The following is a 72089-nucleotide window of genomic DNA, read 5'->3' as shown; positions in this document are numbered from 1 at the left end:
TTTCCATCTATACTGCAGAAATTAAGAAGATATGAATCACATTTCCCAGATGCTGTTGCCTCTGGGTTACAGATGTGACTGAAGTTCTCCAGTCAGTTTCACGGAATTCAGAGCGGGGAGGGTAGAGAGAGGACTGGGTAAGGCAGTGTCCATTTTGTCTACAAGGTTAAAGCTCTCTCATGCCTAGAAGCCAGCACTGGGGCCAGTGATGTTCTTAGTTCCTGGCTCTCTAATGGCAACAGAGCAGTGCTATTTATGCAACATTGTGTTGAAAGTCATTACTAAGGGCCTGGTAGGGAGCCCACTTCCTTTAGCCCAACCACACTTCTGTAAGCATCTAAGTCTTGGGATTAAATTCTTTTCTGCTTAAAATAACTAGACTTGTATGATATAATTCCCTTGGCAGGCTTTCCTCCAGCTTTGTCGTTGCTGTGGTCTTGTTCTCTAGCCAACATCTTCCCCCTTCCTGACTCCCCTTCCTCCGTCCTTCAACCCTACCCATCCTGTGCTAGAAACTGATTTAATGGCATTGCCTTTCTCCAGATAAGAGTCTCCAGATATCTCTTCGCTCTCAGATCCCAGTCAAGATTATAACCCATTGCACTCTGATTTCCAGGCCAAAGTTTCACCTTCTCATTAGGAAGGACACTGCTTTTTACAAACAGCTTGCACACGCTCACAGATCCCTAGGGAATACCTCGACCAGGGAAAGCTTCTGGATCTACTCACTTTGGGAAAAGTTTTTTCCCTTTTTATGGCATCAAATAATTTCACCCACTACAAATCCCTCATAGAAGAATACACCAAAAACACAAGCCCTGAAGGATTCCAAGAACACAACCTCAGTCACAGATAGTGATAACCGCCACATGTAAAACTACAGATGGCCACAGGAATAGAGCTCCAGCTTCTTATTACAATGTGTTTATTCATTCGTACATGCAAACACCAAGGGGCTTTTGCTTTCTACTCACATTTCACTCTTCCCTTTCCCTTCCTAAGAGAGGAGGTTTACTCTCTAATGCTAAGATCACATTCTGAGAATGCTAAAACGTTACACAGCCAGGATGTGAGCACTTTGAGAATAAGAACTGTCTTAACCGTCTGTCCATCCTCAGCACCTAGTATTGAACCTGGCCCACAGTAGCCACACACATTCCCACAACAATTCTGTGACACCCAGTGGAGGTCCTACAACTTAATTAAATTCTGACACTAACTCCTTGGAGTTCACACAGAACCCACAGGTTAAGGGCTCAGTCCCATAAGACTGACCCAATTTCAGGTGCCAGTCAAAAGTCTCAACTGTCTACAACATACCCACACTACTTCCCATCGGGCTACAAATTCAAGCACTCTCATAACACCCTTCAGGTTTGATCATTCACTCGGGAGCTACAGACTCACAGAATGCACTACACTAAAAATTAGCATTTTGTTATAAGGATAAAACTTAAGAACAGCCAAATGGTGAAGATGAGCAGGGCCAGGTCTGGCAAAGAAGAGTACAGAGCTTCCATCCCTATGGACTTGGGATGGGGGGCGGTGGGCACCACTCTCCTAGTATATTAATTAATATGATCACCACCATGGAAGTCTTCTGAACTTTACTGTTTGAGTTTTTATTGAGGTTTTACTAGGTGGACATGACTGATAAAATCAATGGTCTGACATCTGAATTCAATCTCCAGTCCCCCTTCTCTCCCTCAAGTTGTACAGCTAAAAATGTCAACCCCCTCACCAAGTGCTTAGTCTTACAGGTGGGGCCAGCACCACCCTTGAAAGATCCAGGGGCTCCCCTTGAGTCACCTTCTTAGCATAAACTCAGGTGAGCTGGAAAGGGACTGTTTAGTAATAACGAAAGGGACTCCCATCAGGAAAATTCCTGGAGTTTTTGAAGCTCCATGACAGAAAGCAGGGACAAAGACTGATACGGTCTTTATTATTTCACACTATCTGAGACACATTTACCAAATTGAGTTGAGCTGGCTACCTCCAAGTTCCCATTGCTCACTTTATAAAAATTAAATGAAAGGGTCTTCAATTCTAGGATTAAAATGCTTCCACTGGAAGTAATGGTCTTTAAGCTCTTCCTTGAATATTCATTTAAAACACAGTTAAATAATCCCCCGTTGAAAGCCTGAATTTAAGTCCCTTTTTAACCAAGATGATAGGAGATGAATTCTGCCACCCCAGATGGGCATTTAAGGCTTTAGAATATTTACTACTAGCATTTTTATATCACCTTTGAAGTTGCTATTGTAGGGATACCAGATAACTTTATGGCCAAATTCTGGGTGAAAATACAGCCCTGACAGCCAGAGTAGATATCAACCACTTTGAGTTTTATCAAAGTAAGCACACAGTAGAATAAAACATTTCTTTGTGTATCTGACCAGTGTTGTTTTTAGCAGTGAAAATGGAATGAGGGTAGAGCTATATAGTTACTATGCTTCAGGGTTTGTACTACTTTGATTAGAAGACAGAAAATCTGCCAGGAAGGGTTTGCTTTTGTATATAAGGAAAATTTAATGGTAGATAAATGGTAGGTAGATCCATAGGTAGATGATAAATAGATATTCATGTTTACAGATATACATATATGTGGATATATATAAATGCATGTATTTGAATATACAGGGAGTCAGTGAGCTTTTTTCCTACAAAGGGACAAAGAGTAAATATCGTAGGCTTTCTAGGTCATACATCACAATTACTCAACTCTGCCATCATAGTGGGAAACCATGCCTAGACATTAAATGAAGGAATAGTCATGGCGGGATTCTAATAAAGCTTTATTTATAAACACTGAAATCTGGATTTTATATAATTTTCACGTTTCACACAAGAATATTCTACTTTGGATTTTTTTCAACTATTTAAAAACATAAAAACCTCTCAGCACAAAAATGCTCTCAGACAATTTACTGTAGACAATCTATGATGATGTCTTATCAATCTGGTTGCGTGACCTGAGTGAAACTGCTTGACTTGGGGACTCTTCTTCCCAGTCTCCCTCCTCTATCTCATTCTTGAAAGACAAGATGGATTTAATGACAAATGCGCCCCAGATACTTCCAACATTGACTGTTCATGCTATTAATATCAAGGCAACATAGCCGGTGACAGCTTCTTTCATTGATTCATAATTCTTGTCCCCGTTAAAGGGTATCTGATCTGACGAACTATACAAATTTCACTAAGAATATGCTAATGGTGTCAGTTGATATAAAAATAAAACCACAACTTATTTCTTTCCTGACTAGGGAATTAAGGGAGAAAATGCCACCGTTGGGGGTGGGTGGGAAATCCCAAGGCTTGGAAAATAGCTTTGATTTTTGAAAGCTCAAGTCTTGTTCAAATCACAATCAAACTGCCTCTTAGAGATTATGCCCAAGTCAGTGGTGGGTGTCCTGTGGCAATGGCTGTATTTCTTATGTACTCGCTTCATAGAGTTTCAAGCTTTGCAAATATATTTCAGAAAGTGGTTGTATTTTTTAAAGAAATTTTTAAAATTCTCTGTTTAAGTGAATAGATTCATCAATCAGAAAGCCCAAAGGCAGGTGGGGAAAAAGGGCAATTTTTTATTGTTATTAAAGTAGGAGAAATAATATCTGAGGCCTGAGGCTCAATTTCTGAAGAGCATGATCCACAGGACTCCTGTTCAAGGTAAGCAGCTGCTGAGAAACTTCAAAAGATCATCTTTATTGCAAAACAATTGTCTGACCCAGTTTCTTGGTCAGCAACATGCTTTTGTTCAGGAGCTGATGAAAAAGCTTAGCAAGGTTAGCATGTGTAATTTCATCTAGGGCTACTGGGAGGGGAAATATGAAAACGTTTTCAGGTCCCTTGGATTTACTGCTGACAGGTCTATGGCCATAGGAGCAAAGAATGAAACAAAAGACATGAACCTGTTTTAAAAGACAGTGTCTAATTTCTTGGCAAATGGGTTGCCTCTTTGTTTTCTTGATTATTTCCTTTGCTGTGCAGAAGCTTTTGATTTTGATGAAGTCCCAAAAGTTTATTTTTGCTTTTGTTTCCTTTGCCTTTGGAGACATATCTTGAAAGAAATTGCTGTGGCTGATATCGAAGAGATTACTGCCTACGTTCTCCTCTAGGATTCTGGTGGATTCCTGTCTCACACTGAGGTCTTTTATCCATTTTGAGTTTATCTTTGTGTACGGTGTAAGAGAATGGTCGAGTTTCATTCTTCTACATATAGCTGTCCAGTTTTCCCAGCACCACTTATTGAAGAGACTGTCTTTTTCCCACTGTATATTTTTTCCTGTTTTGTCGAAGATTATTTGACCATAGAGTTGAGGGTCCATATCTGGGCACTGTACTCTGTTCCACTGGTCTATGTGTCTGTTTTTATGCCAGTACCATGCTGTCTTGGTGATCACAGCTTTGTAGTAAAGCTTGAAATCAGGTAACGTGATGCCCCCAGCTTTATTTTTGTTTTTCAACATTTCCTTAGCGATTCAGGGTCTCTTCTGATTCCATACAAATTTTAGGATTATTTGCTCCAGCTCTTTGAAGAATACTGGTGGAATTTTGATCGGAATAGCATTAAAAGTCTAGATTGCTCTAGGCAGTATAGACATTTTAACAATGTTTATTCTTCCAATCCAAGAGCATGGAATGGTCTTCCATCTTTTTGTGTCTTCTTCAATTTCTTTCATGAGTGTTCTGTAGTTCCTCGAGTACAGATCCTTTACCTGTTTGGTTAGGTTTATTCCCAGGTGTCTTATGGTTCTTGGTGCTATAGTAAATGGAATCGATTCTCTAATTTCCCTTTCTGTATTTTCATTGTTAGTGTATAAGAGAGCCACTGATTTCTATACATTGACTTTGTAACCTGCCACATTACTGAATTGCTGTATGGGTTCTAGTAGTTTGGGGGTGGAGTCTTTGGTTTTTCCATATTAAGAATCATGTTATCTGTGAAGAGAGAGAGTTTGATTTCTTCATTTCCAATTTGGATACATTTTATTTCTCTTTGTTGTCTGATTGCTGTTGCTAGGACTTCTAATACTATGTTGAACAAGAGTGGTGAGAGTGGGCATCCTTGTTGTGTTCCTGATCTCAACAGGAAGGTTGCAAACTTTTTCAAAGGAAACAGTCAAGAAAACAAAGAGGCAACCCATGGAATGGGTGAAGATATTTGCAAATGACAGTACAGACAAAAGGTTGATATCCAGGATCTATAAAGAACTCCTCAAACTCAACACACACAAAACAGATAATCATATCAAAAAATGGGCAGAAGATATGAACAGACACTTCTCCAATCAAGACATACAAATGGCTATCAGACACATGAAAAAATGTTCATCATCACTAGCCATCAGGGAGATTCAAATTAAAACCACATTGAGATACCACCTTACACCAGTTAGAATGGCCAAAATTAGCAAGACAGGAAACAACATATGTTGGAGGGGATGTGGAGAAAGGGGAACACTCTTACACTGTTGGTGGGAATGCAAGTTGGTGCAGCCTCTTTGGAGAACAGTGGGGAGATTCCTCAAGAAATTAAAAATAGAACTTCCCTATGACCCTGCAATTGCACTACTGCGTATTTACCCCAAAGATACAGATGTAGTGGGAAAAAAAGGGCCATCTGTACCCCAGTGTTTATAGCAGCAATGGCCATGGTCGCCAAACTGTGAAAAGAACCAAGATGCCCTTCAATGGATGAATGGATAAGGAAGATGTGGTCCATATACACTATGGAGTATTATGCCTCTATCAGAAAGGATTTTTGTAGCAACATGGACAGGACTGGAAGAGATTATGCTGAGTGAAATAAGTCAAGCAGAGAGAGTCAATTATCATATGGTTTCACTGATTTGTGGAACATAACAAATAGCATGGAGGAGAAGGGAGTTGGGGGAAATTGGAAGGGGAGGTGAACCATGAGAGACTGTGGACTCTGAAAACCAATATGAGGGGTTTAAAGCAGCAGGGGGTGGGAGGTTGAGGGAACCCAGTGGTGGGTATTAGAGAGGGCACGGATTGCATGGAGCACTGGGTGTGGTGCAAAAATAATGAATACTGTTATGCTGAAAATAAACAAAAAACAAAAACAAAACAAAAACAAAAACAAAAACAAAACAAAACAAAAAAAAATTACTTTCCAGGCAAGAGATAATACCTTTCTTAATATAGAAGTTTAAAAGAATTAAAAAAAAAATTTCTTGGCAAATGGGCTTGCTGTTAGGGTTTGTAGATCACAGAGGTCTTTCTGTATTCATAGTCTTTTGCCTATCAAAATATTTTTATATTGTGATAAAATCCTACTGTAAAGCACATTTTGACCATTGACTAAGGACTCACTGCCTCGGTATAAAAAGATATTCAAGTTGGTGCAGCCTCTTTGGAGATCAGTGTGGAGATTCCTCAAGAAATTAAAAATAGAACTTCCCTATGACCGTGCCATTGCACTACTGGGTTTTTACCCCAAAGATACAGATGTCGTGAAAAGAAGGGCCATCTGTACCCCATTGTTTATAGCAGCAATGGCCACGGTTGCCAAACTGTGGAAAGAACCAAGATGCCCTTCAATGGACGAATGGATAAGGAAGATGTGGTCCATATACACTATGGAGTATTATGCCTCCATCAGAAAGGATGAATACCCAACTTTTGTAGCAACATGGACGGGACTCGAAGAGATTATGCTGAGTGAAATAAGTCAAGCAGAGAGAGTCAATTATCATATGGTTTCACTGATTTTTGGAGCATAACAAATAGCATGGAGGACATGGGGAGATAAAGAAGAGAAGGGAGTTGGAGGAAATTGGAAGGGGAGGTCAACCATGAGAGACTATGGACTCTGAAAAACAATTTGAGGGTTGTGAAGGGGCGGGGGGTGGGAGGTCGGGGTACCAGGTAGTGGGTATTATAGAGAGCACGGATTGCACGGAGCACTGGGTGTGGTGCAAAAATGATGAATACTGTTATGCTGAAAATAAAAAATAAATTTAAAGAAAAGATTAAAAAAAAAAGATATTCTTCTATCCAGTCTTATGTCTCCTTGAGAAAGAATTCTTGGTCCATAAGCATCTAAACAGTATTTAATTTGGAATCCTGGCATGCATCATAAAACTAACATAAAGAGCAACAATGTATGTTTTAATGATTTCAAGGGGAAAACATTTTCTCAAATGGCTCTAAGTTAAGTTCTATTCATTGCATTCTGGAAAATATGACATCTTTTAGCAAGGAGCTCTTCAGCTTTGTATTTTAAACATCTGTGTACTCACATTTATCAGCAAAAAGAATCTTTCAAAAGAGCTAATTGGTTTTAGGATTTCCTCTTCCAGCTATTTTTTCCCCCCTTTAAGTTCATTTTGGACAATATCATTTTAATTCATTTTTAACCCTACTTTTTGTAGTATTAGTTTCCCAGGTTGCTGTAACAAAGTACCAAAAACTAAGTGGCTTAAAACAATGGAAAATGACATCTCATGGTCCTTAGAGCTTAAAATCCAAAATCCAGGTATCTACAGGGCCATGGTCTCTTTGATGGCTCTAGGAGATGATCCTTCCTTGTATCTTCTAGCTTATAGTGTTTTCTGGTGGTTCTTGGTGTTTCTTTCTTATAGCTATCTCAGTACAGTCATATGGTCATTTTCTCCTTATGTACCTTCACGTGGTCTTCCCTCTGTGCACACTGTGTCCAAACTCCCCTGCCCCCCCTCTTTTTCCCAATTCTATTTGTTCAGTGTTCCAAGATTCATTGTTTATGCACCACACCCAGTGCTCCATGCAATATGTACCCTCCTTAATGCTCACCACAAGGCTCGCGATCCCCCCTCTCTTCTCCACTCCAAAACCTGTTTGTTTCTCAGAGTTCACAGTCTCTCATGCTTCATCTCCCCTCCAATTGACCCCAGTTCACTTTTCTTTTCCGTCTTCTAATGCTCTCCATATTATTCCTCATGCTCCACAAGTAAGTGAAACCATATGATAATTGGCTTCCTCTGCTTGATTTATCTTACTCAGCATAATCTCCTCCAGTCCTGTTGATGTTGATACAAAAGTTGGGCATTCATCCTTTCTGATGGAGGCATAATATTCCATTGTTTATATGAACCAGATCTTTTTTATCCATTCTTCTGTTGAAGGGCATCTTGGTTCTTTCCACAATTTGGTGATGTGGTCATTGATGCTATGAACATTGGGTTACAAATTGCCCTTGTTTTCACTGCATCTGTGTATTTGGGTAAATACCCAGTAGTGCAATTGCAGGGTCATAGGGTAGCTCTATTTTTAATTTCTTGAGGAATCGTCACACTGTTTTCCAAAGAGCACCAACTTGCATTCCCACCAACAGTGTTAGAGGGTTCCCCTTTCTCCACATCCTCTCTAACACTTGTTGTTTTCTGTCCTATTTATTTTGGCCATTCTAACTAGTGTGAGGTAGTTTCTCAATGTGGTTTTGATTTGAATTTTCCTGATGACTAATGATAATGAACATTTTTTTCACGTGTCTGTTAGCCATTTGTGTGTCTTCTTTGGGGAAGTGTCTTCATGTCTTCTGCCCATTTTTTGACATAATCATCTGTTCTTTGGCTGTTGAATTTGAGAAGTTCTTTATAGATCTTGGATATCAGCCCTTTGTCTGTAGTGTCATTTGCGAATATCTTCTCCCATTCTGTGGTTGCCTCTTTGTTTGTTGACTGTTTCCTTCACTGTGCAGAAGCTTTTTGATCTTGATGAAGTCCCAAAAGTTCATTTACACTTTTGTTTCTATTGCTTTAGGACAGGTCTGAAAGAAGCTGCTGTGGCCAATGTTGAAGAGGTTACTGCCTATGTCAAATATGTAGATTATTTGACCAGAGAGTTGAGGGTCCATACCTGGGCTCTCTACTCTGTTCCACTGGTCTATATGTCTGTTTTTGTGCCAGTGCCATGCTGTCTTGGTGATCACAGCTTTGTAACAAAGCTTGAAATCAGGTAATGTGATACTCCCAGCTTTGTTATTCTTTTCCAACATTTCCTTAGCGATTCAGGGTCTTTTCTGGTTCCATACAAATTTTAGGATTGTTTGTTCCGGCGCTTTGAAAAATGCCAGTGGAATTTTGATCAGGATGGCATTGAAAGTATAGATTGCTCTGGGCAGTACAGACATTTTAGCAATCAAACTTTCCCTCTTTATAAGGATGTCAGTTATATTGAATTAGGGCCAATCATAATGACTTGATTACCTATATAAAGACCCTATTTCCAAATAAGGTTGCTGTCTGAGGTACCATGTGTTAAGACGTCAATGTATCTTTTAGGGGGAAACACAATCAACCTATAGCTCTTGCATTGTTATAATATAATGTTAAATGACAAAAGTAATATTTGCAGAGTGTGACTGAGAAAATTTAACAGCACTAACAAAGGTGACAGGGTACTGAAGTCATTTTCAGCTGTCTTAAGCCTTCACAACTTGGGGTATCTGCTCACAAATACAGCTTAGTCCAGCTCATCCCAAGATAACTATAGGAGGGGATGGAGGAGATAGGTCTGGATCTCTTTCTGGCAGAACTTTTCCTCAAGGTTCCTAATAAAATATCAGGACATTCATTCTGACCCTCTTAGAATGCACTTCAAGGTCTTCAAGGTCCACCAGCCACAGTGACCCTACCAATGAGCCAGCACCAAAGGAGTAGAGCAGTTCGCATTGCAACTATTCTATGACTCCTCTGAGGAGGCATCACTCCTAGCCTGTGCTGTGGCAGTGAGAGACACTGTCTCACAGATCAATCAAGCCTTTGGCATATGAGTGTTGGGAAAATTTGTTTCAAACAGAGATAAGTATCAGAGCCTAGAGCAGTGGTTCTCAATTTCAATCACCTGTAGGGTTCTGAAAAAGACCTTGGTGGCTGATCCTCACCTCCATGCTATTAACTGAATTGGGATACTGTGCCATGAGAGCAGGAGCATTTTAAAGCTGCCCTCATGTTACTAATGTGTGGCCAAAGGTGAGAACAGCTCATCTAGCACTGTGTTAAACAGACACCATATTAATCAGACATTAATATATCTAGGAATCACCTGGTGATCTTGTTAAAACACAGATTCTGATTCCATGGGTCTGGGATGGGGCTTGAGTTTCTGCATTTCTCCCAAGGGATGCCATTGCTGTCAAATGCTTGACCACTGAGCTATACCCCTGCTGTTGACCCATTGACCACACTTTGAATAGCCAGGATCTAGAGAGCTAGTTATCCAACCTGGCTGCACAATGGGGTATCCAGCAGGCTTATACAAACTGCTGACCCTTGGGTTTTTACCTCCGATATTCCGACTTAATTGGTCAGGGGTGCTGTGTGAGCTTCAGGGTTTTTAAAAGATTCCTATGTCATTCTAAATTGCAGCCCAGTGTGGGGACCACCGTTACTGAAAAAGACAGAAGCAGTCTTTAGTTGTTTCTGACAATCCAACAGTGTGAGCAGGTGGGCTACACTAGGCATCACACAAGTGTACCCACGCTGGGCAAGGGAAGGTCACACCAGTGAGTACCAAGAAAGTTGCCTAGATAATCCTAATGTTCTAGCTTTAGGTTTCCACCCAATATTCATTACCTTCTTACCATTGCTATATGCTCATTAATACACTGCTAAGTGTCCTGGTGGCATTCTCCTTGAGTCATGATACCATCCATTAATAACTGCCTTTCTCTTCCATGTCCCTGCTTCCCCCCTAGAGAGAAGGCTGGCTGGTCCTGTGGGCTCTCTGCAGGGAAGAAAGAAAGACTGGCTAAGTTCTCAAGGAGCATGGCACCTAATGGACCAGTTCACTTGTTGGGCACATAATTTAGAAAGGTGTCAAAGTGTGAGAGGTAAAACTAGAGAGAAAGGAGAAAAGAGAATAGGTTAAGGTGTTTTTGTTACACTGTGTTCACCACTGGGGTAAGTGAGGGGAATATTAGTCTCTATGGGAAATCTTTAACAGAATTGATGAGGCTCAAAAATGCATTCATGGTGAATGCAAAGTGCTCCTATAAGCCTGACTTCAAGGCTTGTGCAGCATAAAAACAAAGGTTGTACAAGGAACCAGGAATCGATGCATAAAATAATTTTTAAATATTTTATTCATTTAGTTTTTGAGAGAGACAGCACGAGTTGGGGGAGGGTCAGAGGGAGAGGGAGACTTTCAAGCAGACTTTATGCTGAGTGTGGAGCCTGATGGGGGCTTGAGCCCAAGGCCCTGAAATCATGCCCTGAGTCCAAATCAAGAGTCAGATGCTTAGTCGACCTAGCCACCCAGGTGCCCCTGTGCAAAACAAATTTTTAAGGACAGGTGATAGGGGATCAACAGGCAGAAGTGAGAAAGCAGGGAAGGTGGCTTGTGGGGGATGGTATCAAAAGAGGTTAATTAAATCTCCTTCATCTTGGTCAACTAACGGCTTCCTTAGTCCACGTGAGAGCTGAAACAAGCTTTTGTAACAGCAGTCAGAACTGCTTGAACAGACTTGACCCCCAGGGAAGAAAGCTGAATACTCCCCACCACAGAGCCCCACCATATATCCAGTCCCAGTTTACATGGGTTGTCCCAGCACCTGGTGCAGTTTGTCATTTTAGCACTCTCATTGTGTTTGGGTTTGGACAAGAAGTGGTCACCCGTCAAATGGTAGACTCTGTGTTAAAGGCTGAATTGAGTCCTCCTAAAATTCATGTGTTGAAGCCTCTACTTGAGTCATGTCTACTAACATTCCATGAGCCAAATCAGGCCACAAGATCAAGCTCAAAGTCAAGGGTGATTAAATATACTCTGCCAACCAAAGCCATGGTAATGGTGTGAATATACAATAGTATTTAAAAGGGAGTGAAAAATTACATCAATTATTTGATCTACCACACTTAAGTTCTATCAGTATATTTTTAGAGGTTGACTGGCTGTGGATTTATTCTTAACAAATGAACTTCAGACTAGGGACTTACCATCAGGCATATCTAGAATAATTGTCTAGACAACATAACTATGAAGCAATCTCTTCCCATTGCTGAGCCTTAGTTTCCATAAAAAAAAAATCCATCTAACTAGATTGACAATTATAGAAACCACTTGGCACACACAGTTTTTTATCTGTTTAATTAGTTGCAAATATTCCAAAGGATTTTGCATTAAAATCCTGTTTCTCTCAATAAACTGAAGACTCTGACTACCATGTGCATGAAGATAACAATCACCAGGAGTAGAGCTGCAATTCCCCCTTGACATGTCTGCCCTTTCCTGATGCCTCAGTCCCCACCAGACAACTTTTTTTTTTTTTAAATAAGTTTATTTTTATAAACATATAATGTATTATTAGCCCACAGGTCTGTAAATCGCCAGGTTTACACACTTCACAGTGCTCACCATAGCACATAGCCTCCCCAATGTCCATAACACCACCAACCCTCTCCCTACAACCCTATCTCTGGCCACCCTCAGTTTGTTTTGTGACGTTAAGAGTCTCTTATGGTTTGTCTCCCTCCCAATTCCATCTTGTTTTATTTATTCTTTTCCTACCCCCCAAACCCCCCACATTGCATCTCCACTTCCTCATATCAGGGAGAGCATATGACAGTTGTCTTTCTCCAATTGACTTATTTTGTTAAGCATAATACTCTCTAGTTCCAGCCATGTCGTCGCACATGGCAAGATTTCATTTCTTTTGATGGCTACATAGTATTCCGTTGTATATATATACCACATCTTCTTTATCCGTTCATCTGTTGATGGACATCAAGGTTCTTTCCATAGTTTGGCTATTGTGGACATTGCTGCTATAAACATTTGGGTGCACATGCCCCTTAGGATCACTACATTTGTATCTTTAGGGTAAATACCCAGTAGTGCAATTGCTGGGTCATAAGGAAGCTCTATTTTCAACTTTTTGAGGAACCTCCATGCTGTTTTCCAGAGTGGTTGCACCAGCTTGCATTCCTACCAACAGTGTAGGAGGGTTCCCCTTTCTCCACATCCTCATCAAAATCTGGCATTTTCTGACTTGTTAATTTTAGCCATTCTGATTGGTGTAAGGTGGTATATCATTGTGGTTATGATTTGTATTTCCCTGATGCCCAGTGATGTGGAACACTTTTTCACATGTCTGTTGGCCATCTGGATGTCTTTTTTGCAGAAATGTCTGTTCATGTCCTCTGCCCATTTCTTGATTGGATTATTTGTTCTTTGGGTGTTGAGTTTGCTAAGCTCTTTATAGATTTTGGATACTAGCCCTTTATCTGATACATCATTTGCAAATATCTTCTCCCATTCTGTCAGTTGTCTTTTGGTTTTGTTAACTGTTTCCTTTGCTGTGCAAAAGCTTTTGATCTTGAAGTCCCAATAGTTCATTTTTTGCCCTTGCTTCCCTTGCCTTTGGCAATGTTTCTAGGGAGAAGTTGCTGCAGCTGAGGTCAAAGAGGTTGCTGCTTCTGTTCTCCTCAAGAATTTTGATGGATTCCTCTCTCACATTGAGGTCCTTCATCTACTTTGAGTCTCTTTTCATGTGTGGTGGAAGGAAATGGTCCAGTTTCATTTTTCTGTATGTGGCTGTCCAATTTTCCCAACACCATTTGTTGAAGAGGCTATCTTTTTTCCATTAGACATTCTTTCCTGCTTTGTCAAAGATTAGTTGACCATAGAGTTGAGGGTCTATTTCTGGGCTCTCTTCTGTTCCATTGATCTATGTGTCTGTTTTTGTGCCCACCAGGCAACTTCTGTCAGTTAGGCTGTGGGCTTGCCTTCTAACTGAGCTTGGAACCCAATCTAGAGTATCCAGCTACAACATTCTGATATTCTGAATTGACAGGTTATACTTCCAATACAAACTCACTCCCAGTGTTGCTCTTCAAATAGTCTCTGTGTTTGGCAGTGTTTAAGTTTGGGGCGAATTTCTTACTACAACTTTAGGGATGTTCTCTTAAGAACTGAAAGCTGTGTGGCACTAACGGCATCTTCTTTGGGGACTAGTTGGGAGCTTATCCTGAATAGAAACATAGTTTCTCTTTCTTTCTTTCTTTCTTTCTTTTTTTTTTTTTTTTAAAGATTTTATTTATTTGACAGATAGGGACACAGCAAGAGAGGGAGCACAAGCAGGGGTAGTAGGAGAGGGAGAAGCAAGCCCCCTGCTGAGAAGAGAGCCCAATGTGGGGCTCAGTCCCAGGACCCTGGCATCATGACCTGAGCCAAAGGCAGACGCCTAGTGACTGAACCACACAGGTGCCCCCACAGCTTTCTCCATCCAAGGTTGTTTCATCAAAATACTCATATCCAACCAGCTACCCTACTGGCTTGTCTTCAGGACCAAGTGGGTGGGCTTTCAGGCATGCTGTGCTCCCCCACAATTTATGACGATGAGCAAAGCTCTGTGAGGGATGCCTCTCACAAGAGAACCTCAAAGAAGAGTTGTCAAAAGCTGGAAATAAAACAACAGACAAGAACTCTGGCAAAAGTTGAGATACTGAAAGATAGGTGATTTTGTTATTGTTATTTAGTGTTTTGGGCTGGGCAGCTGCTGTAGAAGACAAAAAGGAGAGAAAGAAGAGAGTCCCAGGAGCAATACATGAAAGAGAGCATGAGAACTATAGAAAGTGAGAAAAGCCAGGAAAGCCAGGAGTACTATGAAAAATAGCTAAAGAAAGAGATTCCATACATCTTTCCTTCTTTGACCTATTTGAACACCAAAAAGTACCCTTAGGTGAGGGCACCCTTACTGGGGCTTGACATAACATTTGCAAAGTCTTTTGTAGTTAAATATATTCATATATCTTTATCTCATTTAACATTTTTAAAATGTCTGATCTTATTTTTTGTGTACGTTACTCTTAGAAAATCCTATTTTTGGCTGGACTCAGACTTAGATATAAATGCTCTCAAAATTTGGCCTCCTTCATTCTCTTGTCCAAAAATTTATCAAATTCTGCAACCCTACCCTTATTTTTCTTGGTATACCATTTCTTCAGAGCAATTCACTGATGTTTGCGTTGCAGGACAAGTGGAGTAATAAAACACTGAACCTTGAATAATTTAACCCTGGGTTTCTTACCTTCTTTGTGCAGGGGCTTCCTTATAACACACCAGTGGGCATCATTTTCTTTAGAGAATTTTTGAAAATTTGCAAATTCTGCTAGTTCTATTGGGGCTGCAGTGACAAAGAGCAGTATATCAGTATTAGTTCAGGGATAGAAATCGTATTTTTTTTTAAACAACAACCAAGTTGAGAACAGTCATACTGGTGTTTACAATGAAAGCTTGAACAAATTTGTGCTTCCTTTCTCCAGTTCTCCTGGGTCTATAACAGGAATTTCTCTACTCAGTGACGAGCAGACATAGTTATGGTCAAGACAGCCTACTTCATGTGGAAACCTTGTTTGCTGAACTGGACCATACTTTCCACTCTTCACTAGAGCATCAGCAGCAACTTCTGTGTCCATACCTTTCTCATAAAGGTATGTTGTTTTGCATTCATCATCCACTGCAGTAAGTTTCCAGCAGCTGGTGACTGGGAAGGAGATTTTCAGTTTCATCCTGAAACAGCTAATCATCTCCAAGATGCCCTGAAAAAGAGACAATCTCATTTCATCTTTCCTACAGTCCTTTACTGTACATCACTCTCTTATGCATGAGAAACAGAAACAGAGAGATTTTTCTCAAAGTTTTTCATTCCATAAATGGTAAAAACAAGATTTGAAACTATGTCTCTGCTGCCACAGACAACACTCCTTCCACTGCATGAACCTGCCATCTTTAGATAAATAGGTGGGGATGGAACAAAGGCCTAAAACTGTTAAAACACTTGCCAAAATTCACACAGCTACCAAATAGCAAAGCCAGGATTTGAAGCCAGTCTTTCTGACTCCAGGCCCTAAACTCTTAAGCACCTTGATGACTAGGATTTCAAATCTTTTCACACAGGTAGATATCAATCTGGAGCTCAAATATATCCTGGGAAAGGAATTATATAAATTTATAATTATTGAGAAAAAATAAAGGAAAATTATTAATATTCCTAATTAAAATGAATCCTCCTAGCATACAAGGCTGCCAAGTATGCAGGTGTAGTTTAAGGGAAGGGCCAGGAACCTCTGTGTGCACTCCAACACTGTGTGTGTGTGTGGGGAGGAGTCAAGATGGCGGAGAAGTAGCAGGCTGAGACTACATCAGCTAGCAGGAGATCAGCTAGATAGCTTATCTAAAGATTGCAAACACCTGCAAATCCATCGGCAGATCAAAGAGAAGAAGAACAGCAATTCTGGAAAGAGAAAAACAACCACTTTCTGAAAGGTAGGACTGGCGGAGAAGTGAATCCAAAGCGAAGGGAAGATAGACCCCGGGGGGAGGGGCCGGCTCCCAGCAAGCAGCGGAGCAACAGAGCACAAAATCAGGACTTTTTTTTTTTTTTAAAGATTTTATTTATTTATTTGAGAGAGAGAGACAGTGAGAGAGAGCATTGAGCGAGAAGGTCAGAGGGAGAAGCAGACTCCCATGGAGCTGGGAGCCCGATGCGGGACTTGATCGCGGGACTCCGGGATCGTGACCTGAGCCAAAGGCAGTCGTCCAACCAACTGAGCCACCCAGGCATCCCCAAAATCAAGATTTTTAAAAGTCTGTTCCGCTGAGGGACATTGCTCCAGAGGCTAAACCGGGGCGAAGCCCACGCAGGGTCAGCGTGGCCTCAGGTCCCACAGGGTCACAGAAGGATCGGGGGTGTCTGAATGTCGCAGAGCTTGCGGGTATTGGAACGGGAAAACCGGCTACAAAGACAGAGTCGACAGTAAGATCACAGCTCGGGGTTACCTTGAACGGGTTGCAGTCTTGGTGAGCTCGGAGTGTGGCCGGAGGTCAGGCAGACGGGAGTAACTGGGCGCTGTTCTCTAGGGGCGCACTGAGTAGTGGGCTCTCGGCTCCTCCGGGCTGGAGACCAGGAGGCCGCCATTTGTATTCCCGTCCTCCAGAACTCTATGGAAAGCGCTCAGGGAACAAAAGCTTCTGAAAGCAAACCCGAGCAGATTACTCAGCCCGGCCCCAAGTAAGGGCGGTGCAATTCTGCCTGGGGCAAAGACACTTGAGAATCACTACACCAGGCCCCTCTCCCAGAAGATCAACAAGAAATCCAGCCAAGACCAAGTCCACCTACCAAGGAGTGCGGTTTCAATACCAAGAAGAGCTGCAGAATTCCAGAGGAGAAAGCAAAGCACAGAACTCATGGCTTTCTCCCTGTGATTTTTTTTTTAGTTTTGCAGTTAATTTAATTTTTTTATTTTTCATTTTTTTTCTCTTCTTCTGCTAATTTTTTTAAACTTTTACCCTTTTTTAACGTTTTTTAACTAGTTTATCTAATATATATATTTTTTCCTTTTTGTATTTTTCTTTATTTGTATTCTTTTTTTTAAATTTCTTTCTTTCTTTCTTTCTTTTTGAACCTCTTTTTATCCCCTTTCTCCCACCTCATGATTTGGGATCTGTTCTGATTTGGTTAAAGCATATTTTCCACACTTTTAGTATTTTACTTGCTCCTTCATATACTCTTATCTGGACAAAATGACAAGGCAGAAAAATTCACCACAAAAAAGAGAACAAGAGGCAGTACCAAAGGCTAGGGACCTAATCAATACAGACATTGGTAATATGTCAGATCTAGAGTTCAGAATGACAATTCTCAAGGTTCTAGCCGGGCTCAAAAAAGGCATGGAAGATATTAGAGAAACCCTCTCAGGAGATATAAAAGCCCTTTCTGAAGAAATAAAAGAACTAAAATCTAACCAAGTTGAAATAAAAAAAGCTATTAATGAGGTGCAATCAAAAATGGAGGCTCTCACTGCTAGGATAAATGAGGCAGAAGAAAGAATTGTGATAGAAAACCAAATGACAGAGAATAAAGAAGCTGAGCAAAAGAGGGACAAACAGCTACTGGACCACAAGGGGAGAATTCGAGAGATAAGTGACACCATAAGACGAAACAACATTAGAATAATTGGGATTCCAGAAGAAGAAGAAAGAGAGAGGGGAGCAGAAGGTATACTGGAGAGAATTATTGGGGAGAATTTCCCCAATATGGCAAAGGGAACGAGCATCAAAATTCAGGAGGTTCAGAGAATGCCCCTCAAAATCAATAAGAATAGGCCCACACCCCGTCACCTAATAGTAAAATTTACAAGTCTTAGTGACAAAGAGAAAATCCTGAAAGTAGCCTGGGAAAAGAAGTCTGTAATATACAATGGTAAAAATATTAGATTGGCAGCTGACTTATCCACAGAGACCAGGCAGGCCAGAAAGAGCTGGCATGATATTTTCAGAGCACTAAATGAGAAAAACATGCAGCCAAGAATACTATATCCAGCTAGGCTATCATTGAAAACAGAAGGAGAGGTTAAAAGCTTCCAGGACAAACAAAAACTGAAAGAATTTGCAAACACCAAAGCAGCTCTACAGGAAATATTGAAAGGGGTCCTCTAAGCAAAGAGAGAGCCTACAAGTGGTAGATCAGAAAGGAACAGAGACAATATGCAGTAACAGTCACCTTACAGGCAATACAATGGCACTAAATTCATATCTCTCAATAGTTACCCTGAATGTTAATGGGCTAAATGCCCCAATCAAAAGACACAGGGTATCCGAATGGATAAAAAAACAAAACCCATCTGTATGTTGCCTCCAAGAAACTCATTTTAAGCCCGAAGACACCTCCAGGTTTAAAGTGAGGGGGTGGAAAAGAATTTACCATGCTAACGGACATCAGAAGAAAGCAGGAGTGGCAATCCTTATATCAGATCAATTATATTTTAAGCCAAAGACTATAATAAGAGATGAGGAAGGACACTATATCATACTCCAAGGGTCTGTGTGTGTGTGTGGTACTGTGTGTGTGGATGTACCTGAATGTGGATATAGGAAGGGAGCTGAGGTGCTCTGATGGAAACAGGCGTGCTGAAGTTGGGAAACACACCTGGGTCTGATACCTGATGGACAAACACAAGCAAGTTCAACTAGTGCAGTGAAAAGCAAGGTCCAAGCTCCAGTAGGATCAGAAACCAAGAATTAAGGTAAGAATTTATGATCATAACCAAAGTTGGAGAGGATGCTCTGTGTATTATTTTGTAAATATGTTGTGTTCTACTTTGTGGATATAGAAATTGAAGTTGAGAAAATATAGACACATTGCCCAGTGCCAGAGACAGAATGTGGCAGAACAAAGATTCAAACCTCTTCAAGTAGCAAGATGAAGACAAACACTTCCATGAGTAGGAGAGTTCAGATAAATCTAGACTATTAGGAAATTTACCAAGGTTCTGTGAGAGCAGAGGGCCAGTTGCCCTTACCATGGCCTTCAAAAGGAAATACTCACATCTGGCATCCTATTGTCACATTCTGGGAAAGGAGAGAGCACTTGTTTTTAAATGAAGCCACTTAAATTTCAGAATAGGAAGACAAGGAGAACAAAACAGATTAAATGCTTTACTATCTTGGAGGGAACTGTTCAAACTATTCAGGCACACACACACACACAAAAGAAGAAGATGAAGAAGGAAGTGGGGAAGAAGGAGGGAAGGAAAAGAAGGTGTGGGGAAGAAAAGGAGCAAGCAACAGAGAGAGGAAGAAATGGTAAAATGAAATAAAAAAGGGAAAGACAGAAAAAAGAAAGGAAGGAGGGAGAAAGGAACGAAGGAAAAACAGTGAAATGTTGAAGGACATGGGTCCACCACAAATTAGAGCCCTGAGCAGTGAATCTATAGACAGCTGTCACTGAAGGTTATTTTCAGATACTGAAATAAAATAACACCCTTATCTTCTGTGCCCCTGTAGGTCATAAGTTCTGGAGATCATGGCCAATAATACATACAAATTTTGATAATTCTCCAAGGACTTACAACAATACTGTGTGTACAGTGGGTGTTGAATAAATAAAGGGTTGACATTGATTGGTAGTCTTTTCCCTAAAGGAAATTTATCTCCAATTCAAATCTCCAACATAACACTGAGCAAGGTTAATCTTCATATCCCCACAGATGGAGAGTAATGGGATAGGCCTAAGTAGGCAGAAGTGCATCAGGAAACCAAATTGGGAAATGATAGCTATTGTCACCCAGGGAATTGCCAAAAATGGATGTCAGTCATGGTCCCCAGCTCCAGTGCCTGAACACTTTTTTCCCTGCAGATACAAATACACTGGTGAAAGAATACTGACCAAAATAAAAAACGCATAATAAATAAAGTTTTAACAAATTATTGAGAACTGACTTCCGGGGCACCTATGTGGCTCAGTTCATTAAGCATCTGCCTTTGGCTTAGGTCATTATCCCAGGCTCCTGGGATCCAGCCCCATACCGGGCTCCCTCTGCTTCTCCCTCTCCCTCTGCCTTCCACTCCCTCTGCTTCGGCTCTCTCTCTCTGTCAAATAAATAAAATTTTAAAAAAAGAAAAGAAAACTGACTTTAGCAAGTTGGTCATGAACAGCTCTTAGATATGAAAAGCTCTTAGTTTCTGAAAGATGGCAGCAGCCAAAATGCTAAAGGAAGGTGACAGGCACTTCCTCCTCTTCATTCTCAAACCAAATCTCAGTCAAAACACTGCCATACATGCACACAAGTATTGAACAAATGCATGTCAGCAAAGTGGTTTGGGTCCTTTGTAAATAAACCTCCCTTAGCAAGCTGACACTAAGCTCATACAACCTGCTCTGTAAACTTGAAGAAGCCCTAACTCTGTCCTTTCAGGGACTCCTAAATACTTCAGCCAGTCCCTGCATCTTAATTAGCATTCATTTCACCAATGGGAGTCCATTTCTAATAGACAGTATGCTGACTAGAAGTTGCCAGTTTCTCCAAAAAGCAATTATTTCTAATATCCATTATGCCAGTTAACAAATAAGGACATAAGGATAAAACCATGTCTTTAATACTTACTTCTGAAATGTGGCCTTTGTTATATACTGTTAGATGATCACCTCTGAAGTGTGGATTCCTGTTTGTAACAACCTGCCCCTTGGGAGTAAGACCAGCACTCATGTTTACATTATACTAGCTTTCTGTTGAGTATTTATAGTATATAACAACATAACATAAATGATGAACCATATTTTAATATGGAGTATTTTAATACTCTCCCTTTATTTTTATTAATAATGATTTTAATAACTGGCAAGTAAATACATTCCAATTTTCACATTAAATATATTTAATATTTTCTTCTTCTTGAATGGGAGAGAATATGAGACCTAATTGTCTATTATTCATATGTACACAAGAAGACCCAACCCAGCCACTCTAAGATAATTTCATACCCTGTAATACGACCTATACAATATTTTGAGCAGCTACTTTCATGTTTGTCTTTTTAGTGGAGGGAACACACATCAACAGGAATCACTCTGTTTTCTAATTTCCAGGTGTGGCTTAATCCCCAAGACCACAGGCCTTGGAAAGCCCATTGTCCTCCATAAAACTTCTGTAAACCCACAGAGAATGTTATAGTCTTCTGTCCCCTCAGGCTCTTGCAGGCACATGAAGCTATATGCCTGGATTCACTGTGGTTTAGGTTATGGGTCTCACCTGCCCCTGTATCCCAAACCTTTTCTCATCACTTGACCCTAATATGGAAGTGAGTTCCTTGCACCGATTTTCAGAATATGCCCACATGCATTTTTTTTTAATTTTTTATTTTTTATAAACATCTATTTTTATCCCTAGGGGTACAGGTCTGTGAATCACCAGGTTTACACACTTCACAGCACTCACCAAAGACATCCCACATGCATTTTCTTATCCATTCACTCATTCACTCATTCAATGTCTTTACTGAAGATCTAGCAAAATTGAGATGTTTATATTTCCCAAATCCAAAACTATAAAATTTAAAACAAAAATACTTATTTTGGCCATTCTACCACACAGACCAATGTCCCATATCTGGCTGCTTACTGGTCCTCTGTGACAGTAGAGTTATTGGTTTTATGACATTAGTTACATTATTTTATAGAGCAGGGTTCCATACTGTCCTTCAAAATCTCTCTTCCCTCAACCCCAGTCAGCGCTTTCAAATTTTGCACCATTGGGTGGTCTTGATTTTTCCAGGAACATACAACTTTTCACAATTGGGAGGAGCAAAGATATGCAACATAGTGGCCATTTGAAAGTCACATTATATGTGAGAAAGAAATACCAGGAACATTCAAATCACAGGACAATTATCTAGAAATCTCTAATACACATTTTCTAACTTTCAATCTCTGAGTTATTTACATAAGAACTATTATCCAGGAAAGGTCATTTCTCCATTCTTCTCCTCTAATGCTGAAACAGTATATTATTATTTTTTCCACATCTAATTTTGTGATACATGACCTTTCTTCAGTTTTCTAGAGAAGAAAGATTACTTTATTTCCAACATGATGAAGCTCTTACTCCCCTAGAGACAGCTTTTTTCATTCTATTCAACTCTCTGAAGATGAAAAACTAACCCTTTGAGATTATAAAAATAATCCATGGGTATGTTTATCTTCCCCCGGGGCCTGGACTGTAAGGTGACACAGAAAGAAGCTGGCATATTTATTACCAATAAATTTCTCATGTTTGTTCCCTTTATTATTATAAAAAAGATGAATCTGAGGTCCATTTGCCTATCCAGATGCAAATGAGGGAAATGTGTGTGGGTGCCTGTGTCTTCTGATGTCTGAGTACTGCAAAACCCAGAGAGTTCTAGCCCAAGAGGTATGGGGAAGCCATGTTTGCTTCAGAGCAGTCCTGCCCAGATGTGTGTGAGAAGTCTGGGAAGAATGAGTTGCCTAGAACTGTACTTTCAACTGTGTAGAAATATGTCTTGTGAAAGATAAGCAGCAATGAAATTGCAAACTTATAGAGGCACTACTTCTCAATTATAAAGGAATTAGCTAAGAACTTATTAAAATATAGTTTCTAATCCATCAGATCTAAGATGGGACCAAAGAGACTGCATTTCTAACAGACTCCCGGGTGATGTCAAATGGTACTGGTCCAAGACATTAGAAACCAGTGGAAGTCTTTGCATGGACTCCAGAGGACATTCTAAACACAAGCTATTTTGAGTTTTAGTTCATTGTTACAAAGGACTTCAAAGCTATATATATTTTTTAAATGTCTGGATGAAGTCAAAATGTTTTAAAGGTTTTTATGGAAGCAAATGGCCTACGTAAAAAGTGAGGAAATCATGTTTCATGGATTTTTCAGAAAGCCATTTAACCACCATCCAGACCAAAAAAGAGCACTTTACCAGCATCTCTGAAGCCTCTTCACACCTACATCTAAATCACTACCCTCCCTTCCCCCTTCTCTAAGGCAATTAGCATCCTGATTCCTGTATGCAAGGTTGGTTTTTACCTCTTGTAAACTTTAGAAAACAAAATTGTGCAGTAAGTTCTATTTATGGTGTCATTCACCATTATGTTTGTGATATTCATCCTCATTATTGTATGTAGTTATGTTTTGTTCCTCTGTACAGGAGTTCAGCAAACTTCTTTACAGAGCCAGATAATAAATAGTTTTCTTTTCGACTGCCATAAAGACTCTGTCAAAATTACCCAACTCTGCTGCTGTAGTATAAATACAGCGCTAGATAATCCAGAAACAGACCTGGCTCTGTTGCAGTTAAACTTTATTTACAGAAGCAAGGTCATAGTTTACTGACCCCTCCTCTACTATAGTCCGTCCTAAGTATATATCATCATTTATGTCTCCATTTCCTTCTTAATTAGTAAATTAGTTTTTTATTGCTGCTATAATAAATTACCACAAATTAAGCAGCTTAAAGGAAAACAAATATACCATTTCTCACTTCTGTATGTCAGTGTCTGGGTGGCCTCAAGTTTCCCCCACTCTGGGTCTCACAAGGCTGAAATCAAAGTATCAGGGAGCCTGGGGTCTTATCCAGAGGCTCTGGGAAAGAATTACTTCTGAGCTCATTCTTGTAGTTGGGAGAAGTTGGCTTACTGTCATCATAGGACTAAAGTCCCTGTTCCTTTCTTGGCTATCAACTGGAAGCTGCCTTTAGCCCTCAAGGTCTCTCTTTAGTCCTTGTACATGGCCCCCTCCATCTCAGAACTGGAAACAACTCAGCAAATGCATCTCACACTTGGAATCTCTCTTCCAGGGGCTTCATTTTTTTAATGTTTTACCTTTAAATTATTTTCCTCATCAACCGGTTTAGGGTATGGTATGAAGGACAGATGAATAATAATTATTATTTTTTTTGTCTGGATATCCAACTGACCCAGAACTGTTTATTGATAAGATTGTTCTTTCTCCATTGCTCCATGGTGTCAAATAAGTCAGTGGCCATGTATATGTGAGTTTATGTTTGGACTACTTGTTCCATTGGTCTAGTTCTCTATCCTTACACTACTAATGACTATAGCTTTATTAAAAAATATCTGATAGTATAAGTCTTTGAATTTTGTTCTTTGAGATTGTGAGTCTGGCAGAGTTTGACCTGAGACTGATTTTGATTGACACGTGCCACCTGAGAGAGGGATTGTGGGGATGGCTTCCATCTGCCTCTTACCACTGAAACCACCAATACCACTGTAAATAACTGAGGATTCACTCTATGAATTAATTAGTTTGCTATGCATTGCTAGGTAATTTTAAACTTTATCCCAAAGGCAAACAGGAGTAAGTAAAACAATTTAGGCAATGAATTAAGTTTTTTAATTGCTTTTTTAATAAAGAAGTTAGGTGAGAACAACATGGTTAAGTTTTACTTTAAACAAATACACGAATAATAATAAAGTAGATGGGTGAATCTGGAGTTTACTGAAGTGGTTAGGATAGAGATGACAGGACCCTGAAATAAACCTGTGATAAGAACAGTATAGGAAGGTGGTAGAGGTAAAATAATAATAATAATAATAATTTAATGGATGCTACTTGGAGATTAATTATAACTGTAGTGTTGACTCCAGTAACGAGGGACATGGTTCTCAGCCAATACTACTGACAAAGAATTCAGGAAAAGTTATATATAAAGGTAATGGGTTGAGTATTGAGTACATTGAGATTAAGTTGCCTGCAACCTATCTAAATGGGAACATTTATCAGAAAGAGGGGTTGGTGCTCAGCAGAGAACTCAAAGCTGGAATAGGCTTTTTGGGGGGTGGGTTTCTGCAATAGATAATAATTGGAGCTACGACTAAATCAGATCACCCAGCAAATATGTACAAAGCAAGAAGAAAAGAGTACCGTGGATAGAATCTTGGTGAATTTCAACATCTGTATAACATGCTAACAGAGAGAGAAAGAGAATGACTTGTTTTAGAAGTGGAGAGGGAATCAGGAACAAACAATAATCTTCAGTCCACCTCATGTTACAACTTACTTTATAATAATAGAACTATTGCCATCTCTACATAGCAGTTGCTTTACTTAAAATACATAATGTATGGAAAAAAATATTAACCTTGTCTTTGTCCTTTCCAAAAAAATTCATTAAAATAGTGTTTTCTATAGTTGAAGCATTACCTCTGATGTTAATCAAATTATATGAACACAACAGAGATTAACTGATGAGGAATGATAATGATTTTCATGATGCAGTGAGGCAGCCTCATTTTAATTAAAAACCAATAATGACAGAGAAGTGGGAAGAAAAAATTTTCAGCTGGGAATCATGTGCTCAGGACTACAAAGAATAAAGAATGATTTTCTTGGAGCATGGAGATGGTTAAGGGGAGATGCTTAGACTGAGAGTAAGTTGGGTACCCTCTCTTCAATCCAGGGTTCTATTTGCATGTACTGGTGAGCACTGGGTATCTGCAGCTTCTGAAGATGATATTGGGAGCTCCTAGTGATCTCTCTGTAGTTTCCTAGCAGGGCCCCTACAGTGAAATGCCTGCAATGTGGATAAAAGTGAAATGCAAGGCATGCTGGGACAGGAAAGCCTCTCTACCAGCCAAGCTGTCCTCAACCTGTGAAGAGTCTGTTGCCCTCTGGGCTCTTGAACACAACAACCAAAGGCCATCAGTTCATGGGTTCCATGTTCATTTCATCCAGTAAAAGAGTTGCTTCATCCACAGGGCAGCAAAACAATATAAAATTAGAGGAGAGAATCAAATCAATAGTCAGTCCAGCAGGAGACAGTGACTGTTTTCCTTTGAGCTGTTAGCAGTTGCGCTGGGTGAATACAGATAAGTTGATAAATGGCTGATTCGATAGACTGGTAGCAAACACATGCTTTGTCAGAGATGACTTTTTAAGTCACCATACATCAAACGGACAGTGTCAGCCTTTGAGGATAAACCTGTGAAGCCTTGTTGTGCTCTTTGAACTATCTCTGAGACCCAGAGACTGATAAAGGGCCTGAGTGTTCCTCTGAATCCACTGGGAAGATTGAAGGCTTCAAAGAGGAGCACCATCATATCCAAAGGGAAATACATTGATTGAAAGAACTAGTGTGAAATAGTCTTTAATAATTACCAGAAAGCTGGAATCGACTGGTGTTTTGCTGAGCTATATTTTATCTTTATTGGATTAACTGTGACACAGTAGGTTATGTCAAAGGGAGTCTGCATGAATATTAAAAGTAAATGTGGTGTGAATAATAGATAACTTACATTAGATGCACCAGCATGCAGTAATTTTTATTCACCTACATAATTAGATTAAAAAAAATCTACTGAATAAAATACATTGTCTTACTATAATCTGGTTTGAAAATATCCAAAAGTTATGGCCATAAGGATGTTTGCTGGTATTTTACATATAAATACATAATTCACCCTAAGAAATGTTTTCCAAAAGGTCCCTGGTAGCTACAAGAGTTGGTAAGAGTGAATATTAACAGTCTGAGGCCAGTAAGAAATACCCTTAAGGTCAAATAAGACTTCCACAATGTTGCTACCAGAGTAAAACCACCAATATGTAACTTTTATGTTCATCTCAGGGAAATTATGTGGGATAATAAATTACCTAGGAAAATTAACTTCCAGAAGGCCCTTATCTGCAATTTAAAAGCCCACCATGATTATTTTTATATGTCCATTTTCCTTTGTCTACTCTAGATCTGGAAGATAAACATTACTTTTAAATGAAGCCACACTCCTCTTTTGAGCTGGGCAAAGCTGGCATCGAGATTCTTCTGGTAGATCTCAAAGCCTCCTGGTCTTTAGGCTGGTAGCTTCCCATCCTCCACCATCATCTCCCCAGACGGTGTTTTCCATTGCTGCAGAAATTCAGCCAGACTCTTGTTAACAAGAGGAAGTTACTCCAATGTGGATGCGGGGGACTCCCCCTCCCGTCTTTCTCTCTGCTCTTGGCAACTTCTGAATATCCTGGGCCACTGCAAAAGATTGTCCATGAAGAGGAGTCTAAATGTGGCTAAAATGTGGCTCAGCAAAGTATGTGGAAGGAATGGACATCACTTCTCCTGGTTACACTGGCAGTTGTAGCTGGGAGCTCTCCCCAGAAGGCCACATGGCTCATCAAGCAGGTGATGCGTGGGGTTTATGCTCATGCTGATGGTCGGGCTGCCTGTCTTCCCTGGTCCCCACAGCTCTTCAGTGTGGAGAAGAGATGGTGCTGGGCTCTTTCCACTGATCTTGCTTTCCTCCACGTAGTATCCTGGATTTCGGTTCCCTCCCTCACCCAGCTCCTGTTTTCCCTTCCCACCCCAGTGCCCTTGGACTAGGTGGCCACATGCCCTGATTTGTCGGATTCCTGGCCTGGCCTACTCACTTGGTCCCATAATAATAATAACGCCTCCTTTCATCCTCATCTTTTACCTGTGTGGGCATTAAGTGATGTGGTCACACTAATTTTGCCCAGTATTGACAAGAAGGTCATTGTCTGGCCCAGTCTTCCCTTGCAATCTGCTGTTACAGCACAAACCTGATTCCTTGTGTCTTGTGGGGTCCTATGCTTGATTCTTTTTTTAATTTCTTTTTATTTTTTAAAGATTTTATGTATTTATTTGACAGAGATCCCAAGTAGGCAGAAAGGCAAGCAGAAAGAGAGAGAGAGAGAGAGAGGAGGAAGCAGGCTCCCTTCTAAGCAGAGAGCCCAATTCGGGGCTCGAACCCAGAACTCTGGGATCACGACCTGAGCTGAAAGCAGAGGCTTTAACCAACTGAGCCACCTCATGACAGGATGGGCCAAAAGTCTTCCCCCAAGAATTATTCTTGCCTCATAATCATTCAAATCTGTGTGCATTTTGGCTCCAAAGCAAGCTCTCTGCATGGAAAGGGTCAGTGGAGGAGACTGGTTAAAAGCAGCAGCAAATCTCTCCCAAGGCAGGTCTCACTGTGGCACTGGAGCTCCACGTACTGTGCTTCTTGAGGCTGCCTTAAACCCTGGAGCCCAGCTGGCCCAGAACCCAGGTGCCAGTCTGCTCCCCAGAGCCTCTGGGCTGCAAGGGCTGCAAGGACCCCCCTCGGCCAGAGAGCCATGGAAGAGGCTGCCAAGATCAGACTCATCAGGCTGGTCCCCTTGCAGCTTCTCACAGGAGTGAGAGTTGAAGGGAACGGACAGAGAGAAAATCTGCAAATGGAACTAGAGGTATGTATTTAAAAGATGAATAAGAACAAATGATTCTCTTCTGAAAATCTAATTCAACATGTATGCATCAGAGCAGAAATCACTGAAGCCAGGTTCTCATGAGAGTTAATTATAGCGTGTAAACAGATAACTAGCCATTATAAACGGAGAGTGCTTTAGGATTGTCAAAACAATCGCACCGAAATGACCCCGGCGCTATCTTATCTCCATCATACATTCAATACATTTGTGGACCTGTATCGATAAGAGGGAATTAATATCTCAAAAGCAGGGCTGTTTTTTCCCTGATCGAGTTAGGTGTTTTTCAGTGATTGATGAGGTCAGTCTGTGACCGGCAGAATTTGTCAGAATTAACACAGCTGTTCCTATGTGCGGTGTTTGGGTTGCAATTTTCATTTGTGGTTTTAATGTTCCCTTCTCAACATTTCATGGCACTAGCAGATGTTTCCTAAGCACGCACCCCTGTATTATGTTACATCCCTTTGCAGAATGATTTTGGGCCAGGGCATCCCATGAGGTTACAGCTAGTGAATCTTGTATAATTTTTTTCCCCTTGATCAATGTAATGTATGCATGTAGATGAAAATCAAGTAGAATAGACTGGCTTATAAAATACAGTGAGTGTCTGTCAACTCCCAACTCCCCTTTCCAAGGGCAATCATGTTTCTTCCCGTTTCTTCTTCTTTTGAGAGTTAAACCTAAAAACAAATTATTTAGATCCTTGTCTAATTCTTGATGTATAAATTTTATGTATTTTCAGTTTAACTCCCCGATTGAAAAGGATCCTCGTTAATATCACCTTCCATACTCTCTTCCCCTTTTCTCAATTCTTAATAGTTATATATTGTTCTTAGTGCTTTTAACAGTTATGTTTGAAACTGAAAATGAAATACATAGCCCCTGATTTCATGTTCCACACAATTTTGAAAATACAGAATGAATCCGAGGCACCTGGGTGGCTCAGGCAGTTGGGTGTCGCCTTTGGCTCAGGTCATGATCCCGGGGTCCTAGGATGCAGACCCACATTTGGCTCTTTGCTCAGTGTGGAGTCTCCTCCCTCTGCCACTCCCCTGGCCCATGCTCATATAAATAGATGAAATGTTTTAAAAAATATATAGAATGAATCCTAAGAGCAACTTTGTAAAATAAGAATTTTAAATGTGTCTATCCTTCCATCTCTCTCCTGCCCACCCTTCCACTTCCCAATCTATTTTAAACATTTAATTGGTCTATGTGTCTGTTTTTATGCCAGTGCCATGCTGTCTTGGTGATCACAGCTTTGTAATAAAGCTTGAAATCAGGTAACATGATGCCCCCAGTTTTATTTTTGTTTTTCAACATTTACTTAGCGATTCGGGGTCTCTTCTTATTCCATACAAATTTTAGGATTATTTGCTCCAGCTCTTTGAAGAATACCGGTGGAATTTTGATCGGAATGGCATTAAAAGTATAGATTGAGTATAGACATTTTAACAATGTTTATTCTTCCGATGCAAGAGCATGGAATGGTCTTCCATCTTTCTTCTTCAATTTCTTTCATGAGTGTTCTGTAGTTCCTCAAGTACAGATCCTTTACCTCTTTGGTTAGGTTTATTCCCAGGTATCTTATGGTTCTTGGTGCTATAGTAATGGAATCGGTTCTCTAATTTCCCTTTCTGTATTTTCATTGTTAGTGTATAAGAAAGCCACTGATTTCTCTACATTGACTTTATCCTGCCACATTGCTGAATTGCTGTATGAGTTCTAGTAGTTTGGGGGTGATGTCTTTTGGGTTTTCCATATGAAGAATCATGTCATCTGCGAATAGAGAGAGTTTGACTTCTTCATTACCAATTTGGATACCTTTTATTTCTCTTTGTTGTCTGGCTGCTGTTGCTAGGACTTCTAATACTATGTGGAACAAGAGTGGTGAAAGTGGGCATCCTTGTCTTGTTCCTGATCTCAACAGGAAGGCTGCAAGCTATTACCCATTGAGGATGATATTTGCTGTGGGTCTTTCATAGATAGATTTGATGAAGTTCAGGAATGTTCCCTCTATCCCTATACTTTGAAGCGTTTTAATCAGGAACGGATGCTGGATTTTGTCAATTGCTTTTTCTGCATCAATTGAGAGGACTGTGTGGTTCTTCTCTTTTATCATATTAATTTGTTCTAGTACATTGATTGATTTGTGAATGTTGAGCCATCCTTGTAGCCCAGGGATGAATCCCACCTGGTCATGGTGGATAATCTTTTTAATGTGCTGTTGGATCCTGTTTGCTAGGATCCTGTTGAGAATCTTAGCATCCATATTCATCAGTGATAATGGTCTGAAATTCTCCTTTTTGGCAGGGTCTTTGCCTGGTTTGGGGATCAGGGTAATGCTGGCTTCATAGAAAGAGTCATGGACCCTCAACTCTATGGTCAATTAATCTTCGACAAAACAGGAAAAAATATACATTGGAAGAAAGTCTCTTCAATAAATGGTGCTGGGAAAACTGGGCAGCTATATGTAGAAGAATGAAACTCGACCATTCTCTTACACCATACACAAAAACAAACTCAAAATGGGTAAAAGACCTCAACATGAGACAGGAATCCATCAGAGTCCTAGAGGAGAACATAGGCAGTAATCTCTTCGATATCAGCCACAGCAACTTCTTCCAAGATATGTCTCCAAAGGCAAAGGAAACAAAAGCGAAAATAAACTTTTGGGACTTCATCAAAATCAAAAGCTTCTGCACAGCAAAGGAAACAGTCAAAAAAACAAAGAGGTAACACACGGAATGGGAGAAGATATTTTCAATTGACAGTACAGACAAAAGGTTGATATCCAGGATCTATAATGCACTCCTCAAACTCAACACACACAAAATAGGCAATCATATCAAAATATGGGCAGAAGATGTGAACAGACACTTCTCCAATCAAGACATACAAATGGCTATCAGACACATGAAAAAATGTTCATTATCACTAGCCCTCAGGGAGATTCATATTAAAACCACATTGAGATATTACCTTACACCAGTTAGAATGGCCAAAATTAACAAGACAGGAAACAACATGTGTTGGAGGGGATGTGGAGAAAGGGGAACCCTCTTCCACTGTTGGTGGGAATGCAAGTTGGTGCAGCCTCTTTGGAGAACAGTGTGGAGATTCTCAAGAAATTAAAAATAGAGGGGCGCCTGGGTGGCTCAGTGGGTTAAGCCGCTGCCTTCGGCTCAGGTCATGATCTCAGGGTCCTGGGATCGAGTCCCGCATCGGGCTCTCTGCTCAGCAGGGGGCCTGCTTCCCTTCCCCTCTCTCTGCCTGCCTCTCTGCCTACTGTGATCTCTCTCTGTCAAATAAATAAATAAAAATCTTTAAAAAAAAAAAAAAAAAGAAAAAAAAATTAAAAATAGAACTTCCCTATGACCCTGCCATTGCACTCCTGGGTATTTACCCCAAAGATACAGAGGTACTGAAAAGAAGGGCCATCTGTACCCCAATGTTTATAGCAACAATGGCCACGGTTGCCAAACTATGGAAAGAACCAAGATGCCCTTCAATGGATGAATGGATAAGGAAAATGTGGTCCATACACACTATGGAGTATTATGCCTCCATCAGAAATGATGAATACCCAACTTTTGTAGCAACATGGACGGGACTCGAAGAGATTATGCTGAGTGAAATAAGTCAAGCAGAGAGAGTCAATTATCATATGGTTTCACTGATTTGTGGAGCATAACAAATAGCATGGAGGACATGGGGAGTTAGAGAGGAGAAGGGAGTTGGGGTAAATTGGAAGGGGAGGTGAATCATGAGAGACTATGGACTCTGAAAAACAATCTGAGGGGTTTGAAGTGGTGGGGGGGTGGGAGGTTGGGGTACCAGGTGGTGGGTATTATAGAGGCCACAGATTGCATGGAGCACTGGGTGTGGTGCAAAAATAATGAATACTGCTATGCTGAAATTAAATAAATTAATTTTAAAAATTTAATTGTAGCTATTGTTTTGGCTACAGGTTGGCTACAAAAGTTTACAAGCATGGCTGTAACAATAAATATTGCTCATTGTGAAGTTAGAACATGCTAGAGTTAAATTTCATTGTCTGCAGTTCCTATAACACCACTGTCCCCCCTGCCCCCTGATCGTCTAAATCACAATGCTCCTAGTAACAAAGTCACTGGTAAAATTTCTCCTTTCTTTCCCTCTACCAATAAATCAAAACCATGCCATATTATGGTTTGTTTTGCATTTTGGCCATGAGTTGTATTTTTTTTTTCCTGGGCATTTCCTATTGCCTTTTCTTTTTTATTTTAAATAGTTGAAAGAATTATATCCCTTCATTGTATGTCAAATGGTTTGGAGATTCTCATTCTCTTTCACTTAATATACATACGTACCTCTTGAAGATATTTTACTTGCATCACTAACCCATGTTCTAATTTGGACTTTTATAAGCTTACTACTCAACTAGTCTCTTAGAATTTTATTTTATTGGATCTGTAATGTCAATAAATTCCCTCCTTTGGGTGTTGGGGTATATCCACAAATAATTTCCTCAGATATGGTAAATAAGAAATAAAGCTCTTGTGTTCTTACCTACTTAGAATGATTTTGTTTTGCTCAGAATGTGATTTGATGTGGGTTAGGGTTTTTTGTTTCATTTTTTTAATACATCCTTAAGCAGTACTGGTTACTGATTTCTTTTATTGCAAAGATTCCTTATTCTCCATAGCTTTGGGGTTTTGTTGTTGATTTACTTTTTTATTTCTTTAATACTTTCCTCCTCTCCATTCTCTCTGCTTTCCCTCTCTCTGGATATCTTATTAGATAAAGGTCTAAACTTCTGGGCTGATCTTCCATATCTTTTATTATTCACCTAGTTTTTCTTTCCTTGTCTTTTTTTGCTTTATATTCTGAAATCTTCCAAATTTTCTATTAAGTTTGTTATTATGGCTATCATATTTTCAATTTCCAAGAGTATTTTGTCTTCTCTGATCATTTGTTTGCAACCTGTTCTTTTATGGGTGGCATCCCATTTTGACTCTGAGAATCCCAATCATATTTTTTCAAAAAATATTTTATTAATTGAAATGTTTACTGAGATCTTTGGGCTTCACATGAAATCATAAAAAATAATATTCACAGATCCCAACTATACCTAAAAGCATTGTGAAACTATAGTATAATATCACAACGAGGATAATGATAATCCACTAATCATATTCAGATTTCCCCAGCTTTATTGGACTGATTTGTGTGTGTGTGTTTAGTTCTATATGATTTTATCACATGTACAGGTTTGTGCATCTGTTAGCACAGTCAAGGTACTGAATCGTTATCACCACGAGGATCCCTCTAGTTTCCTTTTTACCTTCCACTTCCTTTCCTACTCCCTTCATCTACTAGATAACCACTAATCTGTTCTCCCATTTCCACAATTTTGTCATTTTAAAATGCTATATAAATTAGATCATGTAACTTTTTCTTTTTTTAACTTGGCATAAATTACCTAGAAATTCATCCAAGCAGTATGTATTTTTATTGACCTGTCATTCATTTTTGAGTAGCATTCCATGATACGTATGTAACACAATTTAACTGTTCCCCAGCTGAAGGACATTTGGGCTATTTCCAGCTGGGGGCTATTATGAATAAAGCTTCCATGAAATATTCATGTATAGGTTTTGTGTGAATATACCTGTTTATTCCTCTGGGAAAAATACCTAAGTGCAATCACTGGGTCATATGGTAGTTGCATTTTTAGTTTCATGAGAAACTGTTGAACTCTTTTGCAAAGTGGATGTGCCATTGAACATTTCTACCAGTAATGTATCAGTAAGCTGGTGGTTTCTCTGTATCTTCACCAGCATTCTGTATTCACTGTTTTCATTTTTTAGCCGGTCTGATAGTTGTATACTCATATCTCATAATTTTTAAATTTGAATTTCCTCAATGACTAATGATGAATATCATTTCATGTGCTTATTTGCTATCTGTATATCCTAGAGAAATGTCATGACATATCTTTTACCCATTTTGTAATTGGGTTCTTTGGTGCTTTTCCTGCTGAGTTTTGAGAGTATTTTATATATTGTAGATATTAGTTCTTTATTGGATATGTGGTTTGTGAAAAATTTCTCCCAGTCTGTAGCTGGCTTTGTCAGCCTCTTTATATGGGTGTTTACAGGACAGAAGTTTTAAATTTTGATGAGGTTCAATTCATCAACTTTTCCTTTTCCCTCCCATTGTTATTATTTACTGATTTATTTATATTTATTAACATATAATGGATTATTTGCTTCAGGGGTACAGGTCTGTGAAGCATCAGGCTTATACATTTCATAGCATGCACCATAGCATATGCCCTCCCCAATGTCTATAACCCAGCCACCATATCCCTCCCCACTCACCCCCCAGCAACCTCAGTTTTTCATGAGATTAAGAGTCTCTTATGATTTGTCTCCCTCCCTGATCCCACCTTGTTTCATTTTTTCACTCCATACCTCCTACAACCCCCTGCCTGGCCTCTCAAATTCCTCATATCAGAGAGATCATATGATAATTGTCTTTCTGTGATTGACTTATTTCACGTAGCATACTGCCCTCTAGTTCCATCCACGTCCTTGCAAATGAAAAGATTTCAGGGTTTTTTGATGGCTGCATAGTATTCTTGTGTGTGTGTGTGTGTGTGTGTGTGTGTGTGTGTGTGTGACATCGTCTTTATCTATTCACCTTTTGATGGACATCGGGGTTCTTTCCACAGTTTGGCTGTTGAAAACATTCCTGCTATAAATATTCGGATGCATGTGCCCCTTTGGATCACTACATTTATATCTTTACAGTAAATACCCAGAAGTGCGATTCCTAGGTCATAGGATAGCTCTATTTTCAACTTTTTGAGGAACCTCCATGCTGTTTTCCAGAGTGGCTGTACCAGCTTGCATTCCCACCAACAGTGTAGGAGGGTTCCTCTTTCTCCACATCCTCGCCAGCATCTGGCACTTCCTGACTTGTTAATTTTGGCCATTCTGATTGGTGTGAGGTGGTATCTCATTGTGGTTTTGATTTGTATTTCCCTGATGCCCAGTGATGTGGAGCACTTTTTCATGTGTCTGTTGGTCATCTGGATGTCTTCTTTGCCGAAATGTCTGTTCATGTCCTCTGCCCATTTCTTGATTGGATTCTTTGTTCTTTGGGTGTTGAGTTTGCTAAGCTCTTTATAAATTTTGGATACTAGCCCTTTATCTGATATGTTGTTTGCAAATATCTTCTCCCATTCTGTTGGTTGTCATTGGTTTTGTTGACTGTTTCCTTTGCTATGCAAAAGCATTTGATCTTGAGGAAGTCCCAATAGTTCATTTTGCCCTTCTTTCCCTTGCCTTTGGAGATATTTCTAGGAAGAAGTTGCTGTGGCTGAGGTCAAAGAGGTTGCTGCCTGTGTTCTCCTCAAGGATTTGGGTGGATTCCTGTCTCACATTAAGTTCTTTCATCCATTTTGAGTCTATTTTTCTGTGTGGTGTTAGGAAATGGTACAGTTTCATTCTCTTGCATGTGGCTGTCAAGTTTTCCCAACATCATTTGTTGAAGAGACTGTCTTTTTTCCACTGGACATTCTTTCCAGCTTTGTTGAAGATTAGTTGACTATAGAATTGAGGGTCCATTTCTGGACTCTCTATTCTGTTCCATTAATCTATGTGTCTGTTTTTATGTCAGTACCATACTATCTTGATGATGACAGCTTTGTAATAGAGCTTGAAGTCTGGAATGTGATGCCGCCAACTCTGGTTTTCTTTTTCAACATTTCTCTGGCTATTTGGTCTTTTCTGGTTCCATATAAATTTTAGGACTATATGTTCCATTTCTTTGAAAAAAGTTATGGTATTTTGATAGGGATTGCATTAAATGTATAGAATGCTTAGATAACATAGACATTTTCACAATATTTTCTCTTCCAATCCATGAGCATGGAACGTTTCTCCATTTTCTTTGTTATTTCCTCAATTTCTTTCATGAGTACTTTACAGTTTTCTGAGTAGTTTCTTTTCCTCTTTGGTTAGGTTTATTCCTAGTTATCTTATGGTTTGGGGAGCAATTGTAAATGGGATTGACTCCTTAATTTATCTTTCTTTTGTCCTTCTGTTAGTATATAGAAATGCAACTGATTTCTGTGCATTGATTTTATATCCTGTCATGTTATTGAATTCCTATATGAGTTCTAGCAGTTTTGGAGTGGAGTCTTTTGGGTTTTCCACATAAAGCCTTTTATCACCTGCAAAGAGTGAGAGTTTGACTCCTTTTTTGCTGATTCAGATTCCTTTTATTTCTTTTTGTTGTCTGACTGCTGAAGTTAGGACTTCTAATACTATTTAGAAGTGGTGATAGTGGACAGCCCTGCTGTTTTCCTGACCTTAGGTGAAAGCTCTCAGTTTTGTCCTGTTGAGAATGATATTTGCTGTTGGCTTTTCATAGATGGCTTTGGTGATACTGAGGTATGTACCCTCTATCCCTACACTTTGAAGAGTTTTGATCAAGAAAGGATGCTGTATTTTGTCAAATGCTTTCTCAGCATCTATTGAGAGTATCATATGGTTTTTGTTCTTTCTTTTATTAATGTATTTTATCACCATGATTGATTTGCGGATGTTGAACCAACCTTGCAGCCGAGGAATAAATCACACTTGGCCATGGTGAATAGTCCTTTTAATGTACTGTTAGATCTTATTTGCTAGTATTTTGGTGAGAATTTTTGCATCTGTGTTCATCCAGGATATTGTTCTGTAATTCTTTTAGATGAGGTCTTTGTCTGGTTTTGGGATCGAGGTGATGCCAGCCTCATAAAATGAGTTTGGAAGTTTTCCTTCTATTTCTATTTTTTGGAACAGTTTCAGGAGAATAGGTATTAATTCTTCTTTAAATGTTTGGTAGAAATCTCCTAGGAAGCCTTCTGGTCCTGGGCTCATGTTTGTTGGGAGATTTTTGATGACTGCTTCAATCTCCTTACTGGTTATGGGTCTGTTCAGGTTTTCTGTTTCTTTCTGATTCTGTTTTGGTAGTTTATATGTCGCTAGGAATGCATCCATTTCTTCCAGATTGTCAAAGTTGCTGGTGTATATTTGCTCATAATATGTTCTTATAATTCTTTGTATTTCTTTGGTGTTGGTTGTCATTTCTCCTCTTCCATTTATGATTTTATTAATTTGGGTCCTTTTTCTTTTCTTTTTGATAAGTCTGGCTAGAGGTTTATCAGTCTTACTAGTTTTTTCCTAGAACCAACTCCTGATTTCTTTGATTTGTTCTACTGTTCTTTCGGTTTCTATTTCATTGTTTTCTGCTCTGATCTTTATTATTTCTCTTCTCCTGCTGGATTTAGGCTTTCTTTGCTGTTCTTTCTCCAACTCTTTTAAGTGTAGGATTAGGTTGTATACTTGAGATCTTTCTTATTTCTTAAGAAAGGCCTGGATGGCTATATACTTTCTTCTCAGGACCACCGTTGCTGTGTCCCAGTGATGTTCAAGAGTTGTGTTTTCATTTTCCTTTGTTTCCATGAATTTTTCTTCAATTCCTCTTTAATTTCCTGGTTGACCCATTCATTCTTTAGGAGGATGCTTTTTAGCCTCCATGTATTTGAGTTCTTTCCAACGTTCCTCTTATGGTTGAGTTCTAGTTTCAAAGCATTGTGATCTGAAAATATGAAGGGAATGATCCCAATCTTTTGGTACTGGTTGAGACCTTATTTGTGACCCAGTATACAATCTATTTCGGGGAATGTTCCATGTGCACTTGAGAAGAATGTGTATTCTGCTGCTTTGGGATGGAATGTTCTGAATATATCTGTGATGTCCATCTAGTCCAGTGTATCATTTAAAGCCCTTATTTCCTTATTAATTTTTGCTTAGATGATCTGTCCATTTCAGTGAGGGGGGTGTTAAAGTCCCTTACTATTAATGTATAATTGTCGGTGTGTTTCTTTGACTTTGTATTAATTGTTTTATATAATTGGCTGCTCCCATGTTAGGGGCATAGATATTTAAAATTATTAGCTCTTCTTATTGGATGGACCCTTTAAATATGATATAGTGTTCTTCCTCCTCTCTTATTATAGTCTTTGGCTTAAGATAATTTATCTGATAGAATGATTGCCACTTCAGCTTTCTTTTGATGTCCATTGGCATGGTAAATTGTTTTGCACCCCCTCATTTTAAATCTGGTGGTGTCTTTTGGTCTAAAATGAGTTTCTTGCAGACAGCATATTGATGGATCTCGTTTTGGTTTTGTTTTGTTTCTCCATTCTGATACCCTGTGTCTTTTGTTTGGGGCATTTAGCCCATTTACATTCAGGATAACTATTGCAAGAAAACAATTTAGGGCTATTTTATTGTCTGTAAGGTGACTGCTACTGTATATTTTCTCTGTTCCTTTCTGACCTGTTACTTTTAGGCTTTCTCTTTGCTTAGAGGACCACTTTCAATATTTCCTGTAAGCCTGGTCTGGTGTTTGCAAATTCTTTGTTTTGGTTTGTCTGGAAGCTTTTTATCTCTCTTTCTATTTTCAACGATAGCCTAGCTGGATATAGTATTCTTGGCTGCATATTTTTCTCGTTTAGTGCTCTGAATATATCACGCCAGTCCTTTCTGGTCTGTCAGTTCTCTGTGGATGGGTCTGCTGCCAGTCTTTTGATTTTGAGGGGAGCTCTCTTTGCCTCCTGGATATTGATGCTCATACACTTTGCCAAATTAGGGAAATTCTCTGTTATAATTTGCTCCAACATACCTTCTGCCCCTCTTTCTCTTTCTTCTTCTTCTGGGCTCCCAATTATTCTAATATTGTTTCGTGTTATGGTATCACATTTCTCTCAAATTGCCCCTTGAAGCCCAGTAGCTGTCGATCTCTTTTTCCCTCTTCTTTATTCTCCATCATTTGTTCTATATCACTAATTCTCTTTTATGCCTCATTTATCTAGCAGTAAGAGCCTCCATTTTTTATTATACCTCATCAATAACTTTTTTTTAATTCAACTTGGTTACACTTTAGTTCCTTTATTTCTTCAGAAAGGGATTCTCTGGTATCATCCATGCTTTTTTCGAGCCCAGCTAGCACCTTGATAATCGTCATTCTGAACTTTAGTTCTGACATCTTACTAATGTCCACATTGATTAGATCCCTAGCTGTCAGTAATGCCTCTTGTTCTTTTTTTTGAGGTACGTTTTTCTACCTTGTCATTTTATCCAGGCAAGAATAGATGAATGAGAGAAAATACTAAAGGGTGGCAATGACCCCAGTAAAATATATACTAACCAAATCGGTAGAGACCCAAAACCAAGTGGCAAAGAAAGAAGGGGAAAATAAATAAATAAATAGATAGATAGATAGATAGATAGGACTGGTGAATAGAACAGGGCCACACACCTGATTCTGGGTGCATTTTAGTCTGTTAGAAGAAACTGCCTCCCAAACATTAAAGAAAGAAAAACACATATGTCACACACACACACACAAATGTAAAAATGACAAAGGGATGGAATATGACTGTAAAGATGAAAATTTTAAAAGATTTTAAAAAGGAATTGATGATAAGTTGGTTGAAAAAAGAAAAAAAAGAAAAAAAGGAAAGAATGTGATCATGCTGGAGACTAGAACAAAGCCATGCACTAGATTTAGGGTATATTTTGATCTCAGAAGAAACTGTATTCCAAAATTTTAAAGAAAAACTTGTATGTATACAAAAATAAGGTTAAATACAATTAAGGGACAGAATATGACTATAACAATAAAAATTTTAAAAGATTTTCAAAAAAGGTATTGGTAATATAAAATAGTTAAAAACATTAAAATAGGAAAGTGGAAAAAAATTTAAAAATAAGATAAGAAAAAAGAAAACTAAAAAAATTTAACTTTGAAAGACTAAAGAATCATGGGGGGTAAAGCCATGAAGTCTATGTGTTATATTCCTGTAGCTCTGAAGTTTTGCAGTTCTCATTGATGGGTGAACTTGCTCTTGGCTGAATGTTGCTGTTGACCTTCTGGGGGAGGGTTATGTTGCAGTGATTCTCAAATGTCTTTACCCAAGGCAGAATTACACTGCCCTTGCTAGGGGCCAGGCTAAGTAATCTGCTCAGGTTCACTCTCAGTAGCTTTTGTTCCCTGATCACTTTCTGTATTGCTTTGGAAGAGGAGAATAATATGGTGGCTTCCCAATCTCTGTCCCCATAGGGACCAAGAGCTCAGGGCCTGACTCACTGCACCCTCAGAGAAAAGCAGTCAATCCCTCCTGTCTCCCTGGTCTCTGGCCACGCTCCAAGCTCATCCGGCCTGTGACTGATCGTTTCTATCTCTGGTGCACAGCCCCATTTGGAGTCTCCAAACCCAGCAGATTCCTACAGTGTGCTCCTGCACTACTCCTGGGGGAGGAAGGTGAGACTCCCTGGATCTGCCACTAGTGCCACTAGAGCAGCGGTCCAAATGTGCCTTGGATCACAGTTTAAGGTGGCCCCGAGCTGAAGACCCATCCCTCAGATCTGTCTCTGCAGGTGTCTCTGATACCTGGGGGCTCTGCCACACTTGGGCACTCCTGGTCTTTTTTGTGACCCCACGGGTCCTGAGACCACACTGTCCCCTCAAGGGCTGCACCACGCTGCTTAGCCTCTGGAGTGACATCCCTCATGAGAGCAAACTTATAAAAAGTTCTGATTATGTGCTCTGCTGCTCTACAGCTTGCCAGAAGCCAGCCCTGCCCCCACAGTCTATCCTCCTGTATATCACCTCACATTCACTTCTCCGCATGTCCTGTCTTCCAGAAAGTGGTCACTTTCTCTTCCTAGAGTTGCTGCTCTTCTTCTCGTTGATCTCCTGTTGAGTTTGTAGGTGTTCAGAATGGTTCGATAACTATCTAGCTGGATTCCTGGGACCTGAACGATATTTAGGTCTCCTACTCCTCCACCATCTCGCTCCTCCTCCCTCCCATTGTTTTTCATACTTTTTGTGTCAAGTCTATGAAATGTCTATCTCTAATTTTTATAAATTTACATTTTACATTCATATCTATGATCTATTTTAATTTTTTAAATATTTTATTTATTTATTTGACAGAGACAGAATGCACAAGCAGGGTGAGCAGCAGGCAGAGGGAGAAGGTGGAACAGGCTCCCCGTTGAGCAGAGACCGTGACATGGAGCCCAATCCCAGGACCCTGGGATCATTACCTGAGCAGTAGGCACATGCTTAATGGACTGAGCCACCCAGGCACCACTATTTTGAGTTAATTTTTATACAAGGTGTGAAGTTTCAGTCAAGGTTAATTTTTTTTAACCTATGGATATCAATTACTCCAGCCTTTTTGCTGAAAAGGCTGTCCTTCCTTTAGTGAATTACTTTTGGATCTTTGCCTAAATCAATTGCACATATTTGTGTGGATCTATTTCTGGGTGATCTTTTCTGTTCCACTGATCTTTGTGTCTATCCCTCTGTCAGTACCATACTGTCTTGATTACAGTAGCTATATAGTAAGCAATAATATGTGATACAGTGACTCCTCCCACTCCCTTCAATGTCAAGGTTGTTAGCTATTCTAGGGCTTGTGCTTATCCACATAAATTTTAGAACAAGCTGGTCTATGTGTATAGAAACACCTCCTGGGATTTTGATAGGACTTCCATTAAGCAATAATATGTGATACAGTGACTCCTCCTCCTCCCTTCAATGTCAAGGTTGTTAGCTATTCTAGGGCTTGTGCTTATCCATATAAATTTTAGAACAAGCTGGTCTATGTGTATAGAAACACCTGGGATTTTGAAAGGACTTCCATTAAGCTGACAGATCAGTTCAAGGAAAATTGACATCTTTTGTATGTTGAGCCTTCCAATTCATGAACACTGCATGTCTCTCCATTTTTAGGTCTTCCTTGATTTCTTTCATCAGCATTTTGTAATTTTCAGCATACAGATCTTATATATATATTTTAACTGTATACCTAAGTATTTCCATTTCTTTGGAGTGATTGTAAATTGTATTGTGCTTTGTATTTTGGTTTCCACATGTTCACTGTAGTATACAGAAATGGGATTAATTTTTTTTAAGATTTTATTTATTTATTTGACAGAGATCACAAGTAGGCAGAGAGGCAGGCAGAGAGAGAGAGAGAGGGAAGCAGGCTCCCTGCTGAGCAGAGAACCGTATGCAGGACTCGATCCCAGGACCCTGAAATCATGACCTGAGCCAAAGGCAGTGGCTTAACCCACTGAGCCACCCAGGTGCCCGGGACTGATTTTTTTGCATGTTGATCTTATATCCTGTGACCTTGCTGAATTTATTAGTTCTAGATGTTCTTTTACAGATTTTCTGGTATGTTGTTCTAGAATCTGTGAGACAATTTTATCTCTTCCTTCCAAATCTGTATGCTTTTTACTTCATTTTCTTCATTGCAGTAGCTAGAATTTTCAGTACTGTTGAGTGAGAGTGGTGAGAAAGGACATCCTTGCCTTGTTCTTGATCTTAGAGGGAAAGCATTCTGTCCCTCACCATGATATTAATTGTGTATTTTTTGGTACCTGCTACTTATCAAGCTGAGCTAATTCTGCTCAATTCGTAACTTGCTGGAATTTTTATATCATTAGTGTGTGTTGAATTTTGTCAAATGTTTTTTTCTGCCACAAAAAGGAGATTTTTTTTCTCATATAGGTGTTGATATGGTGGATTATATTGATTAATTTTTGAACCTGTCTTCCATACCTGGAATATATCCAAATTAGCCATGGTGTATAATTCTTTTTGTGTTATTAGATTCAAATTTGTTAAGGATTTTTGCATTTAAGTTCAGAAGAGATAGCAGTTTATAATTTATCATCTTTGGCATTGATATCAGGGTAAGGAGGTCTATGCCATCTTGTCCAGAATGGAAGTCTTCAATCACAATGTTTAAAGTTCTATTCTGTTACTTATAAATTTTCCTCATTTGTCTATGTTTGCCTTTCCTCCTCCATACTTCAATATTTCTTAAATGCATAGTGATTCTTAATTTTCTATCCATATTAAGTATGGAGTATGAGGCAGCCTGAATAGACATTCCATGTAAGTGGGTGGGGCTTGTCTCCTTCACTTTACATTTATAGCCAGAGAACAAGCCATCAGTCCACTGAAGTATTATTAACAACTTTCTGAAGGACAGAAGGCTATTTTAAAAATCAGAAAGAACAGAGCAGAAATGCTGGCCCTTCAGTATACACAAGGAAATCTGCTGATCAGAAGGAAAATGAGAGGTGTGAGCCACAGCAAGGGAGATGGAAAGGAGAGGTGAAAAGATGTAATGAAAGCACAGGATTATTTCAAGTTCTACATTTAGTTATCTATTTTTTCTTCTACCCCTTCCCTTTTCTGTTTTATCTACAGATAAGATCATCTCAAAATAAGGTGACAATATGATTGACAGAACTTAGGGCAGCTATCTTAGTGGCTAGACTCAAGAAAAAAATTCTACTGCATTATAGCTTTATAGATATCCAGATATTAAATGGCTATCTCCTAGCTTACACACTCATGTTTTCAGGTTGCTATTTTGAATCAAAGTCTAGTAGAATATGTTACAAAATTTCTCTTAGGAAATATTGATCTGCCCCAATGCCTGAAGAGAATGACAGAGTTTTCATCCAGTTTTCCTCTTTATAGCAAGAGTAGGAAACATCCCTCCAGTTTTTAAAGCACTAACCAATTGACAAATTCTCCTACTGTCTCATCTATAAATAACATGATACTTAAAACTTTAACTTCATGGTGCCTGGGTGACTCAGTGGGCGTAGTTAAGCCTCTGCCTTTGGCTCAGGTCATGATCTCAGGGTCTTGGGATCGAGCCCTGCATGGGGCTCTCTGCTCAGCAGGGACCCTGCTTCCCCCCCCTCCCACCGACCTCTGCCTGACTCTCTGCCTACTTGTGATCTCTCTCTCTCTGTCAAATAAATAAATAAAATCTTAAAAACAAAACAAAACAAACAAAAAAAACAACTTTACCTTTAATCTCTGATCTTAAGGTCCTCATTTATTCTCACCTTTGTGATTCTAGTTCCATAAGGCTAGGGAGTGCCTGGGATAGACAGCTGAGGCTATCCAAGCCTTGACCAATGGAAGAAAGAGTCTTCAGTTACAGAATGTGCTGAAACCTGAGAAAGACCAGAAACAAGGTTATCAAACACCAAGAACTATATTTATCAGCGTTGCCATTGTTGTTGTTGTCCTAATGAAAAAGGTTTTTTATGGCCAAGCAAGACGCTGGAATGCTATAATGGCTTTATGTATGTATCAAGAAGCAGTGCTCTTGGAGACTGGAAAGGGGTTCTCAGATGTCATCATATCATTGCTGACAGATAGTCTGATTGAATACTTCCAATGTCAGGGAAGTCATAATAGTAGGAGATTGCTCACACCATCAGAAAATATTTAATAAATACTTCAACGCACACACCTCCCTAAAATAAGGGTGCCTAAATGTTTTGGTTTGCCCAGAGCAGTTCCAGTTAATAGTCGTGTCAGGGTGATGGGTATAAAGTATGCTCCCTTTCATTCTCAAAAGTTTCCTGGTCATCTGCCTATAATTGCCATATTTTAGTTCTAGTTTTGTCCCTGAAAGTACAGAAAGTTCTCAGTATATGAAGATAATCAGTACTCAAAAAGAAGACCACCTTAAAGTGAATCCACTTTAAGTGGGCACCAAAATCTCATGGTGAAAAATGAAAAAAAAAAAAATTTGATTGGGCCAGTACTATGAAAATGAAACTTAACAGTATAGAAAAGAAGTGTGTTTATCTTGTGCCACTAATGGAATTTAGATAAGAAATGCATCTCTATGCTAATTCTTAGAATTAGTTTTTCTTAAGAGGTAAAAAAAAATCAGAGGTAAAATATTGACAGAACATTTATTATGTCACTTCTTACTTTTAAAATATTACTATAAAGTGAATAATTTTTCCTAAAGTACTCAAAGGATTCAACCATTTTTCCAAGGGATTTTCCTAATCTTTATTAGTATACTAATTATCCTTATTTGAAGTATCACTCAAACTGTCTTTGCATCTTATCTTCTTCAATCTTCATTTGTATGCCCTGCTTTTCAACAGCTTCACACAGAATCTAGTAGTCCTCCAACATCACTTTCATCAATTCTATGAAATCCTGTAATGGTTTGCAGGGTAATTTGCAATTTCCCCATATGGTAAATTACATTGATCTACATCATATTGTGGACTACTGATAAATATCAGAGAATGTGGGGGAATAAAAGACAAAAAACAAAATTGATGTGATAGGTATGGTTTTATGTCAATAAAAATACTGTTTTATGTCTGAACTTTTGAAACTGGCAGAACTTAATTAAAATTCAGGTATGTGCTCTGTGTCCACTTTTAAATAATAATAAGCACCATTTTTAAACAATTACTATATGTTAAATTGTTTGTTAGGCAGTATGAATACAGAACTGAATATACATTCCTTAACATCAAACAAACAACTTAGAGCAATTCATATAAAAGGCAAGGTTCTGGGCAAACATAATGCAATGACATGTACAAGTAATCAGCAATTTCCTAGTGGGTGGGATATCTCATGAGTGAGTAGAGTTTGGCCATACAAAAATGTGAGCTAGCTCCAGGCAAAAGGAGCCTGTGAACCTGTGTGAAGTTTAAAGATGAAAATAGTAGGGCACTTTCTGAGAACTGCATTGACATTTTTCCAGAAATGGATGGAGCATAGCATACAAAGGAACAGTGCCAAGGAATGTGACTAGAGAGGTTGTCATGACCAGGCACTATTTGGCCCAGTAAGTGCAAAAGAATAAAGCCAAGATATTGTAGACGCATAAGAATTTAGAAGGAACAGCCCACTTAATCAGCGCTGCCCTCACCACCACCTCTAAACTATGATGCTGAGGCACTATCTTAAAGGTTTCTAACCTAGTATTTCTTACAGTGTATTTCTGTGTTGCTTTCTCACTAGCAATAGTTATGTTAGCCTAGTAAAAAAGAGCCTGTGTGAATATAAATACATGCAAAACTAGATAGATTAGACAGATCAACAATTAGGTAGACAGAAAGGCATTTTTTTATACTCAAAAGATTTTTAAGTGCTCCAATTTTTCACCCTTTATTTGCTAACACCTGCAGAGTGCATTCTGTAGTATTTAACTATTTCCAATTCTTACCTTCAGTCAACTAAGATAGGCTCAGGCCCACTTTTCAAACATAAAATTATTTTGGCAAGTTACTTGAACTAAAATTTCAGAGTTACAATTAGCAGAGTTACACTACAACTCTACAATAGCAGAGTTACAATTAGTGAAGAAAACAGAATTCTCAAATATGACCTTGACTATGACTGATTATAAAATATGATATGAATAAAAAACCTTTTAAATCATAATTTTGACTTGTCCTATCATTTGAGGAACTGAGAAAATGACCTTTTTTTTTTTTACTGTAAAACTATGTAAATCTCAGAAAATAACCTCTGTAATTGAGTGTCATAGGTCAAATTCCCTTGAAGCATACTCTGTAACAGGGATTTGAAGATGCATGAGTTGAGGGAGTGCTCTTGAGAAAGTCTTGTAAAGGAGGAAGTGGATCAGGACAGAGAAGAGGTTATAACTGAGCGAGGATATGGTTTCACATCCACAAGAGCTCTGGAACATAAATTGTACCAGAGTGCTATATTTCCTTGAGGCAGGAGCTGATGTACTCTCCTATCATTCAGCCTTTGGCTATGGCTCTTCCTTGGGATGCAGGATGATATTTAAGAACCCACAAGATAAAAGCAATTTCTACAAAGTAGAAAGTCATCTGTGAGCATTTACAGCATCCTGCTAAAGAAGGTGGGGTGGGGCACCAAAACGTCTAATACATCCCACCCCTTGTACTGAGCAAATGTACTTGTTTCTCATGTTCTATTCACTCTATCCAGCATCTAGGTGCAGCTACTCCAGGATCCTATGGCCATAGTTCCTAAGAAGATTTACAAAAGGGAATTTGTGGGTCAAACTACCATACCTGATGTTGCACTTAAAATCCGAGATCATGCTGATACTATTTCCATCCCTTGCCATCTAGATTTCTCTCACTCTTAGTTCATCATTCTGATACTCTAGGTAGTTTTTCTGATAGGATGACCCAGATCTTCACCACTAAGGGATCGTAGGCCCTTATAACGTGATGGTTGCCAATTTACTGGACATATGAATACCAGGACTCTAATGGATTACTTTAATACCAAACATATTCTTCCTTGCCCAATATATGGTGCCATTCCTACTACCTATGATATTCAGAGACAATTACCCATATCAGTGGGGTAAATCGTTTTTGTGCCTACTGGACTACTAGCACAGGAACTCAGAGTGATGAGGTGGCAACCTTAACTTTAAATTGAATGAGACTCAGGCTGTGCTTTCTGGTGGAAGTTTCTCCCCATCTAGGAACTAGAACCACAAGACTGACAATCTCAAGTCGTGGGGTAAGGAAGCACAAAGCCCCTTAAAGTCTCTGGGAGTAATAAAAGCAGGACCTTTTCTACTTCCACCTTTTGGTTCCCAGATCCATGTATCTACCTATTTGGAACTCAAACCCATATAACAGTCACCCCTCCACTGGTATCTCAATGTTCTACGAGCCAATGGTATTCAGATGTAGGGGAAACTGGAAAGGGAGTATCTTGGACTGATCCCTCCAAAACAAAACTTGAGATGTGTCCAAAAGCATGGGGCTTATGTGGGTGGTAATTATAGGAAGCTGTCATAGAGGAGTGGGGAAATTAAACAGGAAAAAGAAGGAAACCAATACGCATGCATTAAGGAACATGTTACAGCTGTGGGCAACTCTGAATCAATCCCAATAGGAACCTGTGGAGAGACTGTGAAATACACCTTAGTTTTCCACCTGAGGGGCGAGGAAGCTAATGTACATATTTTTTAGCTCTCATCTCTACTTGGCTGAGGGTTATTCCATTTTGCCCTCTATGTGGGAGAGAGAGCCCTCAGGTAGAGAGCTGTAGAAGTTGGCAGTAAGGCACTATTGCATATATGGGAATGGTGAGTGCCAAGGGGCTGTGGTGGGGGCATTGACACAATTTACTGGTAGGCATCCTAAACGCCATGAAATTAAGTTTCTAACACCTAGGGGAACGGGGGCTTATAAGAGATACTTAGCCAGAGTTACCTAAGGGGAAATATAGTTACATTTGTTATAGACTGGATTTTATGGATGAATGTTTTATGGATGATATGGGAAAATCAATTCAAAATGTTGCTATGTATACCAACCAAGCCATGAAAATAACAACTGGTCGGGAGTTGAGTATCTGCATTACAGCTCCTAGTGGGCCTCGCTTTCTCCCTTGGTAAAAAGGCAAACACCTAATTCCAAGGAGTTTAGTTTCTATAAAAAGCATTAAAGTTCTGGGGTAAGAGGAACTACAAAATGACACCATAAAAGTTGACAGATCTCAATTTACTGGTAAAGAAGTACAAATGGCACATATCAGAGCTATGTTAGCCAAGACCCGTAATTATAGATATTTAATAAAATTAATGGCCAGTAATCCAAAATTTTAAAAGCACATGTGAGAATCAAATAAAATGGAATAAAAGCAGAGTTAATTTTAGACTTTTAAGGAAATTATGGACTAATGATTTCTGCAGCAACCTTGTGAAAAAACAACTCCAGACCTCATAAATACTAAACGAAGTCTGAAACTCTAAGGCAAACAAGATACAGAACTTTCCATGTTTAAGGGCACAATAGTAATTTTAATTTACTTATTTGAGAGGACTAAGCATAAAGAGCTCCAGCAAAAACAGCAGTATGGTATAGTAAAATGAATATGAGGTGTTAGTCAGATTTGGGTTTTAGTCTTATCTTCAGCACTTACTTGACTAGGAAAGGAAGTTTCTAAGCATTGCTGAGGCTATTTCCTGACAGCAATCATGATACCCTTCTACACACATTATTGCAGGGCTATATTAACTGAGATAATATGTAAAAAAATACTTTGGAAATGACATAAGTTCAATACAACTAGGCCTTAGTTTATGTTTCAATGATAAAAATGCAGAGCAGAGACAATTAACCAAATATAACAAAAGCCTCCTACTATCCAATCATAAATAAAAGGTAGATGCTAGGTAGGAAAAACAATTTTGTGTAAAGTATTGAAGGAAGGAAATTTTGTCTGAATCACTGTAGCAGGTGGTAGGACTTCTAGTCCTCCCATTTATCTTGTCCTCTCTCCTCCTGACTGATCACCTTTCCCTGCCACTTTCAAACTGGGCAGAGCAATGTGACTGTTCTAGGCCAACAGTCTGCTAGCAGAAGTGATATCTGAGTCCACAGGGCCAAAGCTCTAATTATCAGTGCAAAGCCCCCACCCCCCACCCCGGTGGCATTTCCTTCACCTACAAAGGTGACTGAGGAGCCTTAGTTGAAATAGTGGAACCGAAAGATCCAGGCCACTTGGGTAAATGATGTGGGTAAATAAGGAATATTATACCCGAGCCATCTGGACCCACAGTAGATTTTGCATGAGCAGGAAATAAACCTCTATGACACTTTTGAGTTTGTTTTGTTTATTGATTTTTGTTACCACTGAATAACTCAGCCTATCCTGACTTGTATAATCACTGAGGTAATTGGCAGGGGTTTCTATACTTCTACCTATGACACAACCACAGAGTTCCGCTGATGTTAAACTTTAGATATCAGAATCTCCTAAGTGCTATTAATCAAGAAAACTTTTTTGAGTATATTCAAACTCTTCAATTCACTAACTTGCCTTTCAGCTGCATTTTAACAACGCTAGAAAAACTGGTTGGTTTAGCAAATTCAGAAAAAAATAAGTTACTTTCCTTCACTCATGAGTGTGCTTCCACCGAAATGTTTAGTCACTACTGAATTCTTCCACCATCTCAAATTTATATTATATACAAACTACATAGTATAATTGATCTTATTCCATAGCAAACTGTATTGCTATGAACCAATCACAGAAGGAATGGAATTAAGTATAAGTATGGATGTAACCATTTATATTGTAAATTATGGATTATAAATCCATAGAATGAGCACCCACACATACATCTGCCATTACCACAAAATTTCCATGATTTTGGGCAAATTATTTATAGTCTATTGCCATTTCTCTATGAAATTGGGAATGTTGGCCATTCCAAACATACTATATTGAGAGAGACACGTAGCTTTGGGGAAAGGGAATGTGTATAGAGAGCAAGAATACATTCCAAAGGGCACTCAGCTCATTAGGAAAGAGACAAAGTAAAATAAAAAAGAATATGTATGTTTAAAAATTTATTTATTTATTTATTTGAAAGAGAATAAGCATGAACTGTGGGGAGGGGCAGTGGAACAAGCAGACTCTCCACTGAGTGCAGAGTCTGAGATCATGACCTGAGCCGAGTCAGATGCTCAACCAACTGAGCCACCCAGGCACCCCAAGAATATTTAATTTAAATTGCAGTGGCTCATCAAGTATATAGTTGGTTTTTAATTTCCCTTTTATTTTGAAAGAACTGACTAGAAAAGACTCCCTGCCACTTAGAGTGGAGAGGAGTCACAGGGTGGATTTCTGCAGAGGACGCTTTTTTCCTACATGACGTCTGATTAGTCTTTCAAATACTAATCAATGTCACTAACCTCTGAGATGTGTGGTTCCATGATTTGGAATTTTGTTATTGATCCTTGTCATGGTTTTCAAAGTGTGGTTACCTGGACCAGCAACAGAAGCATCACTTGGGAAATTTTTAGAAATGTAAACTTGGCCTTACCCCAACTATTGAATAAGTACTTAGGTGGGGCAAGGCAGTCTGTTGTGACAAGTCCTTCCTGTGGTTGTTATGCATGCTCAAGTTTGAAAAACATTGGGCAAAAGGGTCTTTCCTTAGAAATCTGCAAAACGTAACATGCTTTAAATGCATTCTAGCATTCAGAGATCAGATACAAATCAAGCACCTGTAAGACCTTTTTCTACCAGAGAATCTATATTTTCTGATTCTTTTAGATTAAGATATGACTCCCTAAATTTCAAAATGGAGCTAGTTTTTATGTTTAAGTAATAAACCCTTGAAAATATGCAATTTATATTGGAAGTGCTGACACAATCTTAACGATAGCATTGCAAATGGCGATGCTTAATTAAGCTTCGATCTCCTTTGGAAAAAAAAGAAGGGAGAGAGAACGTGAAGAAGGAGGTTACTGTTCAATGAACTGCTCTGTCATTTGCCGCAGTGATTCTTAATTGTGTCTCATTACGGCAAGATGATCATTACTCTACTTGTCTGTCTGATTTAGAGACCACTAAAAGTGTCTTGTAACACGCAGCCGTCTCCCTTGCAACAGTCCTTTGGCTCTCACCCTCATTACTCAGAATCTGTCCAATTATTTGTCATTAAAGTAATAAAAAGGACTGCAGCAGAAAATGTGGGAGGTAACTGTTGGAGGTCTGCCCGGGGAGGGAGAAAAAATGCAAACTGTTTTCAAGGCACTGGGAAGGTGACATCGTTAATTAAGTGTTAGGGAATATGCAAATCAGTCCCACTCTCAAGAGACTGTAATAAAACTGAGAAAACATTATTATCACTGCAAGTAAGAGAAGGCCACGTTACCCCATCTGGAAGACGATGTCATTTTCTACTGGAGACTCAGGCAAGGAAGGGAGGGGGCTGGGAAAGAGATGATGAAGGTGGAGTTGTTCAGGCCATTGGGTGTGCTCAGGCTGTTAAGAGTTCAGAATTAAGGTGTCAACACAGAGGGCCAGTGGATTACAACTTTTAATGAGGGATGTTTGTCTAATCACAGGATTTGCACACCCAATTTCCTCTGCAAAATGACTTACAACTCATCAGCAGGCAGTGTTTTTGTAGGTGAAAGGAAGGGGAGAGGAAGTGCGGGGAGGCCGGCAGCCGGCAGAGTAGGCTTCGGGGGCTGTTCCAAAGGTGGTAATGAAGCAAATACTAAGAGGTACGTGGACACTTGCTTATTTATTAAACATATACTGAGTACCAACAAAGGACTCGGGGCCTTTGCTCAAGCTAAAACCTCTGCTGTCCTCCTATAACCTGTTGCCTTGGCCAACTCACTGCTCATCTTTTGGACTTTGTAGTTAATGTCAATTCCGTGTGAAAACTATCCCTTATTCCCACCCCCAGATAAATATACCAAAGCAAAAAACGTATGCTTGCTATACATGCACAGTTTCAAGGCAAATTCTCTTGCTTCCTTATTCCATCCAGTTTCAGATATTTGTATGAAACCTTATATGGAAATATTGGAGCCATACCTGACCCTAGAGTTTCTCAGGTAGACTTTATTTCATCACAAGGAAATTAAAGTCTTCTCAATAACCTTTAGGAAAAGTCTTCTTGCATACTGCATTAGTTAATGACTCCTTCATTTAGATACTTAATTAAAACTCAGAAGTCTATATGTCAGCTGGGCTTCTTCATGAGCTTTGGTGACCTGGAGGTTGGGTTAGGTGACCCTGCTGTGGGGTAGGTGGGGCTTGCTCACCTACTTGGCTCTAAGTTGGCTGAGGAAAGCCTTAGTTTGGACAATTGGGCTCTTTTTTCCCAGGGTCTCTAATCTTCTAACAGGCTAGCATATGCTTGTTCACAGGCTGGGAATAGGATTCTGGGAGAGAGTAGAAATATGCAAGAGGTTAAGGCATAGGTTTCGAACTTGTGTGCTCTCACTTTTGTCCCATTTTATTAGCCTGAAGATTAATTTCAAAATCAAGGGATGGGAATCCACTCTACCACTTAATGGGAGGAGCTACACTGTAACAATTCAAAGGGCTTAGAGGCAGGCAGGGTTGGAAAATCGAGATACTCAATTCCTATCTGTGGGTGCATGGATAGAGCTGAATGTCCTGTGCTATATGGATCATGGGGACGTGGGGGTATCTTATGGTATCTTATGCCAAAAACCACTGTCAAGAGATTGTGATAAAATTGAGAAAACAGGTTCCTTCCAACCACAGAATGAACTTCCTTGCTATATTAATTTCCTAACCTGCTATAGCAAATTTTCATGAACACAAGAGACTTTAAAAAGGTAAATTTATTTTCCCACAATTCTGGAGGAGAGAATCCTGGAATCTTCCTCTTCTGTCTCTGTTAAGTATATCTGTCATTGAACTTAGGGCCCACCTGGATAATTCTGGATGGTATTCTAATTCTAGAATTCTAGAATCTTTAACTAAATTATATCTACTATAGTAGATACTAGATAGTACTATAAAGTACTATTCACAGGTTCTGGGATTAGGAATAGACACACATTTTCAGAGGTCGCTATTCAGCCCACGGCTGCCTACTGTCTGGCTCCACTCAAAATATGCACATCATTTCCACGTGCAAAATACATTCACCTCATTTCAAGATCCCTGAAAGTCTCAGCTCATTATAGGCATTAGCTCAGATTTAATTTCTCATTGTATATCATCAACTCAAAAGTCAAAAATAACATCAAAATCATCTAAATCATGTCTGCATGAGACTCAGTATGATCCATGATGGGACAAAATTCCACTCTTATCTGTGGACCTGTGAAATGAGTAACCACAAGTTACCTGGTTCCAAAACGTAATGGTGGGACACACATAGGGTGTAAGAGTTAGAGACATTATTATTCCAAAAAAGAGAAAATGGAAGGAAGAAAGGAGTCACCAGTCCCAAGCAATTTTAAAGTCCAGAGGGGAAAAATTCCATTAGGTTTCAAGACTTAGAATATCCCTCTGTGGCTCAAGGTTCTCTGCTCCGGGCCAGAGGCTCTGCCCTGCAGGCCTGTGGCAGCTCAGCTGGCTTCTGCACCTGCTCAGTTTGGTAGGCCTGTGCTTCTCAATCTATCAACCTCTTCAAGTCATTCTGCTTTTTGGTGTTGTTTTATCTGAAGACTAACACAGGCTGAGCACTATAAAGTCGCTCTATCAGCTTGTTTCTTTTCTATAGACTTTTGTGAGCCCAACCGACCACTTTCACTTTGTCCTGTCTCTATCCCTTTCAGGATTCCCCTTCAGTTAGCAGTGTTTCTGCTGATATAACATTCTCAAAAACCTTTCAGGTCTTCTGTGTACATCACAGGATCCAAACCATTAAACAAGAGGATTCCCAACACATCATTCCTGGAAAACCTCATCTCTATTACTGGATTCTGCTGAGATGATTGTATGCATTAGTCACTGCCCAATCTCCTCAGCAAAAGATTGTTTAGACACACCCTTGGCCTTCTCTCCAGGACGTTTTCCTAACAGCGAATCTCCCAGATTTAGCATCTTTTGCGATGAGAATTTGCTGAGAGTTTTCCAAATAAGAGCTTGCTCCTTTTTACTTAACAGTTTCTTCCTTAATTTATCTATTTCCCCTAGCACATTACTATAAGCATTAAGAAGAAAACAAGCCACACCTTCAACACTTAGCTTGGAAAACTCCTCCACAAGTCGTCCAGTTCATCCCTTAAAAGTTTATGTTTTACAGATTTAATGCAATCCCTATCATGATACCAACAGCATTTTTCACAGAACTAGGATAAACAATCCTGATATTTGTATGGAACCACAAAAGACCCTGAATAGCCAAAGCACTCTTGAAAAAGAAAAACAAAACTGGAGGGATCACAATTCTAGACTTCAAGTTATATTACAAAGTGGTAGTAATTAAAACAGTATGTACTGGCATAAAAAAAAAAAAAGACACTAAAATCAATGAAATAGAATAGAAAACTCAAATAAATCCACACTCATATGGTCAGTTAATCTTCAACAAAGAAGGAATGAATATGCAAAGGGAAAAAGTCTCTTCAGCAAATGGTGTTGGGAAGACTGGACAGCTACATACAAAAGCACCAAACTGGACCACTTATCTTACACCATACACAAAAACAAACTCAAAATCTGAGACCCATATGTGAGACCTTAAACCACAAAAATCCATGAAGAGAGCATCGGCAATAAATTCCCTGACATCAGTCATAGCAACATTTTCTAGATACGTCTTTTGAAACAAGGGAAACAAAAGCAAAAATAAACTACTGGGACTATCTCAAAATAAAAAGTTTCTGCACAGCAAAGGAAACAATCAACAAAACTAAAAGGCAACCTACTGAATGGTAGAGGATATTTTCAAATGGCATATCCAATAAAGGGTCAGCACCCAAAATATATAAAGAACTGGATACATCTCAAAACCCAAAAAACAACTAATCCAATTAAGGTAGTCAGAAGACAGGAACAGACATTTATCCAAAGAAGTCATACAGATGGCCAGCAGACATGCAAAACAATGTTCAGCATCACTCACCAGGGAAATGCAAATTGAAACCACAAAAAAAGTATCTCATACCCGTCAGAATGACTAAAATAAAAAATACAAGAAACAATGTGTTGACAAGGATGTGGAGAAAAAGGAACCCTCCTGCACTATTGGAATGCAAACTGGTGCAGCCACTGTGGAAAACAGTATGAAGGTTCCTCAAAAAATTAAAAATAGAACTGCCGTACAATCCAGTAATCACACTACTGGGTATTTACCCCCAAAATACAAAAATAACTAATTCAAAGGGATACATGCATCCCTATGTTTATTATAACATACGCTACAATAACCAAACTATAGAAGCAGCTCAAGTGTCCATTGATAGATAAATGGATCAAGATGTGGTGTGTACACATACACACACACACACACACACACACAGGAATATTATTTGGCCATAAAAAATGAAATCCTGAAGTTTGCAACAAAATGGATAGACCTAAAAAAAAATAACATTAAGCAAAATAAGTCAGTCAGAGAAAGACAAGCACCATATAATGTCAGTCAGATGTGCAATTCAAGAAACAAAAAAAAAAACCGAGCAAAGAAAAACAGACAAACCAAGAAATAGACTCTTAGCTATAGAGTACATACATGGTTATGAGGAGAGGAGATGAGTGTCGGGGGGAGGAGGAGGGAATAAGTGATAGGGACTAAATAATATACTTATCAAGATGAAGGAAAAAAATCTGTGTTCTACACAAGTACAGAACATAAGTCAGCCATGTTTTCTGTTATAATATAACAAGGATTGCCTTTTCTCCAATTTCCAATAACATGTTCCTTATCTTCTTCTTAGCCCTCACTAAAGACTATCTTAAACATCCAGATTTCTTCCAATGGTCTATACAAGGCAGTTGATATATTTTATTTTATCATGCATCTCGAGATTTTTTCAACCTGTACCCACTATCAAATTTCAAAGCCAACTTCTGCCTTTTAGGTGTTTATTTACATTTACAGCACCCCATTTCAAAATCTGTATCTATTTCCTACAATAAATTACCACAAACTAGATGGCTTCAGAAATGCATTCTTGGATGGTTATGGAAGCTAGAAATTCAGAACCTAGTAGGATCATACTTCCTCTGGGGACCTTGCGGAAAATCCATTTCTTGCCTCTTCCAGCCTCCAGTGGCTTGAAGCATTTCTTAATGCTTATAACCACATCACTCCAATCTCTGTCTCCATGGTCACAGCTGTCATTAGGTTTAGAGCCTACTATGATGATATCCTCATCTCAGATTCCTTACATTAATTACATTTGCAAAAACCCCTATTCCAAATAATTTGATGCTCACAAGTTCTGAGGACTAGGATATGGACATAGATTTTTTTCAGGGCCACCAACCAGTCCGCTACACTGTCATCACCTTATTATTGTAGCTAATTCACTTGTGAGGCTAGTAACAGCTCTGGTCATTTGTGCCCCAGTTCTCACTAATCCGTGTGAATTTCTTTTTAGTTTATCTACTATTATATTACAAAGCAACCCACAACTTAATGTCTTAAATAATATTACTAATGATTCTGGGAGTTGACTACATAGGTCTATTTCACTTCATGTCAGCTGGGGCACTAGGATGGTTGGAAAAATCCAAATGGCTTAATTCTTACATGTTCCAGTTGGTACTAGCTGTTGGCTGAAGTTCAAACAGGGCTGTGGCTGAGGACCACAGTTCTCCACTGCGTGGGCCTCTCCTTGTGTTTTTTGGGGTTCCTTACAACATGATGACTTGATTTCCAACATGGAGCATCAAAAGGAAAGAAGGATAAGTTGACAGTTCTTTGAAGGCCTGGGCTTAGAAATATTAGACTAATTATGACAGAATTCTTTCAGTCAGAATAGTCAGAATACCAACCCATATTTAAAGGGAGGAGAAACAAGCTTCAGTTTTCAATGGCAGTACTTCGTGAGCATACAGAAGTGGGAGTAATGTTGACAACTATCTTTGGAGGCCAGTTACCACAGTCTGCCTTCCTTTATCCCACCAGCAGGTCTACCATGAGTGTTTCACAAGCTTGTCTGGCTGAAAGGGTAAATGAGATCTGAAATCTAGCTCTTGCTTCACTTGCCAAACGAATTATTGGCTAGAGCAAGGCTATTTCCATTCACAGAAAAGCATGCTTTTCCCACATTTTTCCTATGGAATAATGGTAGCTTTGTCTACCAACAGACCCAGAAGTTAGCACTGTAGCTTCCAGTATGATTACTCCCAACAAAACCAAGATTGCTAGCACAGGGATTTTGTATTTGAATGGAAAGTATGCTGATCTTAAAGTTGGAAATCCTTTATTTGAGACTGGCACCTGCTACTTAACTAGCTAAATTGACCTAGACAAGTCACTTAACTCTTTACAGTGGAGTTTCTTCATCCGCATAATAGAGATAGTAATTATTGCCCTTTATCACTCTCACGGCGCGGTGAGGGTCACGTGATAATACATGTAAGACTACTGTGGAAAATACAGGCTACCGTGTAAATTTAAGTCTTCATCCAGAAAGTATGCTCACTCCCACCTAGTTTTGCAGATGCCAATCCCCTATCTTCATCTGGGAGTTAGAGCACAAAGGGCCATGAAACACTGGCCCACAGAAATCTCTCTAGCTAGAGGAAATTAGTAAGAATAAGGCACCTTTTGTGATGAAAAGAACTTCTTATTGGAACAAAGATCATCAGATACTATCACTTCTATACCTCATTTGTCAGGTCCTTCCAACTATGGAACACGAAGAGCTAAGAAACATTCCTAGTTCCTACAGTATTCTATATTTATTTTCCAAGCCCTCCAGGAGGAAGAATACCACCTGCCCACTTTAAATGAGTGCAGTGCATATTGAAAACACAAGGCACTAGGTAAATGATAGATAATTACCAAGCACGCATTGACATTATGTAAAACACTCTGGCATTTTTCTGTGCTGCGATCCATTGAACTGCATCACTCTGACCAAATAATGAATTACAGTCCATTTATGAATGCTCTGTGTTTAATGCTAACCTTCTGCTACGTCTCCTCAGTGTCTTGACCATAACAACAAGTGCACACACAGGGTGTGTGTGAATGCATCAGATTTCTCATTTTTATAGTTAATGAATAATGAATACTGTTATGCTAAAAAAAAAAAACCACCAAAAAATCCAAATTTGTGAGCATCTAATGTCATTTTCATAAACTAAAGCTATCCACTCAATGGGCCAGAAGAATAAGGCACTGCCCTTTAAAAGTGGCCTCTTGGTCAGCAGCCATGTTCCCTACACAAACGAGACCCCAGCCCAGGGGAACAAGGGACGGGCACTCCAGCGTGTAAGTGGGCATTCACTCCCAGCACTGGGCAGAGCCTCCCGGCCATTAAGTGAGTCCTAACAATTCAGTCTTTCAGTCACCAACCTAATAGGCACAGGCACAGGCAATTTGGGCTTTGCCAAACACTCATTTTCACATCTTAAATCAGTACGTGTCAGAGCTAAACGGAGGCTCGGCTCTGCCACAGGTCTTGTGTTCTGAGGCAAACTCGTCTTGCTCAGGAACTCGGGGGCCCGCACACTCACTGCAGACCTCTTTTTCCATAAAGATCTGTGACAAAAAGCAGTGGTTTGTGCCTCTGATCAAATGCCTGGGGTCTTTTCTGGTGGCTTAGGACTACTTTTTTTTTTTAATTAATTTATTTATTCTCAGCATAACCGTATTCATTATTTTTTCACCCAGTGTTCCATGAAATCCGTGCCCTCTATAATACCCACCACCTGGTACCCCAACATCCCACCCCCTGCCCCTTCAAAACCCTCAGATTGTTTTTCAGAGTCCATAGTCTCTCATGGTTCACCTCCCCTTCCAATTTCCCCCAACTCCCTTCTCCTCTCTAACTCCCCTTGTCCTCCATGCTATTTGTTATGCTCCACAAATAAGTGAGACCATATGATTAATGACTCTCTCTGCTGGACTATTTCACTCAGCATAATCTCTTCCAGTCCCATCCATGTTGCTACAAAAGTTGGGTATTCGTCTTTTCTGATGGAGGCATAATACTCCATAGTGTATATGGACCACATCTTCCTTATCCATTCGTCCGTTGAAGGGCATCTTGGTTCTTTCCACAGTTTGGCGACCATGGCCATTGCTGCTATAAACATTGGGGTACAATGGCCCTTCTTTTCACGACATCTGTATCTTTGGGGTAAATACCCAGGAGTGCAATTGCAGGGTCAAAGGGAAGTTCTATTTTTAATTTCTTGAGGAATCTCCACACTGTTCTCCAAAGAGGCTGCACCAACCTGCATTCCCACCAACAGTGGAAGAGGGCTCCCCTTTCTCCACATCCCCTCCAACACATGTTGTTTCTTGTCTTGTTAATTTTGGCCATTCTAACTGGTGTAAGGTGATATCTCAATGTACTTTTAACTTAAAAAGCATAGGCTTTTCAGGAACTCAAAGACAGCACAGGAAAGCTGAATCTGCATGCTGACACGTCCCGGGTTCCCAGTAAATGCCAGGAGGGCTATAGCCTTGGAGCATTTCTGAGTAGCTGACACCTGGCTTCCCTGGACATGTCTCTTTTTATAGAACCTCCTTGACAGAAGCTTCTCCCTCCCTCTTCCCATGGCATCTGGATGGACTTTCTTTCCTTTCTTTTCTTTTCTTTTTTTTTTTTTAAGGATTTTATTTATTTGAGAGAGACAGAGAGAACACCAGCAGGGGGAGGGGCAGAGGGAGAAGCAGGTTCCCCGCTGAGCAGGGAGCCCGATGGGGGCCTTGATCTCAAGACACTGAGATCATGACCAGAGCCAAAGGCAGATGCTTAACCCACTGAGCCACCCGGGCATCCCTGGGTGGACCTTCAAGATGGTATCTTATCCCCAACAGCCCACATTTTTCTTCTTTTTTAAGATTTTATTTCTTTATTTGACAGAGAAAGAAACAGCAAGAGAAGGAACACAAGCAGGGGAAGTGCAAAGGGAGAGGCAGGCTTCCCGCTGAGCAGGGTGACTGATGCAGGGCTCAACCCCAGGACCCTGGGATCTTGACCTGAGCCGAAGGCAGCCACTTAACGACTGAGCCACCCACACGCCCCAGCAGCCCACTTTTGAATGCCCAGCTAAATTCCTTATTTGTTTCTCAGGAACTCCAAGAGCCATTTACCACAACATGAGGCCAACTTGCTGAGGGAGCCCAGCACATAAACCGAGTCCTGTGTCGGTGCCCACCAGCAAGGGGCAGGGACGCCTACAAGGATGGATCAGATGAACTATCAGATGAACAAAGTCGAGCCTGGCAGAGTGAGCCCACCCTGCAGGCTGAGTAGAAGGTAGAAGAGAATGGAGAAGAGAAGGCGGAAGAAGGGAACTAAGGAGTGAGCCCTCACCCCCCACCCCACCGCCAGGTGTCCAGGAGGAACGAATGGAGACAAGGGACAGTCCTGTCACAGAGACTCAGAAGCGTGTCATATAGTGCCCTCTCCCTCGGTCCCTCTCACCCTCTCCATCTTGTTAACCAGCCACCATTTCTTAAGCATTTACTCTATGCCTGGTACCAGTCCAAGCACTTTACATACATTACCTACTATCTCACAGCGAACTTAGGAGACAGGTATGATTGCTGTTCCCATTTAATGGATGAAAAAACCGAGTCCAGTGAGTTTCCCAAGGTAAGAGCTGATGCATTGTGGAATCAGGGATTTGGGTCCAAAGCTCTGAACCATATTCTAATTTCTGCATATGTACCTTCATTAAGCAAATAAGTAAGACCTACTGTGTGCTGACCTTAATCCCACCGAAGAGAAGTGACATAAGAAGCCACGTTCTCTACTCAGAAGACGCACAATCCATAGGGAGAGTGGAGAATCACAGGCAGAACCCAGTTGCGCAAGCACACCAAGTGGCTGCTTCTTCATTCCGAATTGTTAAGGAATACAGAAACCAAGGAAGACAGGCTTCCTGGTGGACCAGCCGGGGACATGCTCTGGAGAAGGCACGGGCTGCCGCTCCAGGTCATTTCTCCAGGCGATCGCTCTTCTCTCATGTAGATGACTTTCTTAAAATTATCTTCATCAGAGAGAGAACAGTGCTCCTGAAGAGGAGGTGAGACCTACACAGGGTGGTCCCTACAAGTCAGCGATATTCACAAAACAGGACATGCTCGTTCAACCCCGGGATCACATTCGGCCAAACCCAGGGACTTCGCACTCTTCCACACACACCACGCTGAGGCCTGCCCACTGCTGTATTTGCCAAGCACTGCCAACTCTGCATCAAGGGAGCGGTGGGGAGAGTACGGACTGATAAAACTTTATCCTGGAAAATATTCCGCTTGTACTCACCCACCTCCTCTCCCAGACAACTGAGCCAGCCGCCTGCAGCTCCACATGAGGGAAAATACGGGGTGGTACTTAGTTCCAGCCCTCACCAGTTCTCGAAGGGAAAACTGTAAATATCCTCCAGCTATCCCAAAGCTTGTTCGGATTACAAAGAAATGCCAAGAACAGGATACCAAGTGGTCACCTGATAGGCTCACTGCTAGAAGGGATGACAGGTTCCAGCGGCACAATGTTGGACACATGACATCCAGGAGAAAAAGGAGCAGGAGGGCCTGATGTCAGCCCGGCCTCGCTCAGAGCAGCCCAGTGCCACAGCACTCGCACCGGGAGAGGGGCTACTCATGTCTTGCGGAGGGGAAGGACCCAAGAGAAGTGACATAAGAAGCCACGAAGTGCTCAGCAGGAGCCAGACGAGCTCCTGAGGACTAACTCAGTAGAAGTTTCTGGCTTCAAGGACAACAGCTCACATGCTGATTCTAGATGCTCTGAGTGGCAAAGACACTATTTAGAGAGACAGTTTTGTATAATCACGCCCTAGGTGTACAGGAGAAACCCCGGGCAGGCTCTGCTTTCAAATTATACTGATTTATATCCCAATAAAATGGCATTTGTAAGGTAGCAAGTGAGCTGTTAGCGGTTTGGGTTTGGGTTTTGCTTACCAAATTTCTACAGACATCTCCTCTGTGTATCATGTACGAGTCAGCATCTCAGACATCAGCAGCCGGCTGGTCAGTCTCTTCTCGACAGTGTCTGAGACACACACACATACCTACACCGCTTACCTAGAAACCACAGACGGCACTACCACCAACGAAAAACAAAAAACAAAAAACAAACAAACAAACAAACAAAAAACTGGAGCTTTGCACAGATGAGGCAAAGCAACTTCTCAGAGGAGGGTGGGCAGCAAAGGCCTCGGTCAGCTCCAATGACTGATCTCTTCTACCCCAAGCCACTCCCTCTTTGTCCCTACAGATCCCTCCTTCTTGTTCCTTGCCTCACCCAAGTCCTACCTACCCTCTGCACGTGCAGCCTGCTCACAGGCTGAGGAATCCTTTTCATGACAGATCGAAAAAGGGGCACTACTTATTTTCCCTACATTTCTTTTTTCTTTTTCTTTTTTTTAAGATTTTACTTAATTATTTGACAGAGAGAGAGAGAGAGAGAGCGATCACAAGTAGGCAGAGAGGCAGGCAGAGAGAGAGAGGGGGAAGCAGGCTCCCTGCTTAGTAGGGAGCCAGATGCAGGGCTCAGTCCCAAGATCCTGAGATCATGACCTGAGCCGAAGGCAGAGGCTTAACTCATTGAGCCACCCACGGGCCCCTTACATTTATTTTTCAACTGGAAAACTCTAACCTCAAGGGCCTGCAACATGAGCATGGAGGATGGAAGTAAGGTCTCAAAACTCCTGATTTTTTAAGTTACAAAGAAAACTGTGCGTGGTTTCAAAGACAGGAAACGCCGAGCTGCAGAAAGAGCTCTTGAACTACGGGAAAGAATGGAAATTAGCTCATTCCTTGCAGGTGAACACTTACAATATCCATACTACTGGAGAGAAACCAGCCTCGTTTGTCACATTAGATCATAATAAAAATCATTAGGTAGTTTTGACAGAAAATACATCCCCAAAGAGAGGCCCCACTCAGAGCCAAATTTCCCAGCTGAAAACCATCAATAAAAACTTCTCAAACACCAGAGATCAGCAGTTTCCAGCATTCATTTGCTCAAACATTATGTTCATCATCCAAAGTTGAATGTGTGTATAAAGGGAAAAAAATCTACAACATTCACCCCACCTCCTGTCCTGACATCTCTGAACATATACAGTTGAATAAAATTCCTTAAGCTCACACTTGAAAGGTCATAGAATAGGGGGGTGAGCCCCATGGTCATTTCTCAGGGGGAGGTAACATGACACTTAAGTGACCACAGTGTGACCTGTAAGCCATACTTGCTTCTAACGTCACCTAAAAAAGAGAGAGGCAATAAACGAGATGGGTTACCTAAGAAAGATTTATTACACAGACCCAGATGTTTCAATCCCATTTAGATATTGTAGAAGAAACTGGATGGCAATTTTTTTTCCCTCCTCTCTCTCCTGACTGCCCATTTAAAGGAATTCATTTAGAATGTTAATAAAGTGATAAATTGGGTTTACTATAAATAATTATACTGTCATATCATCTCTTTCAAGGTTGAAAGAGGAGGCTTTCTGTTGTGATAATCTACCTTATTAAACCAAGGCAAAACAATTAAGTATTGCCTTCTAAATAAAGGCTCAGGCAACTGCACAGCAGCCCTACCCCAGACAGACCAGCGCCACTTTGTGAAACATGAAATAGTTTGTCACTTAGGGGATGGCCCACCGGGCAGAGCCGTGACTCTCACATATGATGTTACTCGAAAGTTCAGTAATACGAAGAGTGTTCTGTGAACTTTCTAAAAAGCTGAACTATTAAGTTGGGGAGTTGGGTCAAACCATGCTACACACGAACATCATTCATAACTGTGGGGCACAAGGGAAAACGAAAGAAGTTTCTGTGTGCAGGAAAGTGGCCAGGAGAGTTCTGAGCTCAGAGTAAGCCTCTGGCTGGGGGGAAGAATCCAGCCTTCAGGGAAGTTGGCTACTAGCTGCTCCTAACCATCCTCTCCGAGGCAGATATTAAAAATGGATTGGCAGTAGCCGGCTTCCCAGGTCACCTCTCTTAAATATCTTGCCAAATCCTAACTAGTGTAAAGAACATTCGAAGCAGGGCTGGCCAGGTTCGGGCCCACCTCTTGCTACCTACTAACCAGCTGCTTGAGACACCGGCCCTGTCAGAAATGGGAAGGGAGGACCCTCAGATGACTCCCAGCTTCTTCCAGGTCCGGGTGCAGAGGGGTCTTCGTTAAGGCACGCCCATCCTTTCCACCAGGAAGCGGCTTCTTTGTCTCATGATCAGTAACAGGTTTCTGCTAAAAACAAAATACCTGGCTTGCGTAGGTACACACAGCAGCTGCCTAGAATTCAGGGTGAAAGCTGGTAACACATCTCCCTGTAGGAAGACAGGGAGCCTTCAAAGAGGTCAGACGATGTGACTGACCTTGTAGCTCACCGGGCGTGGGCCTTGCCCTCCCACCATACCCTCTCCAAGGGTATCCGGCGACACATATCTGTGCCTCTCCACCCAGATGCCCTCCTCAGCCCCACTCAGCCTGGGAGGAAATGGTCTTTGCCTTTAAGGGATCACAACTTTGCTAGAAGGTCAGAGAACGTATTGACCCTGTCACCCCCCCTTTTAAAACCTTCATATATAATTCCTGGAATTAATCTGAGCACCCATCTCTGTGAGCCTGCTGTGTGTTTTCCAAGGCTTTGGAGAGGCAGCCAGTGTTATGGGGCCTTAGGTTTCCAAGCGGCTTGGTAAGATACAGGCCTGGGGTAACAGGGAATGCGGGGACTGAAGAGTCAGCTTCTTGCTTCTCAGCTCCCCAGCAACAAAACCTCAACCCCCTATATTTCTGGTCCCATCGGCCGTAAATGATGCCCGCCTGGGTGGTCCAGGGATGCCTTCCCAGTGCTGGCAAGCAAGCATCCAGCCAAACTGCCCCCCAACCGCCATCACTGTGCCCTCCCTTCACAGGCTGGAAGATCATGATTAGACCATCCTAAAATGCACAGAATTCAAAGTCACTGAGTGCAGAATATAGTCGATGATGCCATAATGGTGTTGTACAGTGGGTGACAGAGGACAGCCACCCCCGTGAGCATACCATAACACACAGAGCTGTCAATCACTATGTTGTACACCTGAAATGAATGTAACATTGTGTGTCAACTACACTTCAACCAAAAAAAAAAATCACTGAACATTACCTCTAATGCATCTATTTGAACCTTATCTCTCTTAAAACTTTGCAGCCTCTCCTATCAGAGGAAACATCTGAGGGCACACGAAAGCAGAAAGGCAAATACAAAAAATCACATTCAGCACAGTCCTACGGATGATCTCACAGTCAGCCAGGTGGGCCTGAGATCGCCCCTTCCAAAGGGAAAACAGGCCAAGATGTCTTTCGTCCTTACAGCCACGCAGGACCGCCGTGACTCCACGAACCCACCCAGTGATCCGCAGAAAACCAAATCAAAGACGTTTGCTGGCTCCTGGAGTTTAGGACAAAGCCTTACTTCAATTAAAATGCCTATGGATCGTATGGCAGAATGAGAAAGTTTTAAATTTGAATTATTAAGCTTCCAGCCACCATCCGAATGGATGTAAATTATCTAATGCTCCAATTTGTTTCGTTTAAAACGGACCTTGGGCTTGGACATTTTGGCTGCGGTGCATATTACTGTCCAGGCACAGAGAACACAAACGGAAGAGCAGTTTCCACTCTTAGGAGTCACAGCCCTTGACCTCCTAAGCTCATCCCCCACCAGGGTCATCCCTTACTGAGGGCCATACGCACGTACGTGCATGTGTGCACGTGTGTGTGTGTGTGTGTGTGTGTATGTGTTCACAGTGCTTCACACACAACAATTTATTCATCCCATCAACAAGCATTTATTGAGCCCCTACTGATGAGTATCTAAGTTGGTCTTAGAGATACACACCCATGAGCAAGTCCAAGGTCACAGCCCTGGGACGACCTGTGAGGAAAGCAGGTAATCACCTAAACAATGACTCTACAATGTGGGAAACACAGGGATGGGACAACAGGTTATTAAAAATAATATCTCAGGTAGGGACAGCGTGTCAGGTGTTGACAGCCACAGTGTCTCATTCCCACAACACCTTACAAAGGTAGGTGTCTCCCCACTTTCCAAATGAGTGTCCTGAGGCTGTCTCACACTGCACACTGCCTCTCTACCAGCATGAGCGCCTGCATCGTCATTTAGGTCTTAAATCCCCATCGTGGTCCCAACGCCGCACCTGGCCACCCGCATGGCTTGTCCAGGCACTGATCCAGATGTCGCTCGGTGTTACACAGCGCACTGCATGCCCTGGGAAGAAAAGACCACGGAGCTCACTCACCACAAGGAGCGCTCCGGCAGGCCACAAGAAACAAGAGAATAATGACAGCACAAAGCAAAGACCCAGCACGGCACGACAGTCTGTGGTCGCCTACCAGCAGAGCGGAGTGCTTCAAGACAGCAAGTCTGAAGAACTCACTGTGGAGGGAAGGTCTTCAGGAGGCAGGGCCCTGGTCTTAAGATCATGTGAGGTCAGACGGCAGGAGAGGAAAGCGGTGCTCAGCGGGATGTCCAGAAGGCTCCCACATTAGGCTGAACCACCCCTGTAAGGGGAGCCCGAGGGCGGGACAAGCCAGCCTGCTCCAGCTGCTAAGAGTGGCGAGGGTACCCCGTGGGGTTAAAAGTGACCCAGCTATTACAGCTCCGTTCACAAGAACCCCTCCCAGAAATCACTCCAGGGGATGGAAGCAGTGCTTTATGGATGGAGAGTGAGACCCCAAAGGGCCTCCTGGAGTCAACACAAAGTTGAAGACTCACGAAACAGTCTTCTAAAGGGGGGTGGGGGGGTGTTGCTCACGACAGGAGTTTGGACTCAGAGTGGGGAGGCCAAGGGCAACATCAATGTGCCTCCCCCAACATGACCCTTTTCCCAGAAAACCTCCATTCACAAAATTGGCAAACAGAAGGCTGAACAAAAACTGACTTGCAGGCCAAGTTATTATCCTGCCTGGAACACCCACATGAGTCAGTCAGTCCTGCAGATAATATCTCCCTTGGTTAAATGCTTTACTGCAGATTAAAATACTTCTACATGTGATTTTCAAAATAGCCACAAATAAGCACTGAGCCTCTCACTTTATTTTTTTCTAAGTTTTTATGTATTCATTTAAGTAATGTGTACACCCAACACGGGGCTCAAACTCACAACCCAGAGAACAAGAGTCACATGCTCCTCTGACTGAGCTAGCCAGGCACCCATAGGCCACTTGCTTTAAAAATGAAGATCCTGAGGGGAGCCTGGGTGGCTCAGTGGGTTAAGCCTCTGCCTTCGGCTCAGGTCATGATCTCAGGGTCCTGGGATCGAGCCCCGCATCTGGCTCCCTACTCAGAAGGAAGCCTGCTTCCCCCTCTCTCTCTGCCTGATGCTCTGCCTACTTGTGATCTCTCTCTGTGCCAAATAAATAAATAAATAAAATCTTTAACAACAACAACAAAATGAAGATCCTGAGGGTCAGAGAGGGTAAGGGACTTACTCAAGGTAAGTAGCAAGTTGCAGAGCCAGATTTTGAACCAGGATCTCTGTCCAGGGGTCTGTCTGCTGGATCATTACTGCGACTATCAGAGTACTTTATAAAGTTCTTTACAGGGACAGAGAGCTTTTATGACAGTCCTGGGGAGTCCACACAGACACACAGACACACAGACACTCATACATAAGGTACTCTCTTGTTTTCCTAAAGGTAAAGCAATAATAGTAATAATATTGAGTGCACACATCTCACCTCCTCTGGCTATGGACTTGGTCTCAGCATATGCATAAGCGAAAAGAGTACCTATTATTTCGATGACTCCTAAAGACATGCCGGTCAAGTGTAGAATGTACACAGATCTGGGTATAACTCACTGCTCACAAGGGCCCTGCATCTGTGCTCCTTATCTGCGCATTTCCATTTCTGTGCTCTTTCCTTCATCTCTGTCTTAGCTCAGGACTTGTTTTCAGGAAGTGGTTATTTCCAAGGCAGATGTAAAAACCACAGGGCTTGGGGGGAAAAAAAAAAAAAAAACAACTTCCCCCTCAAATCAACCATTTTCCTCATTTTCAGGCAAAGCAAAAGCAGCTGTATCAGGCAGATGGAATATATATTTTATTTAAAAAACCCACAACTCCCAGTTTCTCAGAGCCCTTCTCTCAAATCCACAGGTCACACAAATTAAATCAGCCCATCAACGAGGTGTCAATTAGCCTTACGTGGTGGGGAGAAAGTTCTACACAGAAATGAAGACCAAGACAAAAGTCAAAGCTAAATGTAGTGAAAACGGAGCATGCCACCTCCCAGCTCAGAGGCAGAGGGCCTGCCATCTAGCCCACTAAGTGAAGATCACAAACCCCTGCCCCCACCAGCCTTAGGGAGACTGCGTTTTTTTTTCTTTCTTTCTTTCTTTCTCATAACATATAATTCTACCAAAAGATCTTACTGAAAATAAAGTCATATACTTAATCCATAAAGCAACTGGCTTGCCTAATTTTAATCACCCCTCTTTCTAAGAGAATTTATATATTGAGCCCACACTACGCAAATGGAATTAAAATATATTTTTTCACCATATTTTTTCCCCCAGTGGGGAAGCTCAAAGGAAAACTCCATATACCACTCGCTTTGCTGAAAACCACAGGAACAAAGTTATTTAATTCTAGTTAAAACAAGTACTTCAACCACTTTCACCCTTAAACCTTTATCTTAAACATATCCATGAAATATCATTTTTCAGAACTTTCCTTCTTCCTTATTCCCTCAGAAAATCTCCAATATATCATAAGCTCCTCCTAAATGCAGGCTCTCAGTGACATCCTGAGTTGTTATTAAACACATACAGAAATACTTTATTACAGTAACCTTTTAAAAATGGCTTTTAGGGGCGCTCACTGGGTGAGCCACTGGGTGGCTCAGTGGGTTGGGCCTCTGCCTTCGGCTCAGGTCTTGATCTCAAGGATCCAGGATCAAGCCCCAAGTGGGGCTCTCTGCTCAGCGGGGAGCCTGCCTCCCCCTCCTCCCCCCGCCTACTTGTGATCTCTCTCTCTTGCTCAAAGAAATAAATCTTTTTTAAAAAATGGCTTTTAGGGGTGCCTGGGTGGCTCAGTCGGTTAACTGTCTGCCTTCTCAGGTCATGATCCCAGGGTCCTGGGATTGAGCCCTGTATCGGGCTCCCTGTTGGGGTGTTGGGGGAAGCCTGCTTCTCCCTCTCCCCGTCCCCGTTTGTGTTCCCTCTCTCGCTATGCCTCTCTCTGTCAAATAACTAAACTATTTTTTTAAAATGGCTTTTGTTCCCCATTCTTATCTGAACTTGTAACAAATTTTTGTTAAGCTCCACACTGGAAATTCCCGTTAGGTAACCTAGGGTGTGGGTGCTTTTGAATTTCCTTCTTAAAAAAAAAAAAGGCTTAGGATCAGGACATTAGATGAATATGGAAAAGTCCATATTTTGATACAAGTGTAAGTAAATACACACTTTGTGTTTCTTTTAAGATCATTCACACAAAATATATCCACTAAAATCAAATCCTTATGTTGAACCTAAATTCAGGTGTGAAAACTGGGTTTCGTGCTACTTAGACCAGAGCTCAACATATCCTGTCAATAACCAGTCAAGGGGAAGCTGAGCCCCTCCTGAGACGCCTCAAAATAATCATTCCTTGTTCACCAGAAACTGAACGACTTTGCCCTCAGAGTCACAGCTCCCGCAAGCAATGGAAGTAATGCTCTGAATCCAGATAGCCATATTAGACTCTCAATCTTTTATCTGCTACAAATTTAACATTGTAAAGGAAACCAAAGCAACCAGAACACCAACGGGGTAATTAAATCTCTGGCTGGAGGAAGTTTCAAAATCCAACCCCACACCAACATCGGGCAAGTCGCCATATATGACCTACCCATACTTGCTCTCGTTACTCTGAAAATTCAAAGAGAGAAAGCATGAATATTTTAAATCCTACTAATTCGTCGGTACGCTGTTCAAGTACATACAAGACCTAACACCAGATTTGCAAATATATCTTACTAAGATTTTGCCTCATCTCAGAACTACAAAAGCGGACAAGAATTACTGCAGACCATTAAATCTGTTCCCGTCCAGGGGTCTTAATCAATATCGTATGCAGCATCATCTAGCACTGAAATTGCCTCTTCCATCATAGCCCATTTTCGCGGCTTTATTTCTGGACCCCAGGACGCACTGGGCTAACAACTCTTCTCTGTAATTTGCACATCTCTTGGAAGGGAGAGGGAGCCCCCAGATTCAAACTGCGTTTGTCTACCGCCCACTGCTCCCAATATTATGCATTCGCACAACCCAGTAGCATGCGCTTGCGGCACCCCCCTGCCGCCCCCTCCCCCCCGTACCTGCCAAGTTCCTCGCCCGTGTCATAGTAATCATCCACGTTTTCCTGCCTGAACACAGTCAGGATAAACTGTCAGTCCTCCCCAAAGTCCAGCGCACTTCAGCTCCGCTTCCCACACCATCACCACCGCTCCTGCGCCTCCGTGGGCCCCTCATGCATCAGTCTCCAGTCCTTTAAAATAATAGCAATAATAATAATACAATGATAACCCGAAAACGAAGGAGTCCTCCCCAGCTAAGAGCCCCTCCCAAGGACCACCTCAGCCCGGCTGCCCCGCCCCGCCGGGTGGAGAAGCGCACCCTTTGTTAAACCCGCGCCAGGGACGTCCCCCGGCCCCGCATCGCCCGCGCGCGCGTGGAGCCGGGCACAACCGCACCCCGAGGTCCGCGTCGGCGAAAGCAGGGCGCTCGGCGCGGATCGGAACCGGCTCCGGAAGTGACTGGCCTCCCCGCCTCCCCTCTCTCCACACACGCACGCCCACCCAGCTCCCCACCTCCGGGAGCGCCGCGGGAGAATGAAGCCCTCACCCCGGCGGAACGCGCCTCGCTGGAAGCATCCCCCTCCGGCCTGCGGCGGCACAGCGGCCCCCGCACCACCTCTCGGCTCCCGCACTCCCCGGCCGCCGCGGCCACCCCCGCTCCTCCCTCGAGCCAGGCAGTCCCCAGAGGCACATTCCAGGCGACTCCCTCCCCGTTACCCGGCCGACCCGGCGTACGGCCGCCCGGGGGAGCAGGGGAGGAAAGGGAGCTGCCGAGGGAGGCGCGGTCGCCCGCTCCCGGTCTCCGCGCCCCGACACAAAGCGCCCGGCCCGGCCCGCGCCACCTGTTCCCACCCGGCCCTCGGGTCAGGGGGAGCCTCCTGGCTGCGACCCCATT

The 72089-nt window shown here is 40.9% G+C and overlaps 1 long non-coding RNA gene across 1 annotated transcript; it reads right to left on the bottom strand.

Annotated features, from left to right (window-relative positions):
* Positions 1 to 44480: 44480 nt before the first annotated feature.
* On the bottom strand, positions 44481 to 71697 carry LOC116570502. Its single transcript, XR_004277446.1, has 3 exons — positions 71526 to 71697; positions 71216 to 71385; positions 44481 to 44623 (listed from the first exon to the last, which is right to left on the bottom strand). It is a non-coding gene; the product is annotated as an uncharacterized LOC116570502 (long non-coding RNA).
* Between the last annotated feature and the right edge of the window lie 392 nt (positions 71698 to 72089).

Source organism: Mustela erminea, chromosome 12 (genome assembly GCF_009829155.1).
Source record: "Mustela erminea isolate mMusErm1 chromosome 12, mMusErm1.Pri, whole genome shotgun sequence".
Classification (NCBI taxonomy): Eukaryota; Metazoa; Chordata; class Mammalia; order Carnivora; family Mustelidae; genus Mustela; species Mustela erminea.
Note: the sequence above shows the minus strand (reverse complement) of the source record. Positions and strands in the feature narration are given on the sequence as shown.